We start from the raw sequence: 70113 nt of genomic DNA, 5'->3' as shown, positions 1-70113 counted from the left end.
AAAGTGTAATATACATTATTCTTAACTTTGCTAATTTAAATTACGGTTTTAATTTTTCATAATTAGACCACTTTTACTCTCACCTCCCTCCCCCATAAACAGTTGAATAAATTCTATTTAATTTGCAACTACACAAGTAAAGTTGCTTGAGTTTTATTTTTCACATTTGTGTAAAACAACAATCATTCATAGCCTATACAGAAAGTTGATATGATTAATTTATTTTCTCTTCTTTTTTTTTCAATTCAACATATTTAATGTCTTCTTTGTTTCTTTTTTATTTTTACTCTATCAAGCTTAATTTATTTATACTTTATCAACTTATTTTTACGTATTAGTCTCTCTCAAACTTAGCTTTAAGTACTTGGTTATAATAACATGTGATCAAAAATTAATAAATTCATTTTAAAAACTATTCCTTAGATGTGAGTTAAGTAAGTCTTACAAAAGATGTGACTTAGTTTCTTTGTTTTAAAAATTAAAAAAATAAAATAAAATCAATATATATTCGAAGAAGAAGAAACATGTTTTAATCTTATAATCAAACTATTGTATATATAATGAGCTATGTTTAAGAGATTTAACTAAAAACACTACATTTTTTTAATCTATTTCAAATCATTAATTTTGAAAATGAAAACCTCATTAAAAGAAAGAGACAAAAAAAAAACTTAATTATTAGGGTTTTAATTATCTATTTAGCAATCTAATTTTTCATTTCTCTATTTTTTTTTTCTGAGGATGCCATAGAAATGGCGAGCTCTCTCCCATGCAAGTGCAACCTCTAACTCAGGCCACCGTTCGTGGTGTTCTGTTCCGTAAAATTCTAATTTCCTTCAATAACGAAACCACTAATGACCGAATTGCACTCTCAAGACAATGCCGCGGCTGCTACCGATTCTCCAAGGGTTTCGCGAAACCACAGAGTCGAGGGCGCTTCAACGGAAGAGTATAGCGTCGGGGTATGCTCCGATGTTGACACATCGTCGAACTTCGATCGGTTGCTGTCAGAATTCGATGAATACGTGGCAGCTGAGAGACACGTGTCGCGGGATCTGGGGTTTGGGTTTGAGGTCGGTGATATGGTGTGGGGGAAGGTGAAATCTCACCCGTGGTGGCCCGGCCACATATACAACGAAGCCTTTGCGTCGCCTTCGGTGCGTCGCTTGAAGCGGGAGGGACACGTGTTGGTGGCGTTCTTCGGCGATAGCAGCTACGGCTGGTTTGAACCGGCGGAGCTTATTCCGTTCGATGCAAATTTCGCTGAGAAATCACAGCAGACGAATGCGAGGACGTTTTTGAGGGCCGTGGAGGAGGCGGTTGATGAGGCCTGCCGGAGGCGAGGGCTTGGTTTAGCTTGTAGGTGTAGGAAAACCGATAATTTTAGGCCTACAAATGTTGAAGGGTATTTTTGTGTTGATGTGGATGATTATGAGCCTGGTGGCTTGTATTCTGATAGCCAGATTGCGAAGGCAAGGGATAGTTTTAATCCCAGTGAGACTCTTGCTTTCGTGAAGCAATTGGCGATTGCTCCACATGATGGTGGCCGCGGGGGCATTGGATTCACTAACAATAAAGCCACCCTTTCGGCTTATCGGAAGGCGGTGTTTGAGCAGTTTGATGAGACTTATGCCCAGGCTTTTGGGGTGCAGCCTGTGCGCGCCACTCATCCTCGTATCAGTCCACTTGATCAGTCTGGGACCGTTAGGCACACTCCTAGAGGTATATATACATATATAGTGCTTCCTTTTCAGGTTTATTTGTTATTGGAGACATATTGTATTTCACTTTTTTTTTTCTTCAATGTATTGTTTGTGTCATTGTTGACAATGGATTTAATGACCAAATCTTTCTAGATCTTTACGGTTTTGGAACAAAGCAATCGAGTTGTTATGAATATACGAGTCTTGGGACTTGCATACGATGTTTAAGCACTAGATTCTGTAGGGAAGATATGAATGTTCGGACCTTCTTTATTGCATAAAATGTGTTCTGTTTAATTATCTTCTGGTTGTTGTTGTTCTGGAGATTGTCTGTCAACATTCTTCAATTATAGAGGGTTGAATAGTTGTGATGTTTGTGTTTGGTAGCTGAATGTTTGTTATTTGTGTTTTTGAGTCTCTAATGAACTTCAGGTTGAAAGAGAGAAATAGATGGAAGAGATGCTCAAAACTGTGTGCATGGACTACACAACAAAGTCCATTTTATGTATGTTGATTCAATAAATACATATGTAATAATAGTAGTTATTCTATATCCATGGTATGGTATGGCTATAAATCATATTGTTAATGATCTGATTCTAATTAGGTGTCTTAAAACTATAGAGATCCTAATTAAATAAGGAAACAAGTCATAAAACATAAGAGAAGAATAAATCTTAAGATCATCGAAGATACTCTAAATTATTCTGGGATAAGATCTTATATTTCTCATATTCCTAACTTCCCTGAACTAAGCTTACTAAGTTTTGCTTCTTACGAGAAATAATTGACTTCCCAAAAAATTTAGAAGTAAGAAACATAAAATTGACCATTATTAGCCTTTTAATTTGAACATTAGTTTAATTTTACATTGTGAGCTCTTGTAGTGTATCCCCTCACTTACGTACGGATTCTAATTTATGTTAAGTGAACATGATTTTATTCATAGCCACTTCAATATTGATCCTACCTTTTTCTGTTTTTTTCTTCCTTTTTTTTCAGCGCCTTTGAGTGGTCCACTGGTGATTGCAGAAGCTTTGGGTGGTGGGAAGAGCTCTACCAAATCTCTTAAAGTTAAGGAGGCTTCGAAGAAGGATAGATACCTTCTTAAACGGAGAGATGATCCAAATAACTCTGTCCAATTGGCATACGAGGAGTACAATTCCGATGCCGCAAATAGTTATGTATTTCAGAAGAGGGCTCCACCTGTGCCTGTGACACCTCATAAATTAGAAATACAAGCAGACACAGGATTTATTAGTCATGACGGTGCTGCTTCAATTTCAGATGCTAAAGAACATTTAAAAGGTCATGTTCAAGAAGATGGCTCTGGTCATTCTTCTGCCATTTCTGCAAACACAAAGCCTCTTCTTGACAAGGGAAAGGAATCTTTTGAAGAAATGACCCACAACTTCGAACATGATAATGCTTTTAGTAAAAGCATGGTCCGGTCTGATTTGTCTGGGGAGTTGGCCACAGTTGATGCGATGTCTCAACTATCACATCCGGAGAACCAAGTTTCTGTTGATGTTAAATATGAAGGGAATGCAAAATTGTCCGGACCATGTGATGATTTTAACCAAGTAGTGCTGGGACCCCTGACTGCTGGTGGTGGAAATAATGACATGCATCAGCTTAAGAGCGAAAATAATGTATACGGTTCACCAGTTGAAGTAAAGCATAAGGTGAAGAAGAAAGTTCCCAAGAGATCTGCAGCTGAGTTGAACTCTGAGACTTCTGCTGTCGGAGAGAGAAAGAAGAAAAAGAAAAAGGATTTGAATTTAAGACCTGCAGCTGAGTTGAACTCTGAGATTCCTGCTGTTGGAGAGAGAAAGAAGAAAAAGAAAAAGGACTTAAATTTACAGCCTACATTAGGCTTTCCAGAGAAGCATTCTACATTTGGGGAATCAGTTTCTGTAAAATCAACAGGAAAAGCTGTCTCAATTGGTCTGGCTCCAGGAGAGGATTTTCCTTCAGAACAAGTGGTGGTGGATGCTAATGCCCGTAATTTGCTGCCAGTGGATACCATAGGAAATGCTAATGTGGAATTGCCACAACTTTTGGGTGATCTGCAGGCCCTTGCTTTGAACCCTTTTCATGGCATTGAAAGAAAGATCCCTGGGGCCGTTCAGCTATTCTTTCTGCGTTTCAGGTCTCTTGTTTACCAGAAAAGCTTGTCTGTGTCTCTACCAAATGAAAATGAAGCTCCTGAAGTCCGCTTCCCTAAATCTCCTTCCAGTCTCAGGACATCTGACAATCCTGATGAGTTTGTCAAAGCTTCTCAGATTGTAAAACCTGTGAAACATATTGTTCGGCCTGATGATCCTACAAAAGCTGGGCGGAAAAGGGCCCCTTCTGATAGGCAAGATGAAATTGCTGCCAAGAGGTTGAAGAAAATCAAGGATTTAAAGGCTCTAGCTTCAGAAAAAGCAGCGACCAGTCATAAAACTTTTGAAGCCCGGCGAGAAGATGGCATGGAAACCTTTTCCCAGGCTCCATCCAAGTTGGTGAAACCAGACACAATGAAGAAAGTGAACACTCCAGCTAAGGCAGTTGAGCCCACAATGTTGATGATCAAATTTCCTCCTGAAACAACTCTTCCGTCTATTCCAGAGCTGAAAGCAAGGTTTGCTCGCTTTGGCCCTATGGATCAATCAGGTTTCCGTCAATTTTGGAACTCGTCAACTTGTCGAGTTGTTTTCTTGCACAAGGCCGATGCACAAGCTGCATATAAATACTCTGTAGGAAATCAATCCTTATTTGGTAGTGTGGGTGTGAGGTGTTTCATTAGGGAATTTGGGGATCCTGCTCCGGAAGTGTCCGAAGCTGCAAAGGGTAAGGTAGATGATGGTGGAAGTGACATAGCTCGGGTGAAGGATCCCCCAGTGGTTCATCGCCTGGCATCAGCATCATCTATGCAACCACTTCCTCAGCCCATCCAGCTGAAGTCGTGCCTGAAGAAATCGACCGGTGATGAGTCCGGTCTGGTCACGGGTAATGGAAGTAGTAGTAAAGGAAATTCTCGTGTAAAATTCATGTTGGGTGGGGAAGAAAGTAATAAGGGAGACCAAATAATGGTGGGTAATAGAAACAAGTTCAACAATGCTAGCTTTGCTGATGCTGTTGCAACGGATTTTAATAGTAAGAATGTTCAAAAGATGACATTACAACCCCCGTTGCCTATTCTTCCTCTTCCTACACAGTTTTCAAAACCCCCTCAACATAATTCGCGTAATTCTGAATTGGCAATGGCACCCCGAAACAGTCCGAATTTTATTAACGCCACAGCATCAGCTACTGCAAGCACAGTTGATATATCACAGCAAATGATACACCTTTTGACTAGGTGCAGTGATGTTGTCACTAACTTATCTGGTTTATTGGGCTATGTGCCTTACCATCCCCTCTGACCAAACTTACTCTTCGCTGCTCCCTTTTCCATATCATTCATACATACACAAGAAAAATTATCGAGCGGAATATTGTGGATTGGTCAGTTTCTCTGAGATTTTGAGCTCTATAAATGTAAATGCACTCATTGTTAGTAGCATCTTATTAGCTATTATGGGGTGGAATTGGGGGTTACTCGATTCATATATATTTCCTGACTTCTTTTTGTACCTTGGGCGTCCTTTACGCTGTTAGGCCGTAATGTTACGTTCACTGCGGGTTCCCTGCGTAATTAAGAATCACTGTGTGACGCTACAATAGTTTCCCCAACTATTCAATATAAACACATTTCTGTCCTAAGATTCATGTCCTTTTTTTTTCTTCATGCCTACCTTCTAGTTCATAAACAAAACTTAATTGACTTTTCTTCTCTTAATCATGAGTACATTTTACCGACTTTTACTTCATATAATGATATCTGAAATTTGTTCTTTATAATCCTTAATAATTAGTAAAGGAAAGTCGTATTGATAACTATATTTTTTCTTATATGAATACTTTTTATTTTATGATTAATTATATTTTATTGAGAAATATGAAACTATGCTATGAAAAAAAAAATTCAAATATTCTTTCTTGACTATATTTTGGGAAATATTTTAGTCTTGATGATAAGGGTTTTCTTCCTTCTTTTTCTAAAAGAAAATTTTGAACAACTATTGAAAATTTATGAGTTAAATATGTTTTTTGTCTTTTGTTGCAAATTGAAATTAGTCTTTATTCAAAAAATTTGACCAATTTAGTTTTCTATATCTAGAAATGCACAAATTTAATTATTTTAACAAAATTTTATTAAATTTATTTTACGTTTCAAACATATTTTTCACTTAACATTAAAGTAGAAATATAATTTTGTAATATTGGTCTTGTAATATTATTTGCAAAAAATTTAAATTTAATTTGTTGATAATTAATTCCGAATGTTAAAACAAATTTAAAAGAATTTTTTAAATGTTTTATAATATGTCGGAAACTTTAGATGATTTGAAATTATTATTAGAAATTGGGTGACAAAATTATAAATTGAAAAAATGATTTAATAATTCCAATAGAATAATTTTGTAATATGAAAATAATTTTATATATTTATTAAAGCATAATTATAAATTTATTTAATAATATGTAGAGAAGAAATATACAAAGAAAACACATATCCTTCATATTTAAAAAAAAACATATTGATCATTTAATCACAACTAATTAAAATATAGTTTATTTAATGGTTAATGGAAGACAAAAAAATTCAAATCATTACAAAAAATACTATTATTATATAAATACATATTTATTCAAGTTATGATATTGTGATATCCCTTTTAATAGAAAACTTTAATAAATAAAAGATACATACTATAACAAAATAGAACATGCAAATAAAAGTATATATAATAATTAACTATTACAATCATTCAAAATATACTAGAACAGAGATATCACGGCATAAAATAATGCTATAAATGTGTCTTAAAATGTAAAATAGTTTAGGCAAAGATTGCTCATCGAGTAAGAAATTATAAAGATCAGTTTGTTCCAAAAGGTGTCCAGAAGGGTCATACCTAAAACCAGTTTAAACAATTGCATCTCCATCATTTGTACGATCGTTAGGAATTTCCACATTTGCTCACACCAACATTGATGATCATTGCAAAAAGGAAAACCAAACAAGAAACAGACTCAGGAAGAAAAGGTAAAGTAGAGAAAAATAATTTTAACAGATAAGCATATTATAAGCAGGAAAATCACTAAACACACACAACATGTGATAACAAACAATAAAAGATCCTTTAACTCGATATTCGAATACATGTCAGATTCACTGGTTGTTTGACACCTGGTGGTCTCTACTGCTCTGCAGAGTCATTGTCAATGAGTTTCACCCTACCACACACAACCACACACAAGGTTATTATCTTGCCAAAGATTATAACCTCTTGCTACTCTCACCACATGAACCAGTCTACTCCATGAGATTCTGACTCATTCGTTAGAGTGTCAAGATGCAACCTTGCTTGAATCCTTAAGTCATTGCACACACTACTTTATCACTAAAAAGGATTTTTCCGTAAAACCCTTGCATACGCCACATGATATTACATAATAATCATCATCTCATGTTAAACACATCCATTTCAGTCTGAAAACACCACATCATACATGCACAATATTATACAACATGCTCCTAAGGGGTTAAACAACCAACTATATAAGAAGTCAAGCAATTTTAAACACTTCCCTACACCGGTCTTGCTCAAGCTAGGACCCCTCACTTAAGGGGCAGAAGTTCTCTCGCTTAAGCTAGGCATTCTCATATGGGCGAGAGCTCAAACCGAGGCCTTGTGAAATTTTGCGCCTTATCGCTTATTCTCCTCTCAAAACTGAAGCTCTTCGCCTGAGCAACAACGCGAGTAGAGGTAGAAGTGAGTTTCTGCTACTCTCGCTTGGGCAAAAATAGTAGATTCCTCACCTACTCGTGCATGCAATTCTAGAACACAAACAACAAAATGCCCAACTCATTTTCATACAACACGAACAACAAACAGGCATTGAAAACATGATCCAGAAACCAAAAAACATGCAATATTCTTAAAAAACTTTGAACCCTAGCTTCCCTTACCTCGAAACTGAGAGCGAACCTGCGGAAAGAGAGCCCTAACAAAAGAGTACCACAATACAACTGCAGTTTAAGAAGCTGATAAATAAGAACAAAGGAAAAAAACAATGAGGTTTATGACCACAAATATGAAACAGACCATAAACTTCAAAATTGAAAAGAAAAGGGAAAGGAATGAAAATTTTGAGTTTGACTTACACAAAGAGAAATAAACGTTCGATTATCTCGGAAGAGGACTTCACTTAAGTCCTAACTCGAATTCTGAATCAAGGAGAGCAAGAGTGAGTGAGTGAGTGAGCTGTTTTAGGTAAATGAGAGAAATTGAAAAAAGGTTAGGTGGAAAAAACTGAAGGATTTTTTCTGAAAAAAAAAATATGGGTTGGCTCTGGATCTCTTTAATTAAACCACACCCATTAATATGAAATAAAAGTGGGTTACATATCTTATCATCTTATGACGGTAAATATACATATTATATTCTAATTCTCATCATTTTATTGAATATTGTCTTACATAAATCTTTGGTTTAGATAAAGAGTTCGATATAACTGATGATTCTCCATCGTTGGTAAAAAGGGCAAAGTTTTTAGTTGTTTTACCAGGTTGATAATTTGTGTGTCAACATCATTCGGTATTCGCATTCAGTCGTGTACAAGTTTTCAATCAAAAACTCGAATTGGATATAAATGATTGATTTTGTATCTTGTTCTTGATTTTCATATTATAGTATTGGAACTTGATAATTTAACAAAGTTTTTCTTGATAAATTTTGACAATTTTATTTTTTAAGCCACATCAATTTTTTTTTCTTTTTTTTTTCAAACTACATCAAACATATTAAACTTTGTTTTTATTTAATGAGTTGCTGCCATGTTGATATTATTAAAATTTTGTCAAAACAAAATTTGTTAAAAAATAATTTCCGTATAGGATTTCATGTACGTTTCGTATAGATTTGAAAGAGCAATTACATGATATTGACATTTTCCCAAGATAATAACATGTGTACTTAAATCCTAACCATTTTTATTATGATGATCCATTGAACAAGTCTACTATTTCGAAAGGATCTCTTCCATAAATTTACACCCAATCAAATGTTTTTTCCAAATAATATTACAAAATAAATATTTAAAAATTCATTTTTTTTTCAAATTTCAATTAATTTTAATTTTTCCCTCCCCTCAAACCAATCGAAATTTATTATCAACATTTTTAATTAACTCTTTCAATTTAGTTTTTCCTGTGTAATTTAATTTTTTTTAATTTTTCCTAATTTAGCTATCTTTCTCTCCAATTTATTTTTATTTTCTAAATAAAATCTCCTTCCATTCGACTCTTCATAAATTAAACCTTAGGTACACTATTTGAATAATTAATCTCCCCTTATGTCTATTTAGTGTATTATACAATAAAAGAATATTATATTGAAAGAAAACTCGACAAAATAGACACTGCATTTCATATTTTATAATAATATATATTTTTAAGTATAAAATTAAAACCGGTGTAGATTTTAAATTCATTTTATTAAAAGAAAACAAACGTGTATTTTCTCGCAACCCACAATTACTAATTATACCACCACATTTTATAAGAAAAAGACTAAATTATCCTTCAACATTAGACCGTACCATTGCTGTCTTTACTGCTACTACTGACACTTTCATCATCACCGTTACAACAGAGAAAAAAAAAAGAGAAATAAAACTGGAAAATAAGAAGAGAGACACTCTGAAAAAAAAAAACTCATTCTGAGAAGCTATTTTCGAAATATTTTTTATGTATTTTTGAAAAGTTTTTTTCGAAATATATTTCACGTGGAGTTTTTCTAAAAAACTTGTTGTAGAAGATATTATACATGTATTTCAGAAAACTTTTTCAAAATATATTTTATACATTCAGGAATTTTGTTCCGGAATTTTATTTTGAAAATAAAATTTCTAAAACGTGTAATAAAAAAAATTATAAAGAATAAAATGATTGTTTTGAAAATTTGGAGTGCACAGAGAAGTTGTGAGGTGCAGAAAATAAAAGCCTTTTCATAATAAATAAGAGCAAGATGGTATTTTAGGTTAATCCTTCTTATCTATCCACTTTCAACTAATTTTGGTTATCTAATTATTTATTTTATCTTAAAAAAACACATTTTCTTATATATATTTAACCTATTTTACATAACTCTTTTCTTTCCACAACAAAATAATAATGTAGTAGTAATTAACTGTTTTTCTATTTTGGAAAATACATCTATACAATAAATAAGAGGAAAATAGTTAAACTAAAATCCAATCATTAATATTTATTTAATAAAATGTATAAATAAAAAAATTACATATGGTAATAGCAATCATGGTGAATGTTTTTATCACTTTTATTATTTGTAATGATTTTTGTTATTATTATTACTATTGTGAGAAATAATAAATATAATGATAGTATTTATGATATTATTCATATGAAAAAAAACATTAAATATTTCTCACTTGAAGCTATAAAATAAGAAGTTGGATGTTAAGACATAATGTTAAATTAGAGACTCTTTTAGCAAGGTAGTTCATGTACTTATCCAACACTAAGATATAAGATTATGATTAATATTGTTACACTTATCTCTAATAACAGGTAATGTTTATTAACTTTTTAAAAACTATATTTATTGTTTTCCATTTTATTACTCAGAGAGACATACATAAAAGAATTATAAAAAAGTGTGACAAAGTAAAATTTATCTATCAACACATCATACTTACTTTATTTTACCAATATAATTTATTCTCTCAGTAATTTTAATGTTGTAGAGTCTTGTAATAAATATTCATTTAGTATTCAAACACCTTTCTTAAAGTTCATTTCTTAGTAATTGTAGTTTGACCCAAAGATTCTCCACCTCTCTACATTTTAGTAAAAAAAAACATTTAGCAAAAAAACATTTAACGTGAAAATGGAGTTTTTGGTAAAATGTTTTCTTTTTTCACTACAAGAACCAAATATTATAACACCTGAAGCTGAAAAATGACAATAAAAAAATCAATATTATATTTATACAATAATCAAACTTATTTATTCAATTTAATCCTATTCAAATTAAAAATATTTCTAATACTATTAATCTAAATAAAAAAATCTTACGATATTTTATTTTTGTTTTTTAAAGTTTAAATAGTCAAAACAATTCATTTATTTGTGAATGAATGAGTATGGAAAAATATTTCTAATGATCATAGTCCACATTGGAGACGATGAAAATGATGAGATTAAAATTGAAAAATAGAGGAAAAGAAAAGAAAAGCAACAAAATATATTATTTTGTGCAATTTATTTTAAAAGAGAATAATCTAAAATGGATTTTCTGTTTCTTAATATTAAGATTTTTTTTTTTTTTACTTTCTTTTGCTTTATCCCTTTTCACCAAACAGTTTAAGTGAAGATGGTTTAAGTTGCAGGTGAAATAACTACAAACTGTGGAGTTATTCATTGAATCTTCGTTTACTCGTTACACTTTTCAAATGCAACATTACTCTGTAATAAATTCAGTTTAAATTGTTGCTCATAAGAAAAATGAAAGACTCATCCAAGAAATAGTCACAAATGAAATGAAGAACAATTTGTGTTGGTAATAATTAGGGTTTTGAATGTCATTTTAGTATATCATAATTTCTCTTTTCATTTCTTTCTTTTCTTAACTTTCTTTGGGAAGGTAAAGCTCAGTGGTCTGCGAGTGAAACCTCTAACCCTCGCCAGAGTTCATTCCTAGGGTTTCGTTTCTTCAATTTCTCATCTCTTTCAGCAGCGACGCCACTAATGACCGAATTGCACTCTCAAGATAATGCGCCGGTTGTTGCGGATTCTCCTAGGGTTTCGCGAGATCAGAAATTCGGCTACTCTTCAACGGAAGAGTTTAGGGTTAGGGTTTCATCCGACGGAAACGCATCGTCTACCATCGATAGATTGACGGAGGAAAATGACGGCGATAGATTTCCCGGTTCCGATAGCGGATCTCTGTTATCGGAATTCGACGAGTACGTGGCAGCTGAGAGGCACGTGTCGCGGGATCTAGGGCTTGGGTTCGAGGTTGGTGACATGGTGTGGGGGAAGGTGAAGTCTCATCCGTGGTGGCCTGGGCACGTATACAACGAAGCGTTTGCGTCCCCGTCGGTGCGTCGCTTGAAGCGGGAGGGGCATGTGTTGGTGGCGTTCTTCGGCGATAGCAGCTACGGCTGGTTCGAACCGGTGGAGCTTATTCCGTTCGACGCCAATTTCGCTGAGAAATCGCAGCAGACGAATTCGAGGACGTTTCTGAGGGCCGTGGAGGAGGCGGTTGATGAGGCCTGCAGGAGGCGTGGGCTTGGGTTATCTTGTAGGTGTAGGAATGCTGATAATTTTAGACCCATAAATGTTGAAGGGTATTTTTGTGTTGATGTGGAAGATTACGAGCCTGGAGGGTTGTATTCTGAGGGCCAGATTAGGAAGGCGAGGGATAGGTTTAAACCGAGTGAGACCCTCGCATTTGTGAAACAATTGGCGATATCTCCACATGATGGTGGCCGCGGAAGCATTGGATTCATTAACAATAAGGCTACCCTTTCGGCTTATCGGAAGGCGGTGTTTGAGCAGTTTGATGAGACTTATGCCCAGGCTTTTGGTGTACAGCCCGTGCGCACCACTCATTCTCCGAATAATAAAATCGATCAGCCTGGGATTGTTAGGCACACTCCTAGAGGTATATATACATTTATAGTTATTTCTTTCACTTTTATTGGTTAATGGCGACATGTTGTTCTTCAGTAACTTTGTCTATGCGTTGTTTGTGTCTGCTGACTGTGAATTTGATGACCAAATCTTTCTAGGTTTTTGGGTTTTGGAATAAAGTAGTCGTGTCGTTAGGAATATACACTCCTCGTACGTAATAATACCTACTCTTTGATGTTTAAGCACTTGATTCAGAAGGGAAGATATGAGTCTCCTATATTCTTTATTGCATAAAATGTGTTTTGGTTTTGGTTAAGTCTTTTACTATTGTAGTTCTGGAGCTCGTTTGTTAACACTCTAATAGAGGTTTGAATCGTTTTGATGTTTGTGCTTGGTGGCTGAATTTTTTTTTTTTTTTTTGTGTTTGAGTCTCTGACAAAAGTTTACATAGCTTACTGTTTAAAAACATGATTGAATAATGTTCTTGATGGATATATCATCATTAGAAACACAACTAGTTTAGGTTATGATGCATGCCGAGGTGAATGAGTGGGCGTGCATGACGAAGACAAGGTTAATATGAATGAATTTTGGAGAAGTTAGAGTAGCTCCTATTAAGAAGATTATGACGGAAACCTGCTTAAGAGTAAGGTGGATTTGGTGTCCGAGTAGACTACTAGGGGCCCTAGTGGAGTGGAAGAAAAGAATCCAATGGAAGATAATTAGATTAAAAACCGTAGCAAGACCATAATAAATTTATGGAGAAACCTAAACATAATCTACTGTAGCATTTGGTATGTAAAATCTATTGTTTTATTCTTGAGAAGTGTTTTTCCTGCAAATCATGATTTTTCAGAATGTTGTAAAGGCCTTTGGCATTCTTATGAATTCAGATAATTTTTGATTAATCTTAAACTTCCCCACCTTCCTGGTAATCTTGGATTTGCACCCCCTCCAATTGCATGTTTTGTTGGGAAACATTAAAAGAAATTGCTAGATATGTTTCGTTATTATTTTAACTTAAACAAATATGAGAATCTAAAATCGTTAATCTAGGTTTATTGGGTAATATAGAAAACCCTCTAACGAACACCATAAATTGTTTTATTGAAATTTTCATTATAGGGCCCAGTGGTATAGTTTATCCTTGTAATCGACCCACACTTAGTTGGGTTAGCCTTAGTTATTATTGTAATTATTCTTAATTACTGTAATACAAACTTTTTGTGTTCACAGAGCCTTGTTGATGTGATTTCAGTTTTCTGTGTATCCTTGCAAAAAGTTTCATGAAAGGTGGAGCTTGCTATAATGTCTTGAGTATAACTGGGTTGTCTGATTTTTATTATTATCCTTTTAATTTGACCATTAGTTTAATTTCACAGTGTGATCTCTTGTATTTTATCCCTTCACTTTCATATGGACGCTAGTTTATGTGGATTGAAGATGTTTGTTGTTGTGTCTCGAGCTATTCAAAGTCACTTGAAACATTAATGCTACTTTTTCTCTCTGTTTTCAATTTTTTTTCAGCTCCTTTGAGTGGTCCACTGGTGATTGCAGAGGCTTTGGGTGGTGAGAATAGCAAATCTGTTGAATTTAAGGAGGCTTTGAAGAAAGATAAATACCTTCTTAAGCGAAGAGATGATCCAAATAATTCTGTCCAATCAGTCTACACGGAGGACAAATCTAATGCAGCAAATAGTTATCTATTCCAGAAGAGGGGTCTAGCTGTTCCTTTGACACTTCATAATTTAGAAAAAAAAGAAGACACTGGATTTGTCAGTCATGATGTTGCAGCTTCAACTTCAGATGCCAAAGAAGATTTGATGGGTCAGGTTCAAGCAGATAAATGTGGTCTTACATCCCTTTCCATTTTCTCAGATGCAAAGGCTCTTCTCAACAAGGGAAAGGAATCATCTGACGAAGTAACGCCGAGCTTTGAACTGGATAATGCTTCAAGTAAAAGCATGGTTAGGTCTGATTTGTCTGGGGAGTCGGTAGTACCAAGCACAGTTGATGACATGTGTCAACCATCGGATCCGGAGAACAAAGTTGTTGATGCTATACATGATGGGAATGCAAAATTATCAAGACAACGTGAAGATTTTAACCAAACAGAGCAGGGACTCATGATCAATGCTGGTGGATTAAATAACATGCATCAAGTTAAAAGCGAAAATAATGTATATGGTTCACCAGTTGAAGCAAAGCATCACAAAATTAGTGTGGTGAAGAAGATTAAAGGTCTTAAGAGACCTGCAGATGAGTTGAATTCTGAAGCTTCTGCTGTTGGACAGGAAAAGAAGAAAAAGAAAAAGAAAACAGATTTAAATTTACATCCTACCTTAGGCTTTCCAGAGAGAAATTCTACATTTGGGAAATCAGTTTCTGTAAAATCAACTGGAAAAGCTGTCTCAGTTGGTTTGGCTTCTAAAGATGATTTAACTGCAGAACAAGTGAAGGTAGATGTTAATGCCGATAATTCGATGCCCATGGATACCATAGGAAATTCTAGTTTAGCTTTGCCCCAACTTTTGGGTGATTTGCAGGCCCTTGCTTTGAACCCTTTTCATGGCATTGAAAGAAAGATCCCTGGAGCTGTTCAGCTGTTCTTTCTGCGATTCAGGTCTCTTGTTTACCGAAAAAGCTTGTTTGTATCTCCACCAACTGAGATTGAAACTCCTGAAATCCGCCTCACAAAATCTCCTACAAGTCTCAGGACATCTGACAGTCCTGATGAGTATGTCAAAGCTTCACCGATTGTAAAACCAGTGAAACATGTCATTCGGCCTGCTGAGCCCACAAAAGCAGGGCGGAAAAGGGCACCCTCTGATCGGCAAGAGGAAATTGCTGCCAAGAGGTTGAAGAAAATCAAAGATATAAAGGCACTAGCTTCAGAAAAGGCAGTGACCAATCAGAAAACTTCTGATGCCCGGCGAGAAGATGGCATGGAATCCTTTTCTCAGGCTCCATCCAAGGTAGTGAAACCAGACACAATGAAGAAAGTGAACACTCCAGCTAAGGCAGTTGAGCCCACAATGTTGATGATCAAATTTCCTCCTGAAACAACTCTTCCGTCTATTCCAGAGCTGAAAGCAAGGTTTGCTCGCTTTGGCCCAATGGATCCATCGGGTTTCCGTCAATTTTGGAACTCATCAACTTGTCGAGTTGTTTTCTTGCACAAGGCTGATGCACAAGCTGCCTATAAATACTCTTTTGGAAATCAATCCTTATTTGGAAGTGCGGGTGTAAGGTGTTTCCTTAGGGAATTTGGGGATCCTGCTCCGGAAGTGTCCGAAGCTGCAAAGGGTAAGGTAGATGATGGTGGAAGTGACATAGCTCGGGTGAAGGATCCCCCAGTGGTTCATCGCCTGGCATCAGCATCATCTATGCAACCACTTCCTCAGCCCATCCAGCTGAAGTCGTGCCTGAAGAAATCTACAGGTGATGAGTCGGGTGTGATTACGGGTAATGGAAGTAGTAGTAAAGGAAACTCTCGTGTAAAATTCATGTTAGGTGGGGAAGAAAGTAGTAAGGGAGACCAAATAATGGTGGGTAATAGAAACAAGTTCAACAATGCTAGCTTTGCTGATGCTGTTGCAACGGATTTTAATAGTAAGAATGTTCAAAAGATGACATTACAACCCCCGTTGCCTATTCTTCCTCTTCCTACACAGTTTTCGAAACCCCCTCAACATAATTTGCGTAATTCTGAATTGGCAATGGCACCCCGAATCAGTCCGAATTTTATTAACGTCACAGCATCAGCTACTGCAAGCACGGTTGATATATCACAGCAAATGATACACCTTTTGACTAGGTGCAGTGATGTTGTCACTAACTTGTCGGGTTTATTGGGCTATGTGCCTTACCATCCGCTCTGACCAAATTTAGTCTTCAGTTACACCCTTATCGTATCATTCACACATACACAAGAAAAATTATGGAATGGGGTCATGTTTTGGCGACTGAGCTGATTGGGCTTATTTGTAGATTTTGGGCTCCGAAAATTGTAAATGCAGATGTCTGTATTACGAATTCTTAACTTTTCCGATATCATTCTGAGGGTTGGGATTGGGGTGTACTCAGTTGATCGGTGAATGTTCGTATGTATTAGTGTATATTGTATGATGTGATTTTTTAAAAAAATTAGAATATTATATTGTTGTGCATGGGTTAGACTTCTGTTTTTCTGTCGTGACATATACTTTTACATATGATCGAACATGAGGCACTTCAGTTCGATCTTGTACATATTAAGCTTTGAAAATTTTCTACTGTCACCTAATTTTGTTGTCGTTGAAAAAATTAATTATACATTCAAATATCCTATCTTTTGTTTTGAGATGGACCTGAATGTAATATTTTCTTCCTCAGAAGATATACGGTTTAATTGTTTTTCTTGATTTTAAAGAGTGAGTTAATAAAAAAAACATTTACTTTTAAAATTTATGATAAACACTCATTTCATATATTGCAGAATTGATGTTTAGATACCGTTTAAATTACAATTAAAATTTGTTGATGTTTAGATACAGTATAAACGGCAAATCGCTGTTTCTCACTCGCTTCTTAAAGGGCGAAGAGTTTTTCTAATTCTTCTAATTTTTTAACATCGCTTCATTGGCAAATAATATTAAAACTAGTCAAGTGTAAATTGCAATGTGACCTCCCTACCAAACTATCAAGATAAAAATTGCTTGACATTAAAATCTTAGAAGAAAAAGACGAAATTAAAAAAAAAAAATCGAAAAAGGACACCCTTTAAGTAAACTACAACTCAATTAAACATAAAATAAAGTACTACCAGTAAAAAAAAAGAATGGAAACAAGGAACTGTAATGAAACAATCCACAAAAATGGCCTCAAATTCAACATCACAAAAAAAAAATTAACGGGTACAGTTGGGTGCGGAATTATCACATCAAAAGGATGGAAACACCAAGTAGTTACATTCTTCTAAATATCGAGATTGGCTTCTTCAGGAATCACACTTAAAGTCACCAATTGATCACCCTTTCTCTTTACTACAACCTTTATGGGTACCCCAACTTTGTCCCCTAATATTTCAATCACCTGTCATAATCAAGAACAAATTCAAGAGTCACATGAAATTCAAGTGCAATCGACTTATAGGTTTTTTAATATTCAAGAGTTCCCACACCAGTGACCCTAGTTACTCGTCCGCAATACACGGCTCTAACATTATATTTATCTCATTTTAAAAGTTGATACCAATTTATTCATTTAAACTAAAGTTTAAACTTGACCAACATTTTTCATTAAACTCATCATACAATAAACCAGTTTTGGTCAAGTTTAATGAAAAATGTTGGTCAACAAGTTTAATATCATTACCTCTTTTACTCTTTCTACAGGCTTCCCATCAAACTCGATGACAACATCACCAGGACAGAACCCAGCACGCTCTCCAGGGGATCTAGGAGTTACCTAGCCAAAAACATTGAAGGTCCTGTCATTTTAGTGTCTCAAATTTCTAATTTGACGATGTAATATTTAATTTCTTTCACTAATACACAAATTCCACCCAACCTTTCTCTCAACATCCATCCCTTAATTTGAAGCCACAAACTAAATATAGGGACTCAATGCTAAAAAAATGTAACATGGTACAAGTAATAACCTTGTGGCTTCATGAACTATGACAAAACACTATTAGTTCTTAGTAAAGCTGAACTCTCCTAAAAAATGCCAACAAACTTTATGTTTATCATGTTGAACCATCAGCCCCCATGCCTACCAGTTCCGCGCACCCATTCATCAAACCCTTGTGAAGCAAACCATGGCCAACTTATTTTATGTTTTCCATAAAAGGTCCACACACAAGCCCATTTTCCATTGCAGAAAGTGTGTTTAAATATACTCTTCACACGAGAAGAAACGTGTATGAAAAAAGTGTCTTTGTTCTAAGATAACATATTGCATTCCCCTAACTTAACATCATCCATTCCTATAAAAGACTAAACACACAAGAACCCAAAGGACCACAGAACTACATATCCTAAAACAAAAAGGATCAATTAGCCACATACCATTGGTACAAGAATGCCCTTAGTGACATTAGGGAATGAAGCATCTTGCTTTTTAAGCTGCGCAATAATCATCTCATTGAGATCAAGCATCTTTAGCCCAAGCCAAGGCCGTATTACTCTCCTGAATAAACGTTAATAAAACATAATATTTAATCTATAATATGCAAGAGCTAAACTCAACTACAAAATTATGATTGACAGAAAAATATATTCAAATCCATATTTGTTTATGGAATATCAATTTTCAAAAGGTGAAAAAAATAAAAAATTTAACTTCTACTCGGAAGAGTAAAACAAAATGGTCAGATAAAACCAAAAACATACCCACTTCTCTTGAAATGCTCTATAATTTTAGACACCGAATCAATTGGTACAGAAAAACCAAGCCCATCAGCAGCCGCCAATTTCATCATGTTCACCCCAATAATTTCTCCATCCATGTTGACAAGAGGGCCTCCAGAACTTCCCTATACCACATAAGCAGATGAAAACAAACAATCAGACTGATCAGATATTCATGTTAATATTCAGTCATTACACCACATGCAACTCTAGTTAGGTAGGTGGGTAAATCAAGGAGAGAAAAAGAGGAAGACATACAACATTAATCGCACAGTCGGTCTGTAAATACTCTCTCGGCATGCCACTAAATCCCAAATCACTACTTTTGCGGTCAACACAACTAGACAAAATATCATAAAAAATTAATTTCGTTGGTTCAAAAGACAATGGGAAGTCTGTTACAGCTTCCAAAATCTATCTATCATGTAAAATGGCAAAACCTAAAACAAATTTTCAATAGCTTAGTACAAATAGAGACAACTGTTATCGCGAGAGACAACTGCTATAACCTGAATCTGAATTTTTTCTTCGTACCTTACAATTCCGTGGGTGACAGTATTCTGGAGAGAAAGTGGACAGCCCACGGCTATCACCCAATCTCCAGGACGTAGCCTACTTGACGAACCAAGTTTAGCTTCCGGCAGTGGAGTTTCAGAATTAATCTTCACAATAGCAATATCTGAATGCAGGTCAACATTCACCACTTTCCCCTCAAATTTTCTTCCATCTTGCAATGTGACTTCAATCTATAGTATAGTTGATATATTAAGATCCCCATTAATTAGGTAGGTAAGACTCCAGAGTCATGATTATTTACATACATGTCTAATGTCTCCCTGGAGACTAAAACTTACAAGAAAAGAAAAATAATGACATATACACAAAAAGGCTGCATATGAATAGACTAAAATAATCTGAAGGTAAAAGTATTTTAATAAGATATTTACATATTCATGAAGGATATCAAGAACCAACAATCAAGCCAAGCAACTGCATCCTAAAAATGCCTATATTTCCTCTAAATACATTTGAGATGTGTTTGAAAATATCCAACTTCGACAGGATATCACATCTCATTTTGCATCATGGAAACTGGCATGTAGACAAACCTTCCCTTTGGTGGAACCTCTTGTGCCCATAAAATCAACCACAAGATGAGCACATGTCAATATTGTTCCATCCTTGTTGATGATCGTTCCCGATCCTATACTCTTTCCGCTCGCAATACCAAAGAAATCTGCGTGGTGAAATTCAAAAGTCAACTCAGAGGACATAAATCAAAAGTTCAAGTTTGAAAGATATCAAGACAAAGTTTTGAAAGATATTAAGACAGATACCTTGATGAATTGAAATATTAACAACAGCAGGCGCAACTTTTGCAGCTGCATTTGAAATAGTATCTCGACCAATATAATCATTTGGCTTGGACTTATCATCAACAGACCCAGATACATCAGACGAAGGAACGGGACTGTCTCTATAAGAATAAAGAGCATCAATTCCTACATGTTTTCAGTTATATATGTAATTCAGACATCTCTCATAAAAATTTGTGCATATACCAAGTTCAAAAACAAAAAAAGAACGAACCAGATTTATGGGAAAAAAGTAAACATTGAGAATCAAACAGCGTTGGACATGTCAACCAAAGGAAATCCGGTAGTGGCCTAGGAACTCGAACTGCAACGGAAATTCCTGCATTTGATGTTGAAGCCACATTAGCAGAACATCAATGTTACTCCCATCCAAATAATAAAATGACATTTTCTTTCAATTCACTAAGCAACCCACTACTCCACTAATGATTAAACATAAATGTTATTCACAATCATAAGTACTACCTCCGAGATTACGTAGATTATGTTGGCAGAACATAAGGTAAGGTGCTGATACATACCTTGTAATAATTTATTACTAAAGCAATCCTATTTAGCTACTTCTATCTGTTAAATAGATTCTGCGCTGTTATCCCACATGAAGGTAACAACCTCGAAAAAAGTTATGAAATAGTAGGAACTGGAAAACCGTAAATAAAGTGAAATTAAGTATAAAGAAACATGTCACTCCTAAACCCTATTAGAATTAAAGTATTGCTTGTTTCACAGAACCACATAGAGATTACTTAACAAAACCTTCTCCTCCTCACTATTGCTCCTCAATGTAGAACGATCGTATATGAATAATAAAAGGTTAGGCACTCACTAAAACGATCATAGTCACTGCAGCACAGGACAGCAGAACCAAAACCTGCAACTGCCGCAGCTCTGAAGAGCCCAAATCTTCTCTGCCACATACAATTCATGAGAAATTTCAACTTCAATCATCACGATTCAAACAGAAAAATACCAAACAAAGAAACACTAATACCAGAATTCCACTCATGACAGGCGCACCGTCGTTATCACCACACCCCTCGCAAAGGTAAATTCACAAAGTAAAAAGACCTTTCAGCAAAATTAGAAAAGACAAAGTCAAACCTCGGGTAACAATGAATTAGAGGCCCCAACTCAAGGGAAGGCCCAAACGTCTTTGGCCCAAACTGCTATGGCCCAACAATAGCCATGTCGCATAAACGCTTAAATAACGGAGAACAATAACTACCGTGTTCAAAGAGAGCGTTACAAATTATACTTCAATTCCACTAATTGGGTAACCATAAATAAATTTTCACAGACAAAAATAAGCCAAACTATATCTAACGGACTCCGATCAACTGTTACAAACAGACTAGGTTTAAAAAAGGGTTTTAAAACTAGTTAAGGTAACAAAATGCTTCTTTCATGCATGATTTAATTCAATAAGGGACTACATTTAAACCGTTATCATATCCAACCATGAAAGTGACACTAAAAAAGTAAAAGACCATATGTTAGGCAAATGGCCATCAAATTTCTCCTGAACTAAAACTATATATATAATATTACCAAAATAAAAAATCCAGCCTAAATAAAATAAAAAGAAAATCTACCAAAAAAATTTACAAAATGAATAATCTATGTTTTCATAGGCGATGTAGGAGTAGAGAGCTTTTCCTCAGGAGTAGACGTATTTTTCTTCGCCAACAAAACTGGATTAATATTAGGCAACACTCCACCGCTAGGTATTGTCACACCTTGAAGAAGTTTTCCTAATTCACCATCATTTCTCACAGCCAAAAGCACGTGCCGAGGGATGATCCTATTTTTCTTGTTATCACGTGCGGCATTCCCAGCCAATTCCAACACCTGCATTGTAAAATTTCCATTGAAATGTTGTAAATAAGAACTAATTGATTTCAAGAATGAGGTAAACACAAATTGTTGAGTATTTACCTCGGCGGCGAGGTACTCGAGGACGGCGGCAAGGTAGATCGGAGCGCCGGCGCCTAATCGACGGGAGTAACGGCCTTTCTTCAAATATCTAGTGACACGGCCCACCGGAAATTGGAGACCGGCTTTTATAGATTTGGAAACGGCTTTCTTCCTCTCGCCTCTTCTTCCGGCGACGCCTTTGGAAGTGGCCTCCTCCATTGTTACCTGCTCTGAATTACCAACCAAACTGTTCATTTGGAGGGAAAACGAGAAAAAGAAAAAGGCTCTATTTCCTTTTCTTCAAAGTTTTCGGATTCTGATAACTGAACCAAACACGAGGGACGTTGAATATAAACTGCAAGCAAACTATAAATGTTACGCACTCCGATCTTGCCCTGAAGATTTTAAGGCTACTTTGATTCTATCAAAGGGTTGATTCATGTGACGGTTAAGCGATTAGATTGGAGAAGAGATTAAAAATGCTTCCATCTATAATTTATGACAGTATTGTTATTTAATTTATGTATTTAATTAATTAATGCATTTATTTTATTCTTCGATCAATATTAATAGAAAAATCTTAAAAGAAAAATTTATGTTTTATTTAACATGAGATGATGGTGTTAATTAATGACTTTTTTTATATTTAAATTTCAGACTTGCTTTAAACACACTGCTTAAATAAATATTTGTGAGATTCTTTTATGGTTATATAATTAACAATATTGTTTTCTCTCAATTCAAAACAATGTTATTTCAATTTAAGCATCAAATTTATAAACAAATTCAACCCTAATTAAAAAAAAAAAAACACATAAGAAGAACTGATATCAATAGACTATTATAACACTTTAATAGTTTTCTTAAACACATCATACAATAAAACTCTTTAAATAAAGTTAGTTGGAATTTAATATTTTCCATTAAGTTGCTGAATTTAAGAAATACATTGTATAATACACAGGCTTCTCAAAATTAATAAATAAAAATGTAAATTCTTTTACTACCGATGAGACAATTTATAAAAATATAAAATAATTTCTGTACGAGATCTCTTCGAGGTCATACCTTAAATAAAAAAAAAATAAAATTATAATGTATAATTAAGTGTAAATTTCATTGTATTCATAAATTTTGTAAAATTGAGTTAGATTTAGATCTATTTGTTAAAATGATATCCGATTCTCGAAATCTATTATAACAAAATTTGTTGAACTTATTATTACACCTGCTAATTAGTTATCATAAATATTTAATTTTATGTTTGAAATGTATATGTCTTGATGTGAAGAAAATATATTGAAGATTTTCATAAATAAATGATAAAACAAAAAACATAAGAAATAAAAACTGTAATTCAAAATCAATGAAAACATTTATGAAGCATGAACATAAGATATATCTCAAAAGAAACTCTGTAAAGAAAACAATAAGAGAATTGGATAATGAAATAACTATACAGAGTGATGAAAATAGAAAGACAAAACTCAGATTTAAATAGAAAATCAAGAACATTTGTTATCAAATTACAAAAATAAAATTATCTCTCTCAATATATAAAATACATTACAATTAATTAATTCGTACATAACATGATAGATTTAGATAACCAATAAGTTATGATTTAGGGTGTGCTTGGTTTAGCGTGAGAAAATTGATAGAATCAATTCTTCAACGCGGAAATAAGAATTAGTTGTTTTTCATTTAACGTAAATCTTTTATCCTTCAATTGATTTTGGAGATCAAACATGTACATTAGAAAATCAATTTTACATCACTTTAACGCAAAACCAAAACACACTTAATCTATACAAGAGTGTGCACATCATAAAAATATTTGGATAAGATGAATTATAAATTGACTCATTAAAAATTTGATATCATTTTTAATTCAAAATTTCAGGACAATCAACTTTTAGATTATGTATTGTCCGTGAACTTATTTTCATTTAATATATAACTCACAACTCCACACTTAATTCCTTTCAAAATCTCATTTCTTTTGTTTACTCAGTTCTTTTTGTATCTGTTTTGTAACTCGATTCTTGTACAATGTCTTAACAAGAAAATCATTTTTTTTACAACCATGTTACAAATACCTTCTTAACAACCGTAAATTTTCTTTCTCATAATTTTAGTGACATCTTATCATGATCATACTTATGATTCTACCCTTCGAGACTTTTAGAAGAGAAATCTTGTTAAGATAGGCTTTTTAAAGCCGACTCTGGTCCATATTAGAAATGGATTTTAAGCATAATTCAACTCTACAAAACTAGTTTGCCGTTTGTGAGATAAGGTTTGTATCTCATTTATATATTAAAACATCGTCTTATCTTTAATCGATATAAGACTTTCAACCTAACCGTAGTTACAATAAAAATGGGAGATTTATAACATGGTATGTAAGAGATTTAAGAGATTGAAGTCACACTTCAATTTTGTTATCTCTAATTAAATATGAAACATCCACTTATATTCGTATTTATAGTACATGGATGATTTTGAAACAAAATATACATACATTCAATCCCAAAGATAATGATTACAGTAACCATGATTCGAAAGCATATAAACACACAACAAGGCTTTCTATTCTACTCAATCCAAATAGTGCGAGGGGATTTCATAGACCTTTTAAGCTCATTGCACACATTATTTACCATATCAAGAAAGTCCCTTACTATTACAAATATTTGAAGTGGATTCGACTCTTCGTCGCTCACATCCCCATGAAAATACTCAGTTACTTCTTTTACCCGACCCATCACTCTAGCTTCATCTCCATGCAACTCTTCTACCTTTCTTTCTGCATAATTCAGAAACCGCTTCATGGAAATCACAAAGCTCTTGTTTCTTTCATCTTCACACAACAACCCTTTTACCAGCTTCTGCATGTTACCCAACCCACTTGATAGGTTCGAGACAGAACTTGCAAGCACGTTTAAGTCAATTGTGGCAGTCTTTTTAACGTTGCATAACTCAGCACTAAGTCCAGAGACAAGTTTTAGTCCCATTCTTCTATAATCTTCTTCCTCCTCTTCCTCTGATCTGTTTTCACTCTTCTGTTCCACGATGCTCTTTGAAGCTTTGGTTCCTTCTGAGCGAACTATCTCCTGAACAAAGAAATGGAGCAAGGTGGTTTTACCATCTGTTCCTTTAACATCAGCAAGCTTGAGAAGGGCATCAAGTTTGAAAGCTCTAGCACCTCCCCTTGTTGTTCCCACGTTCATGCGGTTTCCTGTTTTCAGCACTGCTTCCAGCAGTTTCAAGAAGAACTTGCTTGACCTTAGTTCCTTGCATGCTTCCTGGTGTCACAAAAATTAACTTTTTTAAACAAGTAACACAAACATGGCTTCATAGTTTCATGATTCTTTATAAATTTCAAGAGATTGCAATGAACTATTTAAAAGGGTCTTAATTATGCTACCTCTAGCATTGTGAAAGAGTCACTGAGGTGAGTCACTTCGTCTTCGAAAGTTTCTCTGTAAAGCATGGCTTCCACTCGTTGAAAAGCAAATGGTATGCTAAGCATTACTCTCACAAAATTTTCAGCGAACCCAAGTTCATTGACACCTCCTTTGTAGCTCAATAGCTTATCCTCTTCTTCTTTCGTTGGTACCATTTTTACCAGTGCCTCCAGTTGTTGCAGAGACAGACCCTTCCCTGCATTTATTTCACTACTTAATGAGACTTTTCACTTAGCATCATTAATTTTATCTGTAGCACATGGTGTACATGTAAAGGTGGTTGTTTAGACTTTGGTGGTCAAAGCCTAAATTATTATACATGTTTATAAAATAGGATCCTTTACCTAGTATTAGAGCCTCACATGCTTCTTCTGCTGTGATATTTAGAGCTTTAGAGAGTATTGCTATATTTTGCAGGCGTTTTGGCTCAAGTACATGCTCCTTAGGGGACGGGGTTTTACTCATTGTTGGGTTGTTCTTTGTTGAATTCTGTAAATTGTAGCCAAAGAGTGACTCGATCATTTCCTCATCCAACCTGGTTAAATTTCATCATTTTCTCAAACGGTGAAACTAAAAACAGATACAAGACATATTACTTGCTAATTTTGAGAAAGAGCTTACTCAAACGAATTTGTTCGAAGCGTATCCCACACCATCGTTCGATCTGGTGTGGCTCTTACTTTGTCCCAGTGAAGTGGTTTGAGTTTTGGCAGTTGTTGAGAAGGTGGGGTTTTGATCACACTGTTGTTCATGTTTCGTTTCAAAAACGGAGGTGGACTTGGTGGGGGAGGAATACTTGATTGAGAAGTTTCACTTCTCTTTTGCTCTTCATCTTTGGGAGTGGATGGTGATTGGTTAGATTCTACCTTTGGAGTTGAATTGTTGGAAGAACAAGGAAATTGAGTTGTCTCAGAGATTAAATTTCTAGGGGACAGAAACAGTGGTTCTGTTTCAACACATGAATGAAAACTTTCATAATCTGATGATGAATGACATGCTTCAGGGTCAGTTTTTTCTGCAGAGGAAGCTTTGCCACCACCATCATATTCCAAATCCTCGTGAACAGATAGAGTTTCCTTGGTGGCTGAAGAACTGGCAGTGCTGGCATTGTCATGTTCTTCTTGATTCAACACCTTCTCCTCATTAATTGCACGTTTTAGGGAACTACGGCTTGAAGTGCCACTTTTTGTCTCACAAGTTTGTTTCAAGGAAAGCAAATCAGGGTCAGAGTTTAAACTCACATTGCTTGATGAATTATGGCACGTACCTGCTGTTCTTCCGTTTTTTCTAAACAGTGGCATTGTCCTATTGGGTTTCCATTTCTGATTTCTAAATCTCTTGCAAACACAGACACACCCGAGTGCACAAATTAAGGTAGCAACTACACCAGATACTACAACAGCCACTAGTGTTGTTCTATTTGCGCTACCTCTATCTTGTTGTTGAATCTCGTGAAGTGGCATGCTTCTATGTGAGTGATAAGAACCAGGATGCACGTGCAGCTCCGAATTCGGAGGCTCAGCTTGGGTTTTGGATGACAGAGAAGCTGAGAGGGACACACAGTTTGATTTAAAAACGCTGTAGCATAACCTTCTTGTGTGAAACATGTTGAGTGACTTGAGTCCAAGCAAAGTTCTGAAGTTTTCAAGTCTAGGAGATTCCTTGTTTTCATTCTCATCATTCCCTGAGGTTTTCTTGATTCCATTTTCATTTCCTACTGCATTCCACGCCGCATCCACAGCCAAAATGTTGGCTCTTTGCAATGATAAGAACACCAACAAGGTAATGATGAACACGAACCTCATGTTGAGTCTCAAAAAAACAAGACTCGGTATTTTCTAAGTTCTCAAAGCATCAATGAAACTGTTCTCTCTTAAAAATCTGTTTTTCTTTTTGTTCCATTTAGTTTCTGAAGGAGGGAAAACAAGACTTGTTATTTGGGTGAAGAAGAGCCAGAAGTGTGTCTTTGATGATACTCCAAGGAATCGATAAGCCTGGTAGTTGTTGCTGTATTTTTCCTTCTTAGGGAACTGAAAAACTCATCTCAGTTCTCACCATAATGAATTCTATGAACCTATATGCATAACATAATAGTACTGATAAGGCATAAGAGTGGAAAAAACTTCTCTACTAGGCCACTACCTTGACTTAATGCTTTTGTCTTGTTTCTTAAAGGTATTTTGTCATAAAGTAAATGGGAGCTACTTACTAATACTCTCGTTTGTCGTGATGAAACACCTCTCCTTTTCTTATTGATAAATTCAGGATGAAAAAGTACAGAATCTGATAATTTGAGTCACGATCGTTGCAGTTGGATAAAGATTTTCAGTAGTTAAAGAGTCACACAATGCAAACGACGTAGAAGTTGACAGTGGGTCCAGTTTGTTGAACTTGGCTAACTCTACGGGTGATTCAACAAGATTGATTTCTCCATCCAAACCCATCATCAAAGAGAAGAGATGACCCACTTGGGGGACCAATAGTTCTAACTTTCTGATGTGAATTTTACTATGTTTCAGATGGAATCTACTTTGCATTTTGCAGGTTTTGGAACCCTCATCTTACACCACATTTAGTGATGTTATTAAGAGATGAAATTTTAAACTTAACTTAATCTTAGATAATTAATCTGTAAGATAAGATTTATACTTGCACAAGATGTCATGGCAGTGTCTCTGTTGGAAAGTCTTTAATATTACTACAATTTATTTCTGGGGAAGTTCTTATATGGTCAGAATACAGATTCATGTTCTTCGAATGTCTTCCATTGTCGATGTTGTTTTTGTAGTTTACATTTAGGTTTGATGTTCTGCAATCCATGTAAGTTGTGTTGGTAGGGTGTAAATATCCGAATGTTTAATTAAAAATGCATACTATATATCATGCATTTTGCAAATTCTCTCGTGCAATTATCTAATTAACTAATCATAATAGCTTCCTCACATTGTCTTCAACTTTGGCACAATTCTCGTATGGTCGTAAATATGTCAAAATGGATAGGAATACTCAAGGCATCCTGACTCACTACGGAATGGAACTTGAGAGTCATCGTGACTCGTCACGGGTTCGGGTCGGGTTAGGTTGAATTTTCTTATAAATTTTAATACGAGTTGATTTTTAATCCGGTTTACCTAGAACTCGGTTCACCTTGGCTCACCAACCCCAAATAAATAGTCACATAAGTATTTTTTATTGAGTTGAGTTTTGCTTTGGGTCATGCTATGTTGTTTTTTTAGTCAATACATAGATAATTTATATTTTTCTGATTTTGGTTTGTATTTTGATTCTATTAAAGTTTATTGAAATTTTAATTAGAATTATAATTTAGTTTTGACTAAAACAAAATATAAAAAAATTGTATTTGGATTAATTAACTGAACCTTTGAGTCAATCCGTTTAACTCACCAACCTATGGTAGATCGAATCGGATTTGAATTTTTTTGACTCACTAATAAGTGAGCCAAATTAGATTAACTCACTAGATTATCAACTCATAATAAATCGAGTTGGATCAGATCGGGTTATCCGTGTTTTGACCGGAGAGGTGGGTTGTCGTTGTACACAGCCTATAAAATCTGTATTTTTCTTGATTCAAGGGCTCAAGATTAATCTGAGTTAACTTTAACTCCAGCTTCATCAGTTTGATGTTCACCGTAGAGAAGATGGGTTCGTTCCAAATAGCTGTAATGATGATTTATTTCATGCACACAAAAAAAAATTAAATAAAAATAATTTTAGATGTTTAATACCTTCCATTTTTATTTTCTGTTTGTTGCTTTCTCAATTACTTTCAGGTTGTTTTTTTTTTTTTTACATTTACTTCTTTATTTGAAGTGAGGTAGTTATGTTCTGAAAGCTTTGCATTGCAGGTAATTTATTTAATTTATTTAGGAGTGGTACGGTAGATTTCCTAGAGAAGAGAGAGAAAGAAAAGTGTGAGAAGGAAGAAGCAAGTAAAAAGGGGAAGAAGAAGTAAAAGAAGGTGTACGGACCAGAGCACCATATTTTTTAGGAAAATTATATTATAATTTTTAAATTTTTACTCTCTTCTTTTATTTTTTAAGGAGTTTAGTGCAGATTATTGTTTTTTTTAAAAGATAATAATACATAAATTAATGGTCCGTATTACACTATAACAAAAAATAAGAATAAAAGTAAAAAAAATATGAATCATAATATTGTTATCCTATTTTTTACTGAGAGTGTTTATTAAATTGACTTTTCATTTTGTCTTTATTGTTCATTATTGAATTTTAATCTGTATAAGGATAATTTTTTTCTATTTAACAATTATTGATTTAATATTTTCATTCATAAATAATTATTAAAACATTTTATTCAACATTGTCGTTTTATTTTTTATTATTTTTTGGAATGTAATCATCATTTCGATCTCTAATATCTAAAACGTCACTTAAAGTTGAAATTCTTTTATTTATATAACTGATTATTATTAAAAAAATATAACTTTTGACACCAACTTCTTTTAAATAAGAAAATAAAAAAAATCACATTATTATATATATATATATATATATATATATATATATATATATATATCCGTAAAAATATGGTTTTCACTCCCTTAAATACCCTTAAAAAATAATAAACTTTTGATCCTATGTTATAAAATAAAAAAGACATAAAAGCGGTAAAACTTAAGAGAAAACAGAGAATATATTATTTATTTGTAAAAATACATATGGAAGAAGGTAGATAAAAAGTCTTCCTTTATAGTCCGAAAGCATTAGCTTAATATTGTAAAAGAGTTTATCTTTAGTTAATAAATAAATGAGATGTAAAGATATATAAAATAAAATTACCTTGTGTTTCGACAACGAATTTCAACGATTCTAAGAAATTGAAATACATTCTATTTGAAATTCTTGTAATTAAATTTCCTTCATTTTTTAAATAATATGTTTGGATAGAGTAATTGAAATACCTTACATTTCAATTTATTGTTTGGATAAAATAATTGAATTTCTCTTATGAGATAAAATTTCATTTTAATAATATTTATTTTAATATATAAATTTTGAAATTAAATTTAACAAGTATAACTGTCAACTTAAAATATTTAAATTCAGTCAAATTAAGGTTTTCGACTCGATCCATCTACATCATCGAGCTCGTCTAGTTTGTCAAGCTGATCTGGCCCGACCCGTTAAGGTCATTAGGCCAGTTAGGCTCATTTGGATTGTTGGGTCGGTCAAGCACGTTAGGATCGTTGGGCATATCAAGCCCGTTTGAATTGTTGAGCCAATCAGGCCCGTTTAGGTAGTTAGGTCAGTCAGGCCCATCTGAGTCGTCGGGTCGGTCATGCCCATTTGGGTTGTTGGGTTGGTCGGTCCCGTTAAGGTCATTGACCCAGCCCAACCAATATGTGTCATTGGGCCCCTAGCCCGTATGAGCCATCGAGCCTGCCCGACCTGTCTTAATTGTTGAGCCCGTCGACCCATTTTGGTTGTTGGGCTCGCCCGACCTGTTTGGGTCGTCAGGCCTACCTGACTCGTTTGAGTTGTCGGGCCCGCCTAACCCGTTTGAGTTGTTGGCTCTATCTGGCTCGTATGGGTCTTTAAGCTTGCCCAACTCGTCTTGATCATTGGGCCCATTTGGATCATCTGGCGTGTCTGGGTCGTCTGACCCGTTTTGGTAGTCAATCTTGCCCAACCCGCCTTGATCGTTGGCACGCCTGACCCGTCTTTATCTTCAGACCTATTTTTATCGTTAGGCCGGCCCGGTCCGTGTATATTGTCGAGCTAGCCCGACTCGTTTCGGTCATCTAGGTCGTCAGAGCCAAATTGACACCTCTAATCTTGAACAATGAGGAATTTCACAAATTCTGGAATTTCAATTTCCTTCTTTTTTTTGAGTGAAATTCAAATTCTACTATTTTACTGATTTGAAATACCTTCTTAAAATTACTCAATTCCAATTCCCTTCAAATTTCTTCATCCAGACAAGTCATTTTACTTAAGAAAAATTCAATTTTTCCAAATAAATTAATTATCATCTTAAATCGTCTCACCCATACACATCCTTATTATTCATTCTCACCTAATTATTAATCATATAACCAACTTTCACACAAAAACAAAATTTATAATTAATATCAACGTGACATAGAAATGAAAAAATCTTATTATATCTAGAAAAATATAGAAAAGACCGTGTATTCGTGTATTGTCATGATGGTGAGTATTGCTGGTTTGTCTGTAGTCAGCAATGAAAACATTGCTGCAAATAATTGCAAGTCCCTGTAGTCATTCAAAGGATAAAGTGCCAATCGTATAACCTGAAATAACATGCAATCAGTTACAAATAATTATGATCTGAGTATGAGGTTTCTCCGATTGTAAATTATTTATAATTGATATGAAATATGTTATTATTAAAACAAGCTCTAACACCATATTAAAAAAAATATTAAATTTTTTTAATAAATTCTAACACCATATAAGAAATTAATCAAAGTTAAAACTTTTTTCAAAATTGACTTTTATAACCTTTGACATCCCTCTCTTATATATTAAAAGTTCATCTTATCTCTAATTAATTAAAAGGGATCTTTAATACAATAACAAGAGAAAGTGAAGCCTTTCAATAATAACAAGTTAAATAAATCAATAAAACTTGTCAAAATCTGCAGAAACAATAGAATATATATGCCATCTCATTAAACAAAGCAATGAAAACAAAGAAACCAATTTCATTGTTAATTCAAAATAGAGTTTACTTCAATGCATAGGGTTGTATTCGGCAACTACATGTTGGAAAAATACACTTAATATTTATACTAATAAGCGATTAAGAACATTTTGAACAATTTTTTCTTTAGATCTTAATTTAAATCAGATTTTCTGCCAACTAAAATTCATTTATACACTATAAATATGAATTTAAACAAGTCACATAAAAATTTTACAAATTATTTTTTTACCTAAACTAATTTTATTCCTTTTAAGAAACTTATATATCAATACTAAAAAGAATTTATTCTTGCCTGTCAATATTAAGACTCACTAAAAGAAAATAATTAAATAATAATCAATTTATAAATAAATAAAAATTAATCACTATATTAATTAAGTTAAACATTATCCTATAAACTAAAAATTATTGGTATTTAATCTATATCTATACTAAATACAAATTTATAATTGACTTGTAAATTAAAATCTATATTGATCTCTAACTTTAAGTACTAAAATTTAAGCTACTTGCTATCATTAAATTTTAAATTGATCTGTAATAAATTAGTTTTTAATTAATTAGATACCAATTCATAATCTAATATTCATTAACTAATATTAGATATCATTTTTTATATATTAATAATTATAATTTTTTTTATTAATAATAGAGACTATTTTAAATATTAATAATTTTTAATTTATAAAATGGTGTCTAATTTAGTTAATACATGATCAATTATTTATAGTCTTTAAATTAATGGTTATTTAATGATTTTTGTTATAATTTGCCACATGTAAAATTTAATAAACATAATAGACTTTCATGATGATAATAAAATATTTATTAAATCTTTACATTATTTTTTATTTGTAATTCATAATAAATACACGAGTACAAATTAAATGAAGACCAACATCTTCAACTTTGAAAACATCTAAATAGTTTTTTCTCATAATCCAACAATTAAAAAGACAGGAAGAAATGTATTTTTCCCTGATATGGGTATTAAATTATATATGTACACGTGGCAGGATTCATTTAGCTTTCGTCACAAAAAGCGTGTATTTCATTTTAGAAAGTGTGTTCAAAAAGGTGTTAGGTTTTGATTTATGCCAATAAACATATGCGCTTCCATAATTCGACTTTCTGACAAATTAAACAGAAGAATAAATAAATAATAGTATTCTAGAACGCAATACGATAACTGTTTAGGTTTTGATTTTTCTCTATTATAAGAAGAAAAAACATGTGCTTTAATAATTCCAAATAATACAGTACGTAGAAGAAGTCCGAATATAATAAAAACATCTTACAATTATTTTATTATTATTATTATTATTATTATTATTATTATTATGAGATCTATTTAATTGTGTTCGGTTGGAGATTTAGTTGTTGAAAATTTATTTAGGTTAACTTCGTTCAATGGAACGATTCATATATAAAATATTTTCCAACAATGACTATTCTGGTCAAAAGCATTTTTCGTGTAATAGTTTAACATGAAAATTTGTTGGTTACACAAATACTATAATGCTAACATACCAACCTTTTTAGTGATGTTAGCACAATCTCTCGTGTTGTTCTTGATGCAAAGTTTGAACACAACAATGTTATCTGTTGCGTAATGGTAACTAATCACGGTTTCTTCATCTCAACGTGTTCGTCGTTTTCTGTTCAAAATTTACAATAACATCGTACAATTAATCTAAAACATTTCATATGAGTCAGTGATTCGTGGAAACCTAGTTCTTGTCTCTTTCCTACCTTGGCATGTGTTATGTTTTATTGATGAACACATACACATTTTTCGTTGTGTGCCTCTCTTCCGTAACCAAAACCTGCTTCTTCTATATTTTCCGTAGTCTAACAAGTAGATATTTCATTTGACATTTTCTTTTAGATATTGAGTTTATTGAGTTTTAATTTCATCCACTTTTTTGACTCCTTCCATTTTCATTGTTCAACGACACATCAGAAGAGACACCCCTTCACTTAACTTTTATTCATTAAAAAATGATATATGAAAATTAAATACAGACTTGTTGGATATTTGATTATATAAGATAAGTACGTAGGTTAAATATGTCTTTTATATTCAAATTATTTCAAAAGTTCTGTTTTGTTTTTAAATTAATTTTTTTCGAAAAATATTATTTTAACAAATATATATGTCGGAAATTCAAGTGTGAGTCTAAGTCTCATATCGAGTAGAAATGAGAAAGTTGAGTTTCATATAATGATCAAGACCCATAAATTTAATGCCTTAAGGTTTTTTGTTGAAACTGATGTCATTCTCAGTGATATTGTAATATATATTTAATGTTTGTGATATACATGTCAAAGTGAATCAATCCGGCTCATAGTGGTTGACTTACCATGAGCCGGGTTGAAAATGAGTGAACTCATCCCGACTCACTTTATGGTGAGTCAAAAATTTTGCAACCTGGTTTAACCCATCACGGGTTGGTGGGTTAAGTGGGTTGACTCACCAACCCACATAAAAAAAATTATCTATGTATTTAAATAATTTTTTTAGCAAACCATGAGATGATAATAACCAATGTCTTCATCATGTTCACCACTAATATATGATGAATTGTTTCCAAAAAAATATCCATATAGTTCAAGAAAACATTGTTAATATTACACATTTTCTATCATGTTATTCAACAAAATATAAATAAAAAAACTACACATTTTTGTCATGTTAATTAGAAAAATTTATTTATAAGACGGTTGCTTGAGTAATTTACTATAAAGATTATAATTAAAGATGAAACTGGACAATTAAATTAACCGGATTGAGTTCAATTCATCTTTGAAAAAACTGAATTTTTTTCAGCTCAACCCGACTTAAATCCACGGTGAACCGGATTGGTTGATAGGATTAAATCTATTTTGATATATAATTTAATTAAACGATAAATTAAGTATGTAATTTAATATCAGGATGCAACACAATTTTTAAAATTAATTTGAGTTCATAAAACATATATAGAGACAAAAATATATTTATCTTTAAAATAAGTAAAACAAATCTTTTTTATAAACTAGTTTTACAATATAAATTTAGATTTAAAGGTTTGATAGCATTTTTATTTTCTATTTGTGACAATAATTCATTTTTTTATTGAATGTAGTCTTCATATTTCAAAAAAGAAAAAAACTTGGCATTAACCTCATCCCTCACCTTTTGTATTTGGACAATAAATATATAAAATGAATAATTTCATTCTTTAGACAATGTTAACGGTAATTTCAAGAAACGAATTGAGTATTTTTTTTTTTTAAATATAAAAACAAAATTAAAATTTAAAAGCAAATAAGAAAACATTAAATCGTTAGGTAAGAAAAATGTTAAACTTTTTTTCATATATTATTACAATAAAATATTTTATTAACGACCTATGATTAAAAGTTTTTAATCATTATAGTGACCAATTTATAAAATAAAAAAAATTATTAATAACTAAAATAGTCACTACTATAAATAAAAAATATAATGGGTCGTTAATTTGGTCATCCATTAATTAAATACTAATTTAGAAATTAATTTTTTAGATAACCTAAACCTCGGTAACTAATATTAAGTGACCAATTTTGTTGGGTAGCTGAATTTTATAAATCAATTAATTTAGAGATAAATTATAATTTTTTACTCATAATAATAATTATATAATTATTCTAGTAACTAATAATTTTTTATTTTATAATTTAATATCTAAATTGATTATTATAATGACTAATAATTTTTATCACCAAATTTTATTATTAGTGAGACATATTATATATATATATATATATATATATATATATATATATATATATATATATATATATATATATATATATATATATATATATATATATATAAAAGAATTGGTAATGTTATAAAATTGCAGATCATAAAAAAAACAATGAATGAAATATTAAGTTAATAATTTAGTGAAACTAAAACTGAGATAGCTAAAGTTGAAAATCGATCTATACATAGAAACTGCAGATTTTTTATTTTTTTTTATGGAATTTTATAATTCAAGTTATTTCCGACACGTAAAAGTCAAAGCAATATCTGACTTTTCTTAGTTTTGGGTCAACCATAATTATGTGCATTTTATCTAACAACCATCTCCACTATAATAATGTACATGTACTTAAATCTTTTATTTTTTTCTTACCAATGACTTAATTCATTGTTGAATGTGTTCACAAAACTACTATTCTAAGTATTTTTGTTATACATTTATAAAAGTATGCATACAAATTGTCGCGGTTGAATCTTTGACTTCAAAACCTATATTTCGTGGAGAATAAAAGGACGTAATATTGGGAAAAAAAATACATAAATATCAATCTGAAAGATAGAACCTTATGTGAAACTCAGTTTCTTCTAAAATTTCATAAGATAGAACTCGCATTAACCCATCTTTATCAAGAGACATGAATATTTTATTTATAAGACTAGACACTTTATAATGATTTCATAGCACTCTAATAATAAATGAGTTTCAATAAATTTTATTATGATAAAGTTTGATATTATGTTAGAAAATAAATTTAAATTTAATTCATCCATCATATAATGAAGATGTAAGATGAATATTGTGTCCATTTTTTTACTTTAAAATGTAGTAGTTGATGATTTACCAACAAATTATTAGGATTATTAAAAAATTATAAATTTAGTTTATCTGTTAAAAATTCAAATATAAAATAAAATTTGTACAATGAATTTTATATATATATATATATATATATATATATATATATATATATATATATATATATATATATATATATATATATATATATATAACAAAAGCAAGATCCTCAAACATTAAATCTATGTTAGAAATGATCTTATATAAATAACTCATTCCTAATAAAAAAAAGACTCACAAGAGATTTTCTCCTTCAAAAAAAAATTCTAAAAAGTAATAGTCACCAATAATACAAAATAAAAACGTAAAAAATTTAAGATAATTGAGTTAAAAAAATCATATTTATTTATTTTTTAAATTTAAAATATAAATGAATTTTAATTTTACCTGAAAATTTATTAACTAAAAATATAATAACCTTAAATTTCATTTGAAAAAACCAAAGGTTCGTGTTTTCCTTCATGATTACGAAAAATCATTTTCTTATAAAGTCTTTAACTTTTCTGTTAAACCTTTTCTTTTAAAATTAAATAATCGTTATTTTAAATAATTAAGAAACTACCTAGAATGTTTTTTAAAAGTGCCAGTGTATTAGTGATATTCTAGATTGTTTATCGTCAACTGTCAACTGTTGTACTAACCAATTGTTGACCACCGTTAACTCGTTGCAAATTTATTAAGGACATTTTAACTACCTAGTTTAACAAACAAAATTTTTCATAACTTTTATTAACTGTAATATAATTATGATAACAAAATTATCATAAAAAAAATAAAAGAAAGACCAGTAAATGGCCATCCTAAATTGACAAGATCATCAAAACGATATAAATTCATCGGTCGTAAATTAATTTAGTCTATTTCTATTTTTGTTAGTTATTTCCCTTCAACTACCATCGTATATTTCTTGATTTTTTATAATTATAAAATGCTACTTGTTAAGCATGCAAAAAGAAAAAAATATATCCATTTGTCTCTGTCGGAAATAATCCACAACACGTGTTTATAATACCTCTTCCCTCCCAAATTGACATTTTTAATATACGACAATAGTCATAACAAATAAATATTAAGTATTAAAGTTATATTAATTTAGTTTTTCTTTTTAATTATGAAGGAAAAAACAAATGTTAAAATTATTTTCAGGAGTAAGATAATGATCGGTTCAGTAGCTATACGAGCTGAATAAATAATATTTATTTATCTTTTAACGACCTCGTGATACAAACAATGGCTTATTTTTGTGACTTTTAAGAAATGTTTGTTTTTTATACATATAAGAACACTGGTATTAGTTTTTAGATGGATCATATATTCATCCCAATAAAATGAATAAATTAGATTTTTTTTTTTTACTATATGGTTCAATACAAATATTTTCTTAAGAATAAATATATTTTTTCTCACACTAACTTAAATATAAATATATTTTGAGTGCTTTATTTTATTTTAATGATATGATCTCTACCACTCCCTTTTCATTTAAATGAGAATTTATTTGACATATGTTCTAGCTAAAATTCCTAAGAAAGCTTAAACTAAAGATATAATATGTGTTGTTTATAATGTTGGTGTAAAGCTCTGTTTATAGATTTAAAAATAATTAATATCCATATTAGTACTTAGAAGTAGTAGGATAATTAATTTTATCACATAATAAAATAAAACAGGATTTTCTATTTTGGATTTTATGTCCAGCACCGGAATTTAAAATAAAAATAATATTTTTTACTTATGTATAAGAAGGAAACTTAAGACATGTATTTATATTTTAAAATTAATACAATAAAATAAAGAAATATAATAATTGTTTAATTCTAATAAAATATTAGATATAAAAAAGGAATGGTTGGGAACAGTATATTTAGCAAACAAAGAAAAGCAAGTGGTGAAGAGATGAAAACGACGTGTTTTAAATATTACCAAATCTGAAACTTGGATCCAGAGACGTCACGCGCACATCCTCTCTCGCTACTGTTTCTATATAATCACGGATCAATGTTATCAAATTTAGTCTATGAAGTGTCAGGAAAATAAGTACTACCATGATCAAATCATTTGAAATGGTAGATCACATTCCAGCTTCAAAAGATTAAATAAAATAGAAAAACATAATTAAATGCCCTTTATCACACTGACACACTCACACAACACGGGTTGTTAATGCGATTCCTACTTATGGTCAAATTTGTCCTACTATACGGTTAAACTGTACATCCATATCCATATGCTGTATACCATTTATAATCTACACTCAAAATACTTAACTTTAAATTCTGAAAAATAACATGTAAATGCTACCTACCCTAAATTCATAATTAGAAATGTGAAAAAAAAAAAATCTCTATCAACGAGTATCTGTAGATAAAACTCACAACGGATAGAACATGGATATTAAAAATAGATATCCAAGTATTATATATTAGTAAAAAACATTATGACCTAATTTTTTCCTCTGTCTTGTCTTCTGTCTTTATTTTCTTAGCTTCAAGTATTGATACATTGTTTTCTTTCAGGTACATTCATTGACATTCTTCTCTATCCTTTCTTTGAAATTGGACATAGTCATCAAACCCTATATAAACAATATGCTTGTTATCGGAATCAAAATAAGAATACTTGACACATGGTAGTTGAGATTTATTATTCGTTTATTTTATTTATTTTTCAATTAATCCGAAAAAATGGGTTTGTTGATCAAAATACTAATTAATTGTGTTAAACATCATTTTATATATATCTTTATAGTTATTTGGACTTGTATGAATTTGAGTACTTACATAATGAATATCCAATAAATATGTGTACGAGTACGGAAGAGATATTTATTTGGTAGGATAGTTACTATCCATATCGTTGACATTCCTAACCATAATGCGGTAGAGCAATCTAAGTGAGAAATTATAAATTTTTTCAGGAGGAGAGTATACGTAGTAGAATACAAACAAATACGTATTGAGAGAGGGTATAAGAAAAGAAATGTACGATGATGATTACGTAAGAAAGACGAAGGATAAAATAAGTGCTTGTGAAGAAGCATCGAGGAGGAGTAGGAGGGATTGAATATCAACAACTATGCACCCTCGTCAACTAACGCGCCCAAACACGAAAATAATTGTCCACATGCAACTTTTGATTTTTTATCATAGTCCCCTCCATTTTTGACTTCTCTCTCACCCTTCACGCGTTATTTTGCCTTTCTGCATCACTCACCACTTCCTCTCTCTCATTTCCTATATATATTTTCCCAAACACTATCTTCGTTTCGTAACACAACTTCATCAACCCCTGATACAAATACAAATAAGCGGTTTTGAATAGGTTTCGTTTGGTCAGAAGCAGCGTTAACTGAAGGGATTTTGACGTGATGGAGATTGAAGAGCATCAAATAGAGTCATGGTCGGAGACGGGGAGCTCCGGGAGCCGGAGCACGCGAGTGGGCTTCAGCGGGCCCATGAGCGGCCCATTGGTCTCCAACAAGAAGAGCGGCAAGAAGAGCGCCAGGTTCAAGGATGAGGAGGAGTTGGTGGAGATAACGCTGGACGTTCGCGACGACGTCGTTTCGGTTCAAAACATCAGGGGCGGAGACCCCGAGACCGCGCTCCTCGCCTCCCGCCTCGAGAAGCGGCCCTCCTCGCTGTCGGTGCGGCTCCGGCAGGTCTCGCAGGAGCTCAAGAGAATGACCTCGTCCAAGAAGTTCGACAGGGTCGATAGGTCCAAGTCTGGCGCCGCTCGCGCTCTCCGAGGTTTCAAGTTCATGACCAAAAATGTCGGAACCGAAGGTTGGTCGCAGGTGGAGAAGCGCTTTCTTGACTTGGCCGTTGAGGGCAAATTGCCCAGAACGCGCTTCGGTCAGTGCATTGGTAAGCATTCTTTCTCTTCTTTCTTACTTTCGCAATTATTATTATTGTATATAAAAACCAATATGCTCAGTGTATGAAAAATTTGCGATAACAACACACTTTTATCGTTTTATGTTTTATTCATCCTTTCTTAACATTTTTTGTATTATATTATGTACGATGATATATTATAAAAAATGTTAAAAGAAAGAATGTCACTGCCATAGCCACTCTTATAAACTATAGTTTCTCCTGCAGGATTGGTCAACATTGCATAATGTTTCTCCCTTCATTTTTATAAGTTATACTCATGCATGCATCTAGACGTTTTTATTATTATTTTTTATGTAAGTCACTTAATATTTTTATAAAATAATGTATTTTTTAATATATCCCTCTACTTGCTCCATGCTTTAATCATTAGTTTACTAAAGTAATTTAATTTTTTTTTATTTGAATATTGTTAGCAAATTTTAATAATTTTCGAAACCTTTACAAGTTAATTAAGAAATAGAATAGTAAAAAAGTTTTACTACAGTATTGAAGAAAACCTTTGCTAAATGTATTTTGGACAAAATGATTTATAGGTATGCACGAGAAGGAGTTTGCTGGGGAATTATTTGACGCATTATCTCGTCGTCGAGGCATAACATCAGCTTCCATAACAAAAGATGAGTTGCGTGAATTTTGGGAACAAATTACCGACCAGAGCTTTGATTCAAGGCTCCAGACCTTCTTTGATATGTAAGTTTTCAATTCCTCAGTGTTTTTTTTTTTTTTTTCATTAAAATCCTCATATAATATCTATAATGTCCTAAACCCTGTAAACTATAGAACATCGTCGGACATTATGGGACATTGATCCGCAATTATTTTCCGCTATCAAACAGAAAAAAAAAAAAAAAAACGCCGCATTTCGTGCATTTGCATATGAAACACGCGTCATAATCCAGTTATTGACTCTATAATGTGAAACATGGGAAGCAATAATAGGAATGAGACATTTCTCTAAGAAATTGAAGACGTTTTTCGCAATTAATGCTGCTGTGTGGTTGAAGTAAGAATGAATGAATGATTTAATTAATGAAAATAGTTCTGAGGTTAATTAATTACATTTGTTTATGACACAACCAGTCCTTTTTCATGGTTAATTATTATCCACTTTTTTGGTACAAAAATAGTTGTATATAGGTAAAGAGGTAAACATGGACACAATTTTTTCTCTGAGCATTTGTTTAACAAATTGAATTTTTTTCATCTAAATTAAGAAGTGTTCACCTATTTTACGACTAAATTCTTCGAGAATGTCAAATATTTATTTGTTGTTGTAAAATGTGACTTTTAAACACTTTTAGGGGAAAAAAAATCTTTTATAATTCTTTACTGGTGTGAGTTGTTTTATTCGTTGTTCAAACCTAAACATATTTTGTAATGGGATTAGGTGTGGAATAGTCCAGGGTAGGGTAGAAAGTACGAAGAAATCAGCATATATAATAACAATTGAATATTCTAAAGACAAATTAAAAACATGCACACTTCTAAAAGAAAGGGAAAAAAAAAATTAAAGCTTTGCCCTTTAAGGAAAAAGAAGCAGTCAACGGATGGATGGGTTGACTATTGAAAACTCTGTGTGAAATTATCAGCAGCTATTTGAGAAACATTACGTTTACGTAGTATACATATCCAAGTAAAAAACAAAACAAAACAACTACTAGTTCATGTTCAATGTCAACATTATTGAATTTTGATTGGACCCTCACCCATTTCCTGCGAAACTGTCCCTAAATAATTTGAATTCATGTCAGGGTGGACAAAAATGCCGACGGAAGAATCACCCAAGAAGAAGTTCAAGAGGTGAGTGTTTACTGTGATAAAAATAATTATAAGAGCTCACTCTTTTACAGTGACAATAAACTAAAGGTGATTTTACAAGAAACTTATGGAAATGTGAACTTTATGTGATTTTACAGATTATCGCCTTAAGCGCTTCGGCTAATAAGCTGTCGAAACTACAAGAACGTTCAGATGAATATGCAGCTCTTATCATGGAGGAGTTGGATCCAGACAACCTTGGATACATCGAGGTTTGTGTTCTATCATCAAACTACTGAAAACTAAGAATACTTGTCTTAAATTTCAAACTTTTCAACTCACCCACTGCAACTTGCAGCTGCACAACTTGGAAATGCTTCTTCTGCAAGCACCAGCACAATCAACTCACATAACAACGGATAGTCGTGTGATGAGTCAAATGCTGAGCCAGAAACTGGTCCCAACCAAAGAGTACAACCCTATAAAGCGTGGGTTCCGGGCACTGGCTTACTTTGTGGAGGACAATTGGAAAAGAATCTGGGTTATTGCTCTTTGGCTTGCAATTTGTGCTGCTCTTTTCACTTGGAAGTTCATCCAGTACAAGCACCGTGCCGTGTTCCACGTCATGGGCTATTGTGTCACAGCAGCCAAAGGTGCTGCTGAGACCCTCAAGTTCAACATGGCCTTAATCCTCTTACCCGTTTGCAGAAACACCATCACTTGGCTCAGAAGTAAAACCAAGTTAGGCATGGCTGTTCCCTTTGACGACAACATCAACTTTCACAAGGTAATAACATTAGCATAATGTGTCACACGAAGATTATCTTATCATTATCACAGTACATAGTTTCGTTTTTCTTTGCTGATAATGGTTTTGATTTGATACAGGTGATAGCTTTTGGCATTGCAATTGGGGTTGGGATACATGCACTTTGTCATTTAACATGTGACTTCCCAAGGTTGTTACATACGACAGATGACGAATATGAGCCCATGAAGCCATTTTTTGGAGAAGAGAGACCCGATGATTATTGGTGGTTCGTGAAAGGGACAGAGGGTTGGACCGGGATAACCATTGTGGTGCTTATGGCTATTGCCTTCACTTTGGCTCAACCCTGGTTCCGAAGAAACAGATTGAACCTCCCCAAGCCTCTCAAAAAGCTCACTGGCTTCAACGCCTTTTGGTACTCTCATCATCTTTTTGTCATCGTCTATGCCCTTTTCATCGTTCACGGATACTACTTGTACCTCTCCAAGGAATGGTACAAGAAAACGGTATGCACGCATGCATCAACTATTACCACCCTTTAACTTTGCTTCATATGAAATATTGTTCTTAATTCAGAATTTATTTCCACAGACTTGGATGTATCTTGCAATTCCTATGATACTATACGCATGCGAGCGATTGCTTCGTGCTTTCAGGTCTGGCTACAAAAGTGTCAAGATTTTGAAGGTAAAACATCACCTTCTCTCACTTGAAGTTCTTATTAAGTTCAATTTTTCGTTTTTTCTATTATAAACTAATGTTTTCAATGCATTTTTCTTGAAACTCAGGTGGCAGTGTACCCAGGAAATGTGTTGGCCTTACATGTATCTAAACCACAAGGATTCAAGTACTCTAGTGGACAGTATATTTTCGTTAACTGTTCAGATGTTTCTCCATTTCAATGGTATAATAAACATTCCTTTTTTGTTACTGTTATTCTGTTACACATTACTATTAAAACTTTCTGGTGTTGACGAAGTTGACAACGTTGTTGTGTAGGCATCCTTTCTCTATTACATCAGCCCCAGGAGATGACTATGTAAGCGTTCACATTCGGACATTGGGTGATTGGACATCACAGCTTAAGAATGTTTTTGCCAAGGTAAATTTTGCTCGAGACACAACCATTTATCCTAAAAAATGTTGCATATAATGTAATACCTTACCTTGTTATTTATTCCATTATGCAGGCATGTCAACCAGCAAGTGGTGACCAGAGTGGTCTTCTGCGAGCTGATATGTTACAAGGAAACAACATACCAAGGTAAGTTGAACGATAAAGGCAACGATTTTACTTCTGAAAACACCAAAACTGATTCCTAGTATTATACTGATTGTGGTGAAATTGAAATTGTTTTTGCAGGATGCCAAAGCTTGTGATCGATGGTCCTTATGGAGCTCCAGCACAAGACTACAAAGACTACGAAGTGATCCTTCTGGTGGGTCTGGGAATTGGAGCCACCCCTTTGATCAGTATCCTGAAAGACGTGCTGAACAACATGAAACAGCAGAAAGACTTAGAAGAAGGGATGGTAGAAAGTGGAGTTAAGAACAACAAGAGGAAACCTTTTGCCACCAACAGGGCCTATTTCTACTGGGTCACTCGTGAGCAAGGTTCCTTCGAATGGTTCAAGGGTGTGATGGATGATGTTGCAGAGTACGACAAAGATGGAATAATCGAGCTTCACAACTATTGCACAAGTGTGTACGAGGAAGGAGATGCTCGCTCTGCTTTGATCACCATGCTTCAATCTCTCCACCACGCGAAAAGTGGTGTGGATATTGTTTCAGGGACAAGGGTGAAGACACATTTTGCTAGACCAAATTGGCGCAGTGTTTTTAAACATACTGCACTCAAACACCCTGGAAAAAGAGTTGGTGAGTACTCTAATATTGCTCAAGTTCAATTTTTTCAATTCAATTTTGTATCATATTATCTCATTTTTCTATACAAATCGATTAATTTCAGGTGTTTTCTACTGTGGGGCGCACACATTGGTTGGAGAACTTAAAAGGCTTTCTCTTGACTTCTCCAGAAAAACCAACACTAAGTTCGATTTTCACAAAGAGAACTTCTAAATTCTTTTGTCATAATTCGTTATTTTTTCTTAACTGTGATAACGTGTATAATTTTCTGGGTTTTTTTTTTGTACTGGGTAGATAAGCAGCTAGCTGCAGTGGGTTGAGGTTTATACATACATGTATAAAAGAAATTGTATCATTTTGATGTAAAATGAACGATGAAATTGTTAACAATTAATGTTACCATCGAAGAAAGCCTTAAATGATTATCGCAACATATACCAAAGTGCTTGACTCAATTTCATCCACGATTTAGTGTGTATATATGCAACATAATTTAGTTCATCTTCCAACGTCATGTACCACACCACATATCCATACTTCTAACGAATCTCTGTACAAAAAATATGTCAATTTTCGCATGATAATGGATCGCATTTCTATTTCTGGAAAACTATTTTTTCAATCTAGAAAATTGCTTGAAAACTAGACTAAAACCATGGGCATGTACACATGTAATAGTCCCAGAAACTATGAAGTAAATTTTCCCAAACGATTTTCAATTGCAACTGCTTGGATATTGATGGAAATTATGACTAGAGGTGTCAATTTGGCCCAGTCCACAGGGTTTGGCCCTGACCCATGTGGGCTAGAGCCAAAAAAGCCCACATTGAAAAAAAGCCCCCAACAAAGAAGCTCACAGGGCCAAAAACCCTACAAACGACCCCAACGGGCCCGACAACCTGTATGGACCTGACGACCCAAACAGGCCCTACGACCCAGACGGGCCCTACGACCCGAACGGGCCCGAAGACACGTACGGGGCCGACGACCCAGATGGGGCCGAAGACACGTACGGGGCCAACGACCCAGACGGACCCGACAACCAGGACGGGCCCGACGACCCGGACGGGCCCGACGACCCAGACGGACCCGACAACCAGGATGGGCTCGATGACCTGGATGAGCCCGACGACCCGGACGGGCCTGACACCCAGACGGGCCCGACACCCAGAGGGACCGAATGAACCGAATGGGCCCGACGAGCCGGACGAACCCAACGACCCGGACAGGATCGACGACCCAAACGGGCCCAACGAACCATATAGGCCCGATGATCTAGAGATGTCCAACGACCCGAACGGGCCCGACCACCCGAACGGGTCGTCCGGCCCATTCGAGTTGTCGAGTGCGTTCGGGTCGTCGAGCCCGTTCAGGTCGTCGGGCTCGTTCGGGTCATTGGGCCCGTTCGGGTCATCGGACTCGTTCGGGTCGTCTGACACGTCTTGGTCGTCGGGCCCGTTCGGGTCGTGTGGCACGTTCGAGTCGTCGGGCCCATTTGGGTCGTCTGGCTTGTTTGGGTCGTCGGGCCCGTTCGGGTCGTCAGGCTCGTTCAGGTCGTCAGGCCCGTTCGGATTGTCGGGCCCATTTGGCTCGTTGGGTCCGTTCCGGTCGTCGGTCCTGTTTGGGTCGTCTGGCACGTCTGGGTCATCGGGCCCGTTCGGATTGTCTGGCCCGTTCGGGTCGTCGGGCCCGTTTTGATCGTCGGGTCCATACGAGTCGTTTGCCCGTTCGGGTCGTGGGGCTTGTCTGGATCATTGGGTCTGTTTGAATCGTTGGGCCCGTTCGGGTCGTCAGCCCGTTTAGATCGTTGGGCTCGTCTGGGTCGTAGGGCCCATTTGGCTCGTCTAGCCCGTCCGGGTTTTCGGGCCCGTTTGGTTCGTCAGGCCCGTCCGTGTTGTCTGGCATGTCTGGGTTGTCAGGCATGTCCTGGTCGTCGGGCCCATCTTGGTCGTCTGGCCCGTTTGGGTTTTTGGGCCCGTCCGTGTTGTTTAGCATGTCCGGGTTGTCAAGCTCGTCCTGGTCGTCGGACTCATCTTGGTCGTCGGGTCTGTCCTTGTCATTGGGTATGTCCTGGTCATTGGGCTCGTCCGTGTTGTCGAGCCCGTCCGGGTCATCGGGCCCGTTTGGGTCGCTCAATTTAATCTTTGACTCTGGCTTAATGTAGTATTATTTGGGGGGCTAACCCACCTTAGCCCTAGTCCTAACCCACTAGAGAGGGGGTTTTGGAGGCTGGTACTTTTTTTTGGACCCCTCATTTAGGACCCCCCTAAAAGGGGACTTTATGAAGAGTGGTCAGGGCTGGCCCATGAACTGGGGTCAAATTGACACCTCTAATTATGACATATCTTCAATCTCATGAAAGTTACATTTCTTTCAAGTAAAACCTCTGAAAATATGGGTTGTTTCTGCAGCAAGTGGTTACAAGCATTGCCCTTCATTTATGTATATATTTATATCAAAAGAATTGTAAAAGAAACAAAAATTCACCTTCAAAGGGTGTCAGGGGCTGATTATGAAATTCACAAAACAGAAAAGGTGAAGAGGCATCAAATGCTATAATGATAAGTATCCATTACATAAACCACAATCGCATCAAGTTTTTAATAACTATTTAGAAGAAGGTAATTTGTACATAACAGTATATATGTTGCTATATTTTATTTTAATTAAAAGTCTAATGTTTATATTGATATTATTTTTAAATAATTATGCATAAATTTTTCTATAAAACTTACAACGATAATTTGTACGACATTTATCCAGTAAAAAATTATATCAATTGTATAACATTAAATCTTAATTTTTATTCGAATAATGATATTTTGATTATTAAATTTTGACAACTTTGAAATATTGAGAAAGAGAAAATAAAAACCAATTAAAAAATAATACCTAAATTATAAGAAAAAATTATCAAAATTTAGTAATTAAAAAATCATTTTTCTTTTAATATAAATGAAAATTTGAAATGTGGGATTACGTTTAAGAAAAGTTACTATTAGATAAAATCCGATAAAAAATTGATAGCAATGATTAAATCTATAATATTAATATTTATTGAAGAACAGTCCAGAAAAAAATAATAGTATAGACCGGAGACATTGCTTTAAATTATTAGAACAATAACAAGAAGGAATTTCACCAAAAAAGTAAAATACTTAAAATAGTAGAATACATTTCCCTTTACTTCCATAGGATATATATATTGATGCCAAAGTATTAGAGCATCGTTTTCTTGCTTTTGAAGCATTTCAACCAGTTTCAAGCACCCTTCTGCTACACAACTGAAGCATCTCAATTAGTTTCTGTGTTTCCAATGGCTGCAACAGAAACAAGAGTCGAAGTTAGAGAACCAGAAGAAGGTTTAGAACATCTCACGTGCAAGGTTGAACATTCATTCTTCTCCCTTCTTCTCTCATAATTTCTCATCTCCACCAGATTCTAATCCTCTTCCTATCGCCTCTGTTCTCCAGAGCTGTGTGTTGAAAGTCTCCATTCATTGCCAAGCCTGCACAAGGAAAGTAAAGAAAATTCTACAGAGCATAGACGGTAATCATGTTTAAAACCTAACATCCTCGTAAATTTCCTTCAATCTTACCACTCTATTAAAATCTCTGTTAACGGTTTGATTAGTTTCTTAACTGAAGCTAGTGAACGGTTGTTTGTTTATTCTGAAATTCCAAGGTTGTCTTAATTACTACGAATTTCTCGTTGAGCCAGGTGTCTATTGCACAACGATTGATTTGAAGGAACAAAAGGTGGTGGTAAAGGGGAACGTGGACAGCGATACTTTGATTAAGAAATTAACGGAAACAGGGAAACGAGCAGAACTGTGGCCTGACCAACCCGAACTGAAGAAGAAGAAGAAGAAAAAGAAGAAGAAGAAGAAGAAGGCAAGCACAGAGAACAAAGAGAGACCGAGCGAGCAAGAAAGCAGCGAAGAAAGTAACCCAAGCGGCGACGAGAAACAAAACATCAACAACGAAAAGGAAGCTGTTAAGGTTGTCGTTCAAGACACGGGCAAAATCATGGAAGGTGGCAACATGATCAGAAGCAGCGAAGGGTTTTTCAACGTTAACAGAATGGGTGAAGGAAGCGCAACCGGCTTAGCCGGTTTGCAGTTCCAAGAGCCGAGGATGGAGCTGAGGCAAGCCATGACTCTGCCACCCGGTCACCAGTCATCGATGGGGGAGAGAAGGGTTACTATCAACGTGCCGGGAATTGACGATAACGGAGGAGCGAACGAGGGTGGGAGTGGAGGGAAAAAGTCGAAAAGCAAGGGGCAAAAGGGGAATGTTGTCATCAACGGTAACGAGGGTGGTGTTACTGTGGTCGAACACCCTGGTGGAGATTGGAACCCCAACCGGAACCAGATGCCCGGTGGTCATGGACATGGCCCGGGCCCAGGCCTGGTTACTATTTTGGGCCCACCCAATGAGAGTCCCACACGGCATCAGTTCCCACCGCACTATCATGCACCAGCATCTCCGGTGTATGGTGGAACCTACCACCCAACAACGTATCCCTCCGTCACCCGCTACGGTGCTGCGTATTATACGTCCTCGCAACCGTATTCGTATTCCCACGTGTATCGGTGCGCTGGGTCCGAGTCAGACTCAGAAACTTATCCTTCACCTTCACCACCCTCTTATTCCTTCGAATTGTTCAGCGATGAAAACCCCAATGCATGTTTTATCATGTGAGAGATCATGTCACAACCACCTTAACTAACTTTCTTTTCATCGTTAGTTAGTTAATTAGTTACTTGCTCTGTGCTTCAGTTAGGTTAATGTTAATCTCGGTGTGTTCTTCTCTTTAACTTGATGCGTGAACACCGGGTGTTTTCGTTTGAATTCTGAGTAAAATCATTTTATTTTTGTCTCCCAGATTCTCAAATCTTGTTTATAGGTACGAATTAATTAATTAATTATGATTTTATTTGTGAATCAATCTTTTTGGGGAAATTTTTTAAATTGGAATAAGATTCAGCTATAAGAAAATGGGAATGGGATTGAAGTTGTTGAACCGCTGAAAATGCCATCTTTAAATCTATGAAAAAGCTCTTTTTTGCTTCGATTCCCCCATCAACTTGATTATGCTTTTTGGAGATTCCCTTGTTATCTCTTAGCCAAACAGAATTTGGCTAAGAATTTATTCCTTTTCTTGCACAATTCAAAGCGCTGGAAATTTTAAAATTTACCTTCTTATGAAGTATGAATATGATGTCATTAGCTTTACGTTTTACTCTCCTTTTTTTCTTGTTTGCTCTGTGTTTTCATTAGCTAGTTTTTATGCTGCAAAAATAACTATTTTAAGCTTATGAACATTCAGCAGCAACCAAACACAACGTAGTGGTAGATTTTAGCTAATCACACTCAACTTTCTATCCCTTCCTATTGGTCCGATCAATATTCTGAGGAACCTGGTTCTTTCTCTGTATCTTTTCTCTTTTGTTGAGTATTCCTTCTGTGTTCTATACAATTCCAAACCACCTTTATCTTTAAGAGCAGTTGAATTCACATTCAAACCTTCAATAATCGTAGGCTTCAACTATTCATCTTCTCACACACGATTAATCTTTTTTTTTTGGGGCGGATAATATGAAATACATAGAATAGTTAGATTATTTCTTGAAGAGGATCTGATACAAAAATAGCAAGTATAGCTTTCATGTATTTAGTTGCACTTTTTTTCTATGTACATTGATGCAATTCAATCCAATTCATCCTATCCTTTCACAAATCTACACACACGACATAATAAATTAAAGTTCGTATGCTCCATTTTTTTTTAAATCAATGTCTGTTTAATAATTTTTTCACGTTATTCTTCTTTATAATTTTCAAATATATATGTGTGTGGCCTAAGAGTTTACTTATTCTTATACGAAACTTTGTGTGGACCGAGCAAGAAGGGGGCATTGGAATCACATCTTATGAAATTAAAGGATAATGCCACCTTACCCGTGTCAAAGTTAGCGATGACAAAGTGAGTCCGGTCTGTTTTGATCCGTCTCGTGTTTTGGTTCGCAAAGTACGGTTCGGATTGGTTCGTTCCGCAGTTTATTATTGGATTCTTTTTTCTGGTCTGTTCTGTCTCGCTGGTTGGTCCATGGCCCGCGAGCTGACCTGCATTTGTGATGAGTGAATTTTTTTTTTGTGTTGAGCAAAATAAAAATCTTTTTATTTTTTCATAATGATTAATATTCATTTTCTATTAAAATAATTCAAATTAGTTTACCTAAAATGCAATATTATAATTAAAGTACAATTGCAACATGTCACCTTATAAGACATGTACCTAAAATTGCATAAAAAGATATTTCATATTCAGTAACTAAAATCATTATCTTATATACAATTGTTATACATAAACATAATAATAATAATAAAACAAATAAAAGAAAATGAAAGAAAAAACGTGATAAATGATGTGAGAACTACAAAATAAGAACATATAATTTTGTAAGCGGGCTAGCAGGCCAGCCCGCTCCGTCCCGCCTTTAGCCTGCACGGGCTGCGGATCTATGCGGGCCAATGAGTTCTACATTTCAACCCATCCCGCATTTTTTTGTGCAGACCTGGGAGTCAATCTAGTCAGAATGATGCTAAATTAAACATAACATTGAAGACCAAATTGAATATGTTTAATAATCTAAAGAATCAAAGTGAATTAAATAAAATCTAGGATTAGAGAACCAAATATTTAAGCCTAAATTAAAACTAAAAAACAAATTGAATTTCATTAATGAACATCTGTAAAACAGCAATACAAACACATGATCCAACGGTGAATAGTAGCCTTCTTCCCGCCAAAACGCGAACCCTAATAAAGCGCGTTACGCACTGTGCCGCGTGGAACGAACTATGGAATTCAAGTTAAGCGATAACGCTCTCAAAACCTTTGCGCGATGCATCACTTGTCTCGCACGCATCGGAAACGAGCTTGCCATTCAAGCCTCTTCCTCTCAGGTAACAATAACATTCCTCTGCAACTCCAATTCTCATTTTCTTCATTTCCGTTTTCACCATTTCTCAATCCGAACGGAATTTTGCTTAATGATAATTTCGAACCAGATTAAGAGACGCGGAAAAACCACTTCTGTTTTCTCACTGTTTGCAGTAGCTCCTTACACTTTAGTTAGGGTTTTGTGAGCATAATTAGTGCTTTAAAGCGAACTGGAGAATGTTGATTATTGATTGTTCAGGAGTGTAATGCTCTGGTGTACTACTAATTTTTGTTTCTTGATTTGTTATTGAAGCTTCTTTTCCACACTATTAATTCTTCGCGTTCGGCCTACGAATGCATCGCTTTCAATCCTGACTTCTTTGACGCGTATACTGTTTCTGGTAATTCCGTGCAATGTAGTGTGCTTCTGAAGGTACGGACCGGTCTTTTCTCACTTTAAATTAAATGAGGTTTGCAAATAACAAGTTCTTTCTCACATACTCTGATTAGGCTGTTTGTGCTGTTCTAAGGACACCTATTACGAATATTGATCATTTGACTGTGATACTGCCTGATCCAGATGCTCCCAAAGTGCGGTGGATTTTGGATTGCTATAATGGTAAATTGCTTATTTAGTGTGTACGCTATCTCTGGTGGTTGCTCGACAAGGGAAAGTTATAGTACAAGAAATTGCATTTGGATTTAATTTGGTTACCATGGGAGACCAATCATTTAGTTGGTTTCTGAATTAAAACTAGCCACATTTTGTACTTGGCCAATGTTATGGAAACATACTTTTAATATTGATGGCATGCCCCCTTTCTTCGAGTGGGTTAACTTCTGCGTGTCAATTGCATCTTTTATCTTGGTCAGCAGCTAAAGGATTTGTTACTTCCCATCACTATACGCAACTTCCTCTGCAGATTTTGAAGTCTGCTGCGTATTAATGTTCTAAAAGTCTATAGTAGCAATTTTTTTCTTAAATGAGCTTAATGAAATTGTTGTAACTTCAATTCAATGTAATTTACTGTTTAAATGGTGTTAGGCATCTCATAATTTATGCGGCTATTTTCTGTGTGTGGTTTCCAACACATGTTTGACTGTAAGGTCGATTAGTAAGGATACGTTTTCATGACTGCAGGTATGAGAAAAAGCTATTGGATTACTTGCAATGTAGAACCTGACATACAACACTTGTCCCTTGATAGGCAAAAATTTCCCAGCAACTTTGTTGTGAGGCCTCGAGATCTGAACAGGTTACTTGCTAATTTTCAGTCCTCTCTTCAAGAGATCACTATCATTGCAACAGAACCTTCTGCTCTACCTCTTGATGGTGCAAATGAAATTGGTGGAAAGGCTGTTGAACTTCGAAGTTATATGGACCCAACCAAAGGTAAAGAGGATTCTTTTGTTGGTAGCTATATTGCAAACTGTATATATTTATGTTTGTGGATGTCATTGCAGACAATGATACATTGCTGCACACCCAACTATGGATAGATCCTAAAGCAGAATTTTTGCAGTATGTTCATACTGGAGATCCAATAGATGTGACTTTCAGTGTAAAAGAATTGAAGGTATGGCCTTTTGTTTGTAAGATTTTGTATGAGAGTTTAGCAAATGTTGTTAGAGATTTAAGTCAAATGTTATCATGTTTTTAAAATTTTATCATGTTTTTAAAATTTTATCATGTTTATCTCTCAGAATTTGTGTTATTCTTTCTTTCTTCCATTCTATGATAAATTAGAGTATTAAAATACACTTGGTATTTTTCTGATGAAACTGCAGGCATTTCTTTCATTTTGTGAGGGCTGTGAAGTTGACATCCATTTACATTTCGAGAAAGCTGGCGAGTAAGATGTATTTAATATCTAACACTGTTTATCCTCAATGGCATGGATTGTCCTATGAATACAAATTCATACCTTCTCTTTTATGTTATGGCATCATGCATATTGCTATGATGAGTGTAATTATCATAGATTAAACCCCAAATAGAACTAAGGAAATGTGAAAAGATGCATAGACAAATTGTCTTGGATTTTAGTGTGGAGAAATAAGCTACATACGCCCAAATAAATCGACATATTTTCTTGCATTCGGAATTTTATACTTTTATGTTTGTTTTTTGTAGTTACTATTTGTTATTTACGTTATTCTTGTATGATACTGTGTTCGGCAAGCAGACCTGTTCTTTTGGCGCCTAAGTTCGGTTTGGAAGATGGGTCTCACTCAAATTTTGATGCAACCCTTGTGCTGGCAACCATGTTAATATCTCAGCTTCATGAAGGGGCTGTCTCAGAACCTCCTGCGGGGGCCACCAGAGCACAATCTCATACTGAAGAAAGAAATGCATCTTACATGCAGCAAGAGAACTGTAGAGCAAATGCATCATCAGAGCTTCCATCTGATCACACCCGTATTTGGTCGGACCTCTCAGGTTGTTTAAATATTTGGATTGGATAATTTTTTATTGATCAAAATTCTCATAAGCTTTTTCATTTTGCAGCAAGTGTGTTTAAAAGCATTAGTCCTTTGGAAGAGCGGCAGGCACAAGGAGAAACCGTTTTTAATGATGATGGTGGAAGAGAAATTCAAAGAATTAGAACAATGCAAATTTCTAGAGTGGCATCAGTTGCAGGAAATAATCCCATTGACTCCAATTTGTATCCTTGATACTGCTGTTTGTGCCAATATCTTAGAAATTCTATCATGATTTACTGTCCCAGATGATGCTGCAGCTGCAAATGTTATTGTAATTTCTTTGTTTATATCCATTACCTGTTTGAATTCTCAGAGCAGATACAAAGTATGGGGTGCTCAAACTAGACACTAGGAATAAAGCCGTTTATATGGATTTTAGACTTGTTTGCCTGTTGAAACCCTTTTAATTTAAAGCAAATTGCTATCTTCATTCTCTCTTACTCTCTGTACCTTGACTGATGTCTCAGACCAACTGAATTGAATCATGGACCAGAGACTCAAGGTTAGTTAGTTTTGCTTTTTAAGGGGCGTGCCAAATGTTGTTGTAGTTTCATCAGCAACTAATATAATTGGTACATTTTACCCAGATGTGCTGCGAGATAATGTTCAAGCAATTTCACAACATCACCGCAGTAATTGGATTGAGGCTGAAGAGGATGATGAAGACGAAGAGGAGGAAAATGAGCAGTGCATTCAGTCAACACCGCCATACTATGAAGAGCATTAATTTAGACAACTCTACTGTAATGGTTCTCCTTTATCTCGACTACCTGCTTGTGGTGATTCTCCTAGGTTGCCTTGTCTTTTGAAGTTTTTTCTAATTGATCCAGTAATCCATCATTTAAAATGATAGAATAGCCATATATTGTTGACTTTCTTGTATATATTATACTATTTAACCTGCACAAAGGCCTAGTTTCTTACTGATAATTAGTCTACCTGTTTCGCTTCGCTTAAAACATAGGGGATACAGTATATGTTCTGACAAGCTTCCTGTATTCCCCCATTAGTCTGTTCTTGATCCTACTATGTACCCCAGAACTCTTACCCTGATCAATGGACAAATGGACGATGATCGCATTTTTAAAGGGTTCATTGATCGAAGTCTTGACCGTTCATGTCACCTGATAATACAGAAAAAAAGTTAAGGAAACGTGGTATAATGAAGAGATAAATGTTGTGATCCGACCATGAAGACACTGTCGAGGAATTAGATGAATCCGACGTTTAATATTAACTTAAAATTAAAGGAGGCAAACCAATGTTATATGTTCCTTTCCTTTCATCGTAGACAGACTGATTAATTGTTTACATTTATTCATATTCTTGAAATTTAGGATCTATCTTCTCGTACTCAAGAAGCCAACTGACTTCGTTTATATCAAATATCTCAAAATCGTAGTTTTTAATTTCCTTGTTCTTCTCAGGTGTTATTGCTTAAAACTAATCAATATTGGTTTGAATTTCTACACGTCTTATGTAATTAATGACAGAAAATATATGCCTTGATTCATATAATTTATTTCAGTAACTCCTTCAATTTCAAAAGTGACATCTCTTTTTAATTTTTTATATAATTAAATAAAATATTCTTTATTGACTATGAATTCTATGGTTGTTTAACTATGGTGTTTTTTATTCTCTTTATTTTCTTGTAGTAACAAAAAGAAAACTATGATTTTTTTTAGGTTTAATTACTCGTATAGTATTCATTTTGGGGCTAGTGTGTCAAATAGGTATCCGGTTTTAAAAAAGTGTCAATTGCATATTAATTTTTAAAAATTGTTTCAATTAGGTTTCTTTCAGACAGAGTTAACTAACATCGTTAGTCAACATGTCATGTGTCAATCTGTGATTTTTTTTAAATTTTTTTTTTTAAAAAATTACTTTTTTTTAATTTTTTAATTTTTTTTTAATTTTTTTTTAAATTTAAAAAAAAATGCCACGTGTCAAGTCCTTGTGTGACACGTGGCATTGTCAGTGCCACGTGGCATTGCAATGCCACGTGTTAGTATCACTATCAGAAGTCATTATGTTGATTTCAATTTAGTTTTCATTTATGTTTTTTCGTTTCAATTGAGTACCTATTTATGTGTATTTGATTCGATTTTGACATAATATTTTTTAATAATTAAAATATTTTTTTATAAAATTAAAAGTAATTAAGTATAAAAGTTTTACAAAAATTAAGTATTTGATATTTATATTAAAATTTAGTGGTAAAAGTTATTTTATTAAGTCATTTTTAATAAAAAAAAATTACTATAACATTCATACCAATAGAAATTTTGATTTAAAATTAGTAAGACACAATATTGTTCTATTTTGAAAAAAAAAAAAAAATTAACAAAACATGAATACTTAATAAAAAAGTAATTAATAAAGTAATATGTTAAAAAGTCGTTTTTAATAAAAAATATTAGTATAACATTTATACAAATAATAAATTTGGTCTGAAATTGAGAGAAACATTATAAATATTAGTACTTAATTTTGTAAAAATATTTATACTTAATTATTTCTAATCTTATAAAAAATGGATTACAAAAATATTTTAATTATTAAAAAAAAAATTGGGACAAAATTGAATCAGATACACATACTTAGATATTAAATTGAAACAAAAAGACATATATGATAACTAAATCGAAATTAACACAATAAGATCTGATAGTGACACTGACACGTGGCATTACAATGCCACGTGGCACTGACAATGCCACGTGTCACACACAGAGACTTGACACGTGGCATTTTTAATTTTTTAAAAAAAAAATTAAAAAAAAGTAAAAATTTAAAAAAAAATTTAAAAAAAAATTTAAAAAACCATATATTGACACGTGGCAAGTTAACCAACTCTGTTTGAAAGGAACCTTATTGAAGCAATTTTCAAAAGTTGGGATGTAATTTTTTTAAAACCGGGTACCTATTTGACACACTAGCCCCAAACTGGGGTACTATACGAGTAATTAAACCTTTTTTTTATCTAAGATTTTCACCTTTTGCTTCTCTTTTTTTAGTTGAATTTAAAAATACCCGCTCATCATTGTTGAATTTAGTTCTGTATAACTTCTAGCTCTTGGAATTAGAATTTCAATTGCTGACTGTACGTCCATATTTGTAGTTATTCTTTTGAAGATTCATAGCCTGTCCCAACTAATTATTTATTTATACGTATATTTCACATTATTTTTCTCGATCAAATTCAACTACATGATGATTTATGTATGTATCTGGTTTGAACTGCCTATATAATGCATTTTTTCTAGTTTATTGCCAAATTCTGGATTGGGTTTGTAGATAATAGATAACCCTTCATAATTTTTAAAACCATTATGGACAGCTGATGGTGCCTCGTTGAATTAAAAGGTGCTCCGGTAAAAATGCTAATTTTTATGGTCCACTGGTTTAACTCTTCAAACGTTTTTTGCTTTTGCTGTCAACTTATGGGCAAGTGATCTGATTGCAAGGAGTGGAATGTGGAACCCGATTTGGGCTTCTGTTCGGTTAAGAAAATCATATTTAACCTTTTAGCTGTTGTGATGAGATAAAAATACAGAATCTTAGGGTCTGTTTGGATACAAATTACAAGTATTTAAGAATTTCTATGGGGAAAATATAGAACTATTTTTAGTAGTTAAGTTCTTTTAATTTTATACCCTATCAAACTATTGCTGCCTTACCCTCAAATCCACAATTAACATACACTTCCGGGGGGAAATATTACAAAGCAAACCTGCACAGGTTCGATAACTTGATTTATTATGATTCGTCTGTATGCAACCTCAAAACATTTTATCTTTTTATTTCTGGTTCTAAATTTTGTATTTTTCCAGTAAAGCATGGTGCAAATCGGTTTGGAATTGGCTTCAATCTATACATATGAAGCTTTCTTAAAGTCCGAGATATATAGAACGGACCAAGAAAAATTATAATGCTGGCATATTGTGAAGGTAACGCTTTGTATCCATTAGTTGTAAATTTAAACGAATAGCTATTAGATAGCAGTATTATACTGTTACTTATCATATATTGCACGCGACTACGTATGGACGGGAATACATTCGGGATAAAATCCATGCTTTGATGTAACTTTCAGAAGTAGAAAATAAATTAAAATGAAATATGAACGGAACTAGAATATAACCTTATAGTTTGTAGTTTGATAAATATTCATTTGTGAACTTTCATATCTCATCTCATCGTTGTGCTGTATCTTTTGACAGCTAGTTTGGTTGACTATTTAGAGGCGAGAGGACTTGGAGCTTTGGACCACTGAACGGAAACCATCAAACTCTTCCAGAAGGTAGTACCGGAGATTTTCTGCAAAATTTGTGGTGTTTGGGATGTTCGACTTGATGGGACTCGTTCAACGGTTTAAACCAAATTCCGGAAAAACGTAGATTTGACTTTATCCTTTTATATGCAAAATCTTCCTTTGACATTTGCCGTTATTCAATAAAATACTGCTCATTAGCCAAGAAAAATCGCACTGTTTTTCTTTCATTTAATCTTATATTCTTTAATTATTTTTAGTTTTCTTGAATTAGTTGTGACATTAACGAAAGACAAGAATAAAAAAGAAAAACTAACAAATTTGATAAAATTTGGAGTTGTTTTAGGAATAAATAAAAGCATGATAATGTGTTCTGACATTTGTCTCCGTTCAGCGAATGGATGAAAACGGAGAGCGTGGTGATTAAAAAATAGTATAAATTAGTGAACAGAGGTGACGTTTAGATGAAATAAAATAAGCATTGATGATTGACGAAAGAATAAGATTACTTATAGCATTTGATTACTTGATTTGGTGGTATGGTATGGCAGCTGGTAGCTTTGGAACGCGTAAACACCGTCTGGCACAGAGATGTGTGCGGGTCCCAACCCTTCTTCTCCCAACGACTCTTCTCTTTGTCTCGTTGCACTTCGCTCCTGGTGAGTCAGATTAAACTTTTTATTCTTCAATATCTCTTTCTGCATCTCATGTGCTTCTCTATTAAATAAACACCATCAAATAACGATTATGCCACTTTCAAAAAATTACCACACAATTGCTGTCACGATTCCAAGAACAGGGATTATCGCATCATATAAGAAGCACAATCACCACACATGTTCATGTCGCTTCCAAAATTTGTTCTAACACCAAGAACCCTAAATCCTAAAGAGCTTTTTTATCGATATTACTCGTTCTTCTTTTTTATTATTCAATACCTTCCTTTTTTTTCACTTGGCTAATGTTCCCTCTAGGAGAACCTTCTTCAGCACTACTTTTCTTTCCTTTGGTGGGAGTAGCACATAAATAAAATTGTTGAACGTGTACGAATTAGAAAAAAATATATAAAATTATTGTACATTATTAGACAATGATCTAACTTTAGTTAAGAAAAATAAGATAAAAGATATTTTGATTTGTGAATTCTAAGTGAAGTGAAATTTTATATTCTAATTTTTCTTTTGGAAGAACTAATAAGCTTAAAAAAGAAAGTGAAAATGGAAGGATATAACCTAAAACCAAGAATTCAAATTATTTGCACTTAGATTAACTTGTGATATTTTTATCTCAGTGAAGTGAAATTTACATTCTAATTCTTCTTTTAAAGTACTAATGATCTAAGCTTAAAGAATAAACTAAAAATTGAAGGATGTGACAAAACAAATAATTTAAACTATTTACACTTAGATTAACAATTAATGCTTAATGTTGATCAATCTTGCTATTGATATATATCATTCAATTCAACTATTTTATTTCAGTGTGGAACTTTTAATATAAAACTTTTGACTGGTACTTAAATTCCTTATACTTTTTGTAAAACATTGAAATATAAATAAATGATAAATCTGTTTTATCTTTTATGATTGTATTCGTCAATTTCTTCTACTCATATGCATTAGAGGTATGCGAACATCATGAGCCAAAACAAGATTTTTTGTTTGCTGAAAATCTTAAGTCAATTTTTCTACTCTGCACAAATCTGGTGTGCTCTGTATTTCTCAGTAATGCTATTATATTTGGGACTGAATTTCAGATTCCATTGTACCATCATAGAGGGAAAAATTCAATGATGTGTGTGTAGGTCAGAGTTGCACTATAAAAGACTGATATGTGGTCTTTTTTTTCTGGTAAACTTTCTGATTCTTAAGTACCCCATGGTGGAGCCACCATAGCAAACAGAGGGTATGGTTTTTGGTGCCACTTGCTATCAGTCCACATTATACCTAAGCAACTTTGTGCTTTGATGCTAACCTTCTGTCTTCATCTCTTCCTTCAACCACATACACACTTTCAACCAAAGTTGAAGTTGAACTAATAACAACCCTTTGTCCCCCCTTTCCCTTCACATAATACCAAAATATCTGTTCAAATGATGGGGTTGAGTGTTATATAAAATAGGTATAACTTCCAAGGCTATTTCTTACATCAGGAACCTTAATATAAGAAGACAATGAAATAAGGTCAAACCATAATCAAGATCCATATATATTTGCCAACCTAAGATAGTGTAATCTTTTGTTTTGTTGCTTTATCTCCTGTTACCAAACAAACATTAATATTGTACAAGGTAAAAGTAGTTGGAAAACCTGACAAAAACCCAAACGAAATGTATTTTCTGTGATGTATATGCTAACTGCGTGTTCGGTATTGCGTCAATGTGATGTATTGATTTTCCAACACAGAATCATATCTATTTGATTTCCAAAATTAATTAAAGGATAAAAAATTATGTTGAACGAGGAGTAATTAATTTTTTTTTTTTGCGTTGGAGAATTGATTCAAGAGGAGTTATACAAGTCTCTTAAAAAAACAAAATAATCCAAGATAGAAGTAAAGGAAGAAAAGAATTGAGTGTCATTACATGTTTTTCCATTGTATACAAACTGTTATACAGTTCTTGTACCTTTGTCAAAAGTAATGGACATTCTAAGAAAGCTACAATTAATTTTTCTAAGAAAGGCTACAGCTAATGAATATAAAGGCCTGTTCAAATGAGTTTTTTCTTTTTCTTTTCTCTAGTCTTTGTTATACACTACATGGTGCATTATAAATCTTTAATCACTGTGTATGAAAATGAGGTGTTGAACATAAAAAGAGAGAAAGATAAATAGCATAAACAATATCAATGAATGAAGCCAGACAAGTGGGGTTGGGAAAGGAAAGGATCCTCTTAAGTGGAAAAAAAGTTGAGATGATGAAGTGGTATGATTCTCACCAGTCACCACTTACGTTTTCAAACTTCACTTTATATTTAAAACATTATTTGTTAGTAAAAAGTTGAAGGGTGAAGATGCCATCTTGTAATAATGTTATTACAGGGATTTTTTCAAGAAATTTTTGGATTGAAGGAGAAGTTTTGTATTAATTAATACATTTAGGTAATCGAAACTGTTAGATGAATATTGAACTAACATTTTATTCAACAAAACTAACTTTATATATATATATATATATATATATATATATATATATATATGCATAGATGTTTGAAAACATAACGTGCTCTGGTTATTGGAATATTAAACCAACTTAGGAGTGGAGTTGAATGTTCTTGTCTCCAAGAAGAAGAAAGCGTTGAAGTTGATTTATTTTATAAGATACAGAGAAATGTAGTAAAGGTTGTAAGTATTCTTTTATTTTTATTTTTCAAATATTTTAAAATTTGGTTTCTTTTTTCGATCATGATTAGAACAAAACAACTAATAATAACAAGGTTAAATTATTCATTTGGTCCCAATTTTCGTATGTAAATTTGAATTTGGTCCCTCAATTTTAAAAAAGTGTCAACTAGGTTCCTAATTTTGATAATTTGTTTCAATGAAGCATCTTCCGTTAAAATGACAGAAACGGCGTTAAGAGCACAGTGATGTGAAAATGTTAGACGGGACTGAAGAGTGAAGTGGCACATTAAATGTGGTACACATTAAATGCCAATCATTAAGATTTGAAGAAAAAATTGTATTGATGTGAGTGAAAATTGAACGAGAAAAATAGAACAAAAAAATCGACGGTAGGATTTGGAATGAGAAGAAAAGAGCCAACGGCTGGGGAACGACTAGGAATAGATGAAATTCGAAGTGGTTGGTCGGAGAAGGCAATTTCAGAGTGAATGAATATCGTTGAGGAGTCTCATACGCACTTTAGGATGGTGCTTGGACTCAGAACCATTTAGCATGTGAGGGGGATTAAGCACAAACATGGTGGCTACTGCGTCCGCGAAGTCAAATCCCATTTAGCTGAATGTCGAACCACTCCTTCCTCCAATTTCGTCCACGAACGCAAACCCTAGAATAATCCCCAATTTGAAGCTTAACACACATGCCCTCTCTGTTTTATTACATCTTAATTACAACATTAAATAACATTCAACTTTTTTTCCAAATTAATTATTTATTACAGTATTTCAAAATTCCATGTGTACCACATCTAATGTGCCACTTCACTGTTCAGTTCCGTCTAACATCTCCACGTCACTGTGTTTTTAACGTCGTTTCTGCCACATTTTAACAGAAGGGACTTCATTGAAACAAATTATCAAAATTAGGAACCTAGTTAACACTTTTTAAAATTGAGGGACCAAATTCAAATTTACAAACGAAAATTGGGACCAAATGAATAATTTAACCTAATAACTAAGGTACTTTCTATCTTTAGATATTTTCAATCTTCCTTATATATGCCATGAACATTCTTGATGATTTGAAAATTCGACTACCTTATTTGATTATGTTTTAATTGATTAAGAAATTTAAATTATCCTCTTCATATGTATGAATAGTTTAGAAAGTATATAAAATAAGTCACTGAACAATGTATAATTACATCTTCAAGTTCTGTCCCAAGAAATTCATCAAGAAAAACTAAACCACTACGCACTAACAAAATTTCCTTCATAAAATTAGAACCGAAATGCAAATTAACCACAATGCAGAAATGTGTTTAAACTGGAAATGAAAATGATGTGGGCTATTGGAGTATGGGGATTTGGGAATGGAAGAAATTGTTTGAAGTATTTGATGAAAGAAATTGGGAATATAAATTTTTTTAACATGCTATGGTTTGCAAGTTTTTTGTTTGTAGCAAAATACCTTATATGAGCCTCTACAAAATTTAACTTTGCAATTTTTTAACACACTCAAAATTGAGAAAGTGAAAGTTATGATTATTAAAAAAAAAAAAGGTTATGAGAGGAGATTTCAAATGACAAACAAGAGAGAGACACTCCTGATATGAAATGAATAATTTTTTTACTTGACTCTGTTCCCACCTTCACAATGCCGCACTTGTATTATTCAAATATGAATTAGTTATTCTCTTTGCTTTCTGTTCTTTATATATCTAAATCCTTACGTGAGAAACTTAGCTGTTATCCATCATTGCATTGTCTTGAACAAGTCTTCAAAACTTTATCTCTATCAATGAAAACCCTTACCTGGTATTCATTAAAGTTAGACATTCTTAAAAGCCATATATATGTTCAAACATTTGAAAATTGATAGTTGGAGTAGCAGGTGAATATAAAACTAATGCACACATCATAGAATGTGGTTGTGGTTAGAAATACCTGCGTTTTTATATCGCATGTCGTGTTTAACTACTGCATGTAAGTGGAACTTTTTTTTTATCAGATATTTTCAAACATATAATGGTAAGAGTTGCTTTTAGATAAAAGGTAATGATGTTAATCATCTATGGTCATTCTAAAATTTTTCACATTTAACCGATTAAGAATTTTTTTCATTATTTTTAAATAATTATTACAGATATTATATATGTATATATAATAGAAAAAAATACAATAAATAGTTATTTATCTCCACTAATATATTCTTCTACAAAGGTATCATCTATTAAGATATAATTATAAAATTTCCAAATTATTTTTTATAGAACAACTGAAAATAAGAATTTGAATTAAGAATCACTTTTAAAGTATAAATTTTCAAAAATTTATATTTCAAAACCTTCAAATGTTTATATGAAAAAAAAAACTCGGTTCAGTGAACTTTTAAGGGTCAATGAAAATCACACAATTTACAAATGGGTTTAATTTTTCTTGGGGGAGTGGCAAGAGTGTAAATAAAGGGTAATCGAGTGTCATTGTTGAACGCAAGGGTCTTTTAAACTGGTTGCTGGAAATGCTGCCGTTACTCTGCAAAACCAAAGCAACAAGGAATAGACAGAGCGAAAAATTGCTATCGTGTGAGCTCCTCTGAAGGTTCATTCATTCCATCAACAACAACAACAACAGAGAATAAAGAAACAGAGCAAACAGAGGAAGAAACACACATCAATGGCGAACTCGTATACGTGGCTCTTCCTCGCGATTTGCGCCACCGTTTTGCTCCTCTCTTCGTCGCCGACAGCGGAGGCGGGACCGCTGAGCATGGAAATGGCGTGGATGCCCTCCATGGAGGAAGAGTTCCAGCTGGACAGCGAGATCAGCCGGCGCATCCTAGCCACCACGAAGTACATAAGCTACGGTGCGCTCCAGAGGAACACTGTCCCCTGCTCTCGCCGCGGCGCCTCCTACTACAACTGCCAGCCTGGCGCTCAGGCCAACCCCTACAGCCGTGGCTGCAGCGCCATCACCAGGTGCAGAAGCTAAATTATTATTCTCTTTTTTTTCTTTTCTTTTTTAATATTTGGTATTCGCGTTTCGCTGTACACATGGTGATGATATTCAATGTTTGTTTATTATTATGTATTGTCCTGTTGCCGATAAATAATTACTATGAATGTCACTCATTCATCATCATCTTACTGTTATTAATTACGATTTACTTCTTATGTTATCGTCCTTTAGTTTTTCCATTTTTCATTAGCCAAAATAACTAGGTCAACTTTATGCACAGTTCATAATTTTGATATTTTATGGTTTATTTGTGGTTGCCTAAGCACACTGCTTTAATTACTCTTCACGCATGCCTATACACATAAAATTGAATTTTACACGTTTTACTATGAGATTTCTTTGGGCCTGGGAATTTTATTTAGAAATCCAAGTAGAAGCTTTGGTTTCGGCAAATTTCATTTAACTTTCAGTACACCAAATTTAGTTGCTAATTTTGTCAACTTGATGGAATTATTTATGTCTTTCTTTCTTGAGAAGAAGAAGATAATAAATAAATTAATGGCAAAAAAAACAAGTTGCCGGCAGAAGAGTTCTTGTATTATAAAATGTATATCTAACAAACAAAGAAAGATACAAATCCCCAGTTTTTATATAATTTTTTATGGTTGGGTTGTTAAGGGTTCCTTCCCATCACATTCTATTGTTCTAAAACCAAAACCAAAGTAATAGGATTTTATTTTAATGAATAAATTTTGTTTCTAATGTAATAAGAAAAATTATAGTAATTTTAATGTACAAAATTTTCAAAAAAAATTGTTACTTCACTATGTATTGAGTGAGATTTTGGATGGTTTTATTTATGTGTAATTAAAACGAGAGATTCCATTCATCATGGTTTGGGACCACAGTAATTAGTATAAAGTTCTGGCACTGTTTAATGTGGAAGGTCAATTTTTTGACAGAGATTTTCATTTTCATTATTTAATAACTTCTCAGAAAAATAACTTCTAATGAATACAACATGACCCATGGCCTAGTTAATAATAATGCATTTTTGTTTATAACCATTGTCAATTGATACTTGGAAAAATGTGGTATCTGTTTGGTAACATTTCTCCTACTCCAGTTACCTTCAGAAACAATTTGTCATAATCACCAGCCTCTAATTATGGTTGTTTAAAGGTCATTATTATACGAATCATCATCATCATCATCTCCTCTTTTTACTTTTTCTAGTTAAAACTTACTTGTACCCGGTTAAACATAAAGAAATAAACTAAGTTGTGGTTTAAATTAATTTTGTGATTTTATTATATATTTCGCTATTAATACATGTACCCGGTTTTATATTGTAATATGAAAATTTAATGGTATATTATAATGAAAAAAAATGTTTATTTTAGTATTATTAAAATGGGGTGCTCTTTATTACAGTGTTGAACAATAATTGTATATTTTTTTAATATTCATACATCGCGTATTTATTATTTATTGTATCCTATTATTTTTAAAATAAATATATTGATGTATTGGTTACATGTCAAATTCGACACACTTATCGTATCCGTGCATCATAAATGTAATCAAAATAAACTTTTATATATATATATATATATATATATATATATATATATATATATATATTAAATGGAAAGACAAATAACATGAGTAATTTGTAATCATAATGTATGTGTATAACTATAAAAGATATCAATTAAGAATTCAGATAAATGTGTAAATTTAACCATTATGATTATTCATAATTTTAATAAAAAAAAATTAATACTCGAACACTTAAAAGAATCAAAATCTATTAAATATAATTATTATTTTATTTTGAATGAATATTTTATTAGTTACATTTTTAAATTTTGTTTTGGATGCAATGTATTGTGCTTGAAAATTCAAAAGAATGAAATTAAAAAATAAATAATCTTTATATGAGTTGGTCCATAGGCTCATGACTCAAATGTTATACATGATTTGTAAAAAATTGTAGCCTGCATTTGTTATATGGGTTGAGTTATGAAACCCCACCTTTTGTCCGCAAAATACAAAACGAGATGCAGGTTCAGAGAAGTTGTTTGGGTTATTTAAAAAAAAAAAATCCGGAATGATTATTTTATAAAGTATTTTTGGATTAAAATATAATTTATGTTTTTCTTTCGAGAGATATTTTTGAATTAAAAAAATACTTTTCGGAAAACTTGTAACAAGTACTTTTTTTATATTTTGGAATCACTATTCTAAAAGATTTTACAAATTCGAAAATACCTTACGGAATAATTATTTCAAAATATAAAAGAAATTCAAAATTGACTTTCTCATAAGTATTTTCCAAATCCAAAAATATTTTTTGGAATAATCATCTCGATTTGTTTTTTATACTTCAAATTCAGAAATACTTTTTGAAACAGTGATTATAGAGCGTAAAAAATATATTATGAAATAAATATTTTAGAAGATATTTTCAAATATGAAAATATTTTTCAGAACATATTTCAAAAAAATTTTTTGAACTTTGTTGATCTATTATACACTTATTTAATATATAAATAATAATATATAAAATATAAGAAGAATTTTTTTTTTAAAATATCATCGTAATTCATAATATTCGATAATAATAAAAAAATATATATTATAGAAATCAAAACCTATCTGTAACAATTTTCGCAAATAATAAAAAACAATTAAAAATAGTAATTTAAATTACTTATAATTTTATTTTATTTTCGGTTTTTTCTTTTAGGCCCTTTTCAAATTATATTTTCAACAAAATTTAGACATTTATGCGGATTTCGCAGTATTCCTCTTCCTTTTATTGTAACTCTATGATTCTAAAAATTTAATTTAATTATCTTTTAATTTAGGATTTAAATCCATGTATGCAAGTATTGTTATTATGATGGCTTCATATTGTTACTAGAGATGGCAAATAAACCCGTCCCCGTGGGTATTGCCCGAACCCGTCCCCGTTTTGACGGGGAATCCCTGCATTGACTGGGTATGGGTATGGGTATGGGGAATCCCCGACTTTTTCAGTTGGGTATAGGGATGGGTATGGGGATGTACATATACCCGCCATAATACCCGTCCCCGCCATATCTTCATTCTCGTTTAAATTATTAAAATATTCACAATTAATTAAGTAACTCCTATATATATATATATATATATATATATATATATATATATATATATATATATATATATATATATATATATATTCTATTTTTTTTTCTTTTAATTATTTCATTTGTCATGAAACTCATTCTCATCTCCAATATATTTTTTATCTTATCATAACCTTTATGTAATTATGTTAAAATGATGTATGTTAATAAAAAAAAATATTATGCCTCACATTTGAATATTTATATTATTTTTTAATATTTTTATTTATTATAAATTTTCCTTTCACATGAGAATGTTTATACTCTCAATTTAAGATAATATAAAAAAAAATTCTTTACTTATTATTATTATTATTATTATTAATTTTTGTTTAATTTGAAGAACTCTTTTGTTTCATTGAAATAATTTTCGTTATTTTTCAACCATTAAGTATATATGTTGATATTTGAAAAGTTTTCTTAGTTCTCTAAGATATTTTTCATCTTATCATACCTTAGTTATACATTTGATTTCCTTTGTGTGATTTTTTTCGATAGTCTCTCAAATTATTTCTAAAACACACATTTGTTAGTTTTTTAATATTTTTATTTATTGTTTTTATTTTTATCATGTAGAATAATATTTCGATATATTCTATCTAATTATTTTTTATTTTATAACTCATTGTTAATCATAATGTAATTTTTTCACTTTCAATTCTGTTTGAAGTGGTTAAAATTATATATATATATATATATATATATATATATATATATAATGATATTTAGGAATAGTATATGATAATTCACTACAAGAAAAACATGAAATGGTGACTGATTTAGTCAGTAACCCATATCAGTCACTATTTTTCGTCATTGGTGGTAGTAGTTGATTTATTGTCTGAATCAATGACTAAATTAGTGACTGATTCAATGATCGAATCGATACTTGATTTAGTGACCAATTTAATTACTAATTTATTTGTAATTTAATGACAAATTTTTTTGTCACTAATGATATTTCTATTTAATTTTAACCACTTCAAACGTAATTTAATAATTAGTTCTCTAATGTATTTTTCATTTTATCATACCTTAATTATACATTTGATTTCCTTTGTGCGATTTCTTTCGATAGTCTCTCAAATTATTTCTAAAACACACATTTGTTAGTTTTTTAATATTTTTATTTATTGTTTATTTTCATCATGTAGAATAATATTTCGATATATTCTATCTAATTATTTGTTATTTTATAACTCACTATTAATCATACTGTAATTTTTTTCACTTTAATTGTATAAATAACTTTTATTTACTACAATATAAAAATTTAATGTAATTGCTATGAATATTTTTTTGTCACTATCCAACATATATTGAAGTTCAAAAGATACAAAATCTATGTCAAAATTTTATTATTATGTTTATTATTTGTTCTTTGTGTCATTTTGATCAAGTGATGTATTATAACTTTTATTAGTGTATAAAAAAGAGATTTATTATAATTTAAAAAATTGAAGTAAACAAACATTTAAAATATATTTTAATTTGAATATTTTTTTCCTTTTATTATTATGTTTATTATTTGTTCTTTGTGTCATTTTGATCAAGTGATATATTATAACTTTTATTAGTGTATAAAAAAGAGATTCATTAGAATTTAAAAAATTGAAGTAAACAAACATTTAAAATATATTTTAATTTGAATATTTGTTTTCCTTTTATATT

General features: G+C 33.1%; 9 protein-coding genes and 1 long non-coding RNA gene across 11 annotated transcripts; 7 read left to right on the top strand and 3 right to left on the bottom strand.

Moving 5' to 3' along the window:
- Positions 1 to 721: 721 nt before the first annotated feature.
- On the top strand, positions 722 to 5453 carry LOC114187821 (PWWP domain-containing protein 1-like). Its single transcript, XM_028076195.2, has 2 exons — positions 722 to 1722; positions 2706 to 5453. The coding sequence occupies exons 1-2, from the start codon at positions 855 to 857 to the stop codon at positions 5111 to 5113; spliced, it is 3276 nt and encodes a 1091-aa protein (XP_027931996.2). The 5' UTR covers positions 722 to 854; the 3' UTR covers positions 5114 to 5453.
- A 5824-nt stretch (positions 5454 to 11277) lies between these two features.
- On the top strand, positions 11278 to 16625 carry LOC114186946 (PWWP domain-containing protein 1-like). The gene is made up of 2 exons (XM_028075029.2): positions 11278 to 12487; positions 13984 to 16625. The coding sequence occupies exons 1-2, from the start codon at positions 11569 to 11571 to the stop codon at positions 16335 to 16337; spliced, it is 3273 nt and encodes a 1090-aa protein (XP_027930830.2). The 5' UTR covers positions 11278 to 11568; the 3' UTR covers positions 16338 to 16625.
- A 591-nt stretch (positions 16626 to 17216) lies between these two features.
- On the bottom strand, positions 17217 to 21385 carry DEG14 (Trypsin family protein with PDZ domain-containing protein). 2 transcript variants are annotated; one of them, XM_028074747.2, is made up of 11 exons: positions 21216 to 21385; positions 21051 to 21132; positions 20439 to 20543; positions 20186 to 20350; positions 19958 to 20085; positions 19383 to 19594; positions 19107 to 19188; positions 18831 to 18973; positions 18507 to 18627; positions 17812 to 17904; positions 17217 to 17529 (listed from the first exon to the last, which is right to left on the bottom strand). In XM_028074747.2, exons 1-11 carry the CDS (start codon positions 21228 to 21230, stop codon positions 17413 to 17415), a joined length of 1263 nt encoding a protein of 420 aa, XP_027930548.1. In that variant the 5' UTR covers positions 21231 to 21385; the 3' UTR covers positions 17217 to 17412. The 2 variants fall into 2 exon arrangements, with proteins under 2 accessions (XP_027930548.1, XP_085531306.1); XM_085675180.1 differs by having other exon boundaries at positions 21051 to 21253.
- Positions 19759 to 22604, bottom strand: LOC114186750 (histone H2A.1-like). The gene is made up of 6 exons (XM_085675181.1): positions 22160 to 22604; positions 21216 to 22072; positions 21051 to 21127; positions 20439 to 20543; positions 20186 to 20325; positions 19759 to 20085 (listed from the first exon to the last, which is right to left on the bottom strand). The coding sequence occupies exons 1-2, from the start codon at positions 22391 to 22393 to the stop codon at positions 21842 to 21844; spliced, it is 465 nt and encodes a 154-aa protein (XP_085531307.1). The 5' UTR covers positions 22394 to 22604; the 3' UTR covers positions 19759 to 20085; positions 20186 to 20325; positions 20439 to 20543; positions 21051 to 21127; positions 21216 to 21841.
- A 1962-nt stretch (positions 22605 to 24566) lies between these two features.
- On the bottom strand, positions 24567 to 27787 carry LOC114187463 (formin-like protein 11). Its single transcript, XM_028075725.2, has 4 exons — positions 26230 to 27787; positions 25953 to 26143; positions 25569 to 25804; positions 24567 to 25446 (listed from the first exon to the last, which is right to left on the bottom strand). The coding sequence occupies exons 1-4, from the start codon at positions 27411 to 27413 to the stop codon at positions 24736 to 24738; spliced, it is 2322 nt and encodes a 773-aa protein (XP_027931526.2). The 5' UTR covers positions 27414 to 27787; the 3' UTR covers positions 24567 to 24735.
- Positions 27788 to 40232: 12445 nt separating this feature from the next.
- On the top strand, positions 40233 to 45685 carry LOC114187879 (respiratory burst oxidase homolog protein B-like). The gene is made up of 12 exons (XM_028076275.2): positions 40233 to 40834; positions 41401 to 41557; positions 42619 to 42667; positions 42784 to 42897; positions 42984 to 43412; positions 43514 to 43900; positions 43986 to 44081; positions 44183 to 44298; positions 44394 to 44496; positions 44585 to 44658; positions 44758 to 45272; positions 45364 to 45685. Exons 1-12 carry the CDS (start codon positions 40339 to 40341, stop codon positions 45471 to 45473), a joined length of 2646 nt encoding a protein of 881 aa, XP_027932076.2. The 5' UTR covers positions 40233 to 40338; the 3' UTR covers positions 45474 to 45685.
- A 2786-nt stretch (positions 45686 to 48471) lies between these two features.
- On the top strand, positions 48472 to 50142 carry LOC114187121 (heavy metal-associated isoprenylated plant protein 35). Its single transcript, XM_028075254.2, has 3 exons — positions 48472 to 48645; positions 48734 to 48809; positions 48981 to 50142. Exons 1-3 carry the CDS (start codon positions 48577 to 48579, stop codon positions 49961 to 49963), a joined length of 1128 nt encoding a protein of 375 aa, XP_027931055.1. The 5' UTR covers positions 48472 to 48576; the 3' UTR covers positions 49964 to 50142.
- Positions 50143 to 52043: 1901 nt separating this feature from the next.
- On the top strand, positions 52044 to 55787 carry RAD9 (cell cycle checkpoint control protein family). The gene is made up of 10 exons (XM_028075452.2): positions 52044 to 52231; positions 52522 to 52641; positions 52719 to 52827; positions 53350 to 53601; positions 53673 to 53785; positions 53997 to 54061; positions 54395 to 54648; positions 54718 to 54874; positions 55160 to 55194; positions 55280 to 55787. Exons 1-10 carry the CDS (start codon positions 52127 to 52129, stop codon positions 55417 to 55419), a joined length of 1350 nt encoding a protein of 449 aa, XP_027931253.2. The 5' UTR covers positions 52044 to 52126; the 3' UTR covers positions 55420 to 55787.
- Positions 55788 to 57991: 2204 nt separating this feature from the next.
- Positions 57992 to 59179, top strand: LOC146885871 (uncharacterized). Its single transcript, XR_014995986.1, has 3 exons — positions 57992 to 58436; positions 58529 to 58645; positions 58919 to 59179. It is a non-coding gene; the product is annotated as an uncharacterized LOC146885871 (long non-coding RNA).
- A 5643-nt stretch (positions 59180 to 64822) lies between these two features.
- On the top strand, positions 64823 to 65449 carry LOC114188921 (protein RALF-like 33). Its single transcript, XM_028077591.2, has one exon. The coding sequence runs from the start codon at positions 64985 to 64987 to the stop codon at positions 65297 to 65299; it is 315 nt and encodes a 104-aa protein (XP_027933392.1). The 5' UTR covers positions 64823 to 64984; the 3' UTR covers positions 65300 to 65449.
- Positions 65450 to 70113: the final 4664 nt, after the last annotated feature.

Source organism: Vigna unguiculata, chromosome 6, assembly GCF_037176805.1.
Source record: "Vigna unguiculata cultivar grain cowpea cultivar isolate G323 ecotype 2 chromosome 6, ASM3717680v1, whole genome shotgun sequence".
NCBI lineage: Eukaryota > Viridiplantae > Streptophyta > Magnoliopsida > Fabales > Fabaceae > Vigna > Vigna unguiculata.
This window is presented reverse-complemented; position numbering and strand designations above follow the sequence as displayed.

Excerpts from the sequence above, each read along its gene's own strand:
- LOC114187121 (XM_028075254.2), top strand. The coding sequence starts at position 48,577 with ATGGCTGCAACAGAAACAAGAGTCGAAGTTAGAGAACCAGAAGAAGGT. Across the intron at positions 48,646-48,733 it reads TAGAACATCTCACGTGCAAG|AGCTGTGTGTTGAAAGTCTC; the intron begins GTTGAACATTCA and ends TCTGTTCTCCAG. Across the intron at positions 48,810-48,980 it reads AATTCTACAGAGCATAGACG|GTGTCTATTGCACAACGATT; the intron begins GTAATCATGTTT and ends TCGTTGAGCCAG.
- LOC114188921 (XM_028077591.2), top strand. The coding sequence starts at position 64,985 with ATGGCGAACTCGTATACGTGGCTCTTCCTCGCGATTTGCGCCACCGTT.
- LOC114187879 (XM_028076275.2), top strand. The coding sequence starts at position 40,339 with ATGGAGATTGAAGAGCATCAAATAGAGTCATGGTCGGAGACGGGGAGC. Across the intron at positions 42,898-42,983 it reads ACAACCTTGGATACATCGAG|CTGCACAACTTGGAAATGCT; the intron begins GTTTGTGTTCTA and ends TGCAACTTGCAG. Across the intron at positions 44,299-44,393 it reads GATGTTTCTCCATTTCAATG|GCATCCTTTCTCTATTACAT; the intron begins GTATAATAAACA and ends GTTGTTGTGTAG.
- RAD9 (XM_028075452.2), top strand. The coding sequence starts at position 52,127 with ATGGAATTCAAGTTAAGCGATAACGCTCTCAAAACCTTTGCGCGATGC. Across the intron at positions 53,786-53,996 it reads TCAGTGTAAAAGAATTGAAG|GCATTTCTTTCATTTTGTGA; the intron begins GTATGGCCTTTT and ends ATGAAACTGCAG. Across the intron at positions 55,195-55,279 it reads TCATGGACCAGAGACTCAAG|ATGTGCTGCGAGATAATGTT; the intron begins GTTAGTTAGTTT and ends CATTTTACCCAG.
- LOC114186750 (XM_085675181.1), bottom strand. The coding sequence starts at position 22,393 with ATGAACAGTTTGGTTGGTAATTCAGAGCAGGTAACAATGGAGGAGGCC. Across the intron at positions 22,073-22,159 it reads TCGAGTACCTCGCCGCCGAG|GTGTTGGAATTGGCTGGGAA; the intron begins GTAAATACTCAA and ends TTTACAATGCAG.
- LOC114186946 (XM_028075029.2), top strand. The coding sequence starts at position 11,569 with ATGACCGAATTGCACTCTCAAGATAATGCGCCGGTTGTTGCGGATTCT. Across the intron at positions 12,488-13,983 it reads TGTTAGGCACACTCCTAGAG|CTCCTTTGAGTGGTCCACTG; the intron begins GTATATATACAT and ends ATTTTTTTTCAG.
- DEG14 (XM_085675180.1), bottom strand. The coding sequence starts at position 21,150 with ATGAATTGTATGTGGCAGAGAAGATTTGGGCTCTTCAGAGCTGCGGCA. Across the intron at positions 20,351-20,438 it reads ACTTTTTTCCCATAAATCTG|GAATTGATGCTCTTTATTCT; the intron begins GTTCGTTCTTTT and ends GAAAACATGTAG. Across the intron at positions 20,086-20,185 it reads TAATATTTCAATTCATCAAG|ATTTCTTTGGTATTGCGAGC; the intron begins GTATCTGTCTTA and ends TTCACCACGCAG.
- LOC114187821 (XM_028076195.2), top strand. The coding sequence starts at position 855 with ATGACCGAATTGCACTCTCAAGACAATGCCGCGGCTGCTACCGATTCT. Across the intron at positions 1,723-2,705 it reads CGTTAGGCACACTCCTAGAG|CGCCTTTGAGTGGTCCACTG; the intron begins GTATATATACAT and ends CTTTTTTTTCAG.
- LOC114187463 (XM_028075725.2), bottom strand. The coding sequence starts at position 27,413 with ATGAGGTTCGTGTTCATCATTACCTTGTTGGTGTTCTTATCATTGCAA. Across the intron at positions 26,144-26,229 it reads CTTCGAACAAATTCGTTTGA|GTTGGATGAGGAAATGATCG; the intron begins GTAAGCTCTTTC and ends AAATTTAACCAG. Across the intron at positions 25,805-25,952 it reads ATGTGAGGCTCTAATACTAG|GGAAGGGTCTGTCTCTGCAA; the intron begins GTAAAGGATCCT and ends AAATAAATGCAG.